Raw genomic sequence first — 72,089 nt, 5'->3', positions numbered from 1 at the left:
ATCATACTGAATGGCCTTAGTGGTGTTCCCTACTTTCTTCAATTTAAGTCTGAATTTGGAAATAAGGAGTTCATGATCTGAGAAACAGTCAGCTACCGGTTTTGTTTTTGCTGAGTGTATAAAGCTTCTCCATCTTCATCAGCAAAGAAAATAATCAGTCTGATTTTGGTATTGACCATATGGTGATGTCCATGTGCAGAGTATTCTCTTATATTGTTGGAAGAGGGTGTTTGCTATGACCAGTGCATGCTCTTGGCAAAACTCTGTTAGCCTTTGCCCTGCTTCATTTGTACTCCAAAGCCAACCTTGCCTGTTACTCCAGGTATCTCTTGACTTTCTACTTTTTCATTCTAGTCCCCTATGATGAAAAGGACATCTTTATTTATTTATTTATTTATTTTGGTTTTAGTTTTTGAAGGTCTTATAAGTCTTTATAGAACCGTACAACTTCTGCTTATTCAGCATTAGTGGTTGGGGCATAGACTTGGATTTCTGTGTTATTGAATGATTTGCCTTGGAAACGAACTGAGAAATTTCTGTCATTTTTGAAATTGCACCCGGGTACTGCATTTCAGGCTCTTATGTTGATTAATTAGGGCTACTCCATTTCTTCTAAGGGATTCTTGCCCACAGTGGTACATGTAATTGTCATCTGAATTAGATTTACCCTTTTCCATCCATTTTAGTTCACTGATACCTAAAGTGTTGATGTTCACTCTTGCCATCTCCTGTTTGATCACTTCCAATTTATCTTGATTCATGGACTTAATATTTCAGGTTCCTATGAAATATTGTTCTTTACATTATCAAACTTTAATTTCACCACCAGACACATCCAAAACTGGGTTTTGTTTCTGCTTTAGCTAGCCTCCTCATTCCTTCTGGAGTTATTTCTATGCTCTTCTCTATTAGCATATTGGGCACTCGGTAAGTGCCCAATTGACCGATCTGGTCAATTAATTATAGCCAATTAATTTATAACAAATGAGCCAAACATGCACAATGTGGAAAGTCCAGGCTCTTCAACAAATTATGTTGGGAAAATAGAACAGCCACATGCAAAAAATGAATGTGGACCACTATCTAACTCCATACACAAAAATGACCCCCCCCCAAAATGAATTAAATAATTGAATGTAACACCTGAAACTATAAAACTCCTAAAAGAAAACATAGGTATTAATCTTTTAGACATCAGTCTCAGCAATGATTTTTGGAGTTTGACATCAAAAGAAAGGCAACCAAAGTAAAAATAAACAAGTGGGAATATATCAAACCAAAATGCTTTGCACTTAGAAGGAAACTGTCAACAAAATGAAATGGTAACTTACTAAATGGTAGAAAAAATTGCAAATCATATATCTGATAAGGGATTAATATACAAAATATATAAAGAACTTGTACAACTGAATAGCAAAACAAAAACAGTCAAACAAGGCAATTAAAAAATAGGCAGATAATCTGAACAGACATTTTTAAGATATTACATACAGATGGCCAACAGTTATTTTAAAAAATGCTCAATATCACTAATCATCAGGGAAGTCCAAATCAAAACCACAATGACATGTCACCTCATACCTGTCAGAATGGCTATTAACAACAACAACAAAAAATCACATAACAAGTGTTGACAATGATGTGGAGAGAATGTAACACATGTGTACTGTTGGTGGAAATGTAAATCATGTGTCTGCAACAAAAAACACTGAAGTCTCCTCAAAAAAATAAAAAATAGAACTTCCAGCCATTCTACTTCTGGGTATTTATTCAAATAAAATGAAAACACTAATTCAAAAAAAGAATGCAACCCATGTTTACTGAAGCATTATTTACCATAGGAAAGGCATAGAAACAACCTAAGTGTCCACCAACAGAAGAATGGAGAAAGAAGATGTGGCCTTTATATACAGTGGAGTATTATTTTACCATATGTATGTACATATTTTACCATATGTATGAATGTATGACATATAAAGTATGAAATCAGAAGAGTGACCATGATGACTGAGTAGGAAAATTGTGGGCTCACCTCCTTCCAAGGCACACCAAAATTACAGCTATTTACAAAGTAACTATCCATGAGGAAAGACTAGCAGAAAATATTCTCCACAACTAAAGATATAAAGGAGAAAGCACAATAAGATGGGTAGGAGGGGCAGAAACACAATAGAGATACATACCTAGGTAGGAAACCCACAAATGGGATAATCATCATAATTGTAAAAGTTCTCCCAAAAGGATGAGGAAACTAAGCCCCATATTGTGGACTTTAGCGTGGAGATCCTCCACCAGGAAGAAGAGGCCCCAGAAAGTCTGGCTTTGAAGGCCAGGAGGACTTGCGTAGGGGAGAACTGTAGGGCTGTAAGAAGAGGCAACCCTGCACTTTTAAGTGTTAGTCACATAGTCGTGCCTGACTCTTTGCAATCCCATGGACTGTAGCCCACCAAGCTTCTCTGTCCATGGGATTCTCTAGGTAAGAATACTGGAGTGGGTTGCCATTCCCTTCTGCAGGTAATCTTCCCAACTCAGGGACTGAACCTGGGTCTCCTGCACTGCAGACAGATTCTTTACCATGTGAGTCACCAGGGAAGCCCTACACTTAAAGGGAACTTGCAAAAATCTTGCATGCTCCAAGACTCAGTGCAGAGGCAGTAATTTGAAACAAGCCTGTATCAGACCCACTTGCTGAATTTGGAGAAGCCTCCCAGGGAGCCAGGGTCTTACTGAGACTCCCTCTGGGAACATAGATGCTGGCGATAGCCATTTTGGGGAATGTATTCAAACACAAAGACATTTGTGCTGGCAAGTACCATTTAGACATCCTACCTCTAGATTATTAGCACTGTGACCCAACTCTGCCCGTCATCTAGTCCTGGAATACCATAGGTTATGCAGCTGTGTGAGAACCCAGCTCCAAACTCCAGTGAACTGAAACTAGCTCCAGGCTCCCTAAAGCCTTCTAGGAGACTGCCCAGGAACCCAGCACTGCCCATCAGCAGGCCAGGCAGCCTAGGTACTCCCTGGGCTATATAGCCATAACTGGCACCAGCCTTATCCATCAGCTGGCCAGCACAGCCCCCATATTTCAAGGCCCTGGCCCTGCCAACTATTTGTCCAGTACCAGCTACAGGATCCCCTAGCACCTGCAGCCCAGCACTGTGATCAAGCCCTTCCCACCAGAGGGATGGTGATATTCCTAGGGCCCCCAGGCATCAAGGCCAGCTACTCTAGATACCCCATGCCCCACAGCCAGACATACGAGGACCTGGCCTCACCCATTAACAGAGCAGCAGCATCTCCAGGACCCACAGCCAACTGCCCTGGGACCTGCCTTAACCACCAGCAGACTGGCACTCACTCAAGGACTCCCCAGGCCATGCAGACAGCTTTGCCAAGACAAAGCTCCACCCGCAAGATGCCAGCAGTCTATACACAAGGCAAACCTTCATAGCCAACAAGACTGGGATCAGTCCTGTCAACTAGCGTGCCCACAATACTCAGCCCCACCACAAAAGAAAGCCCCCCACAGAATGGGCACCCCAAGGTCATATAGCTTTGGTGATCAGAGGGGAGCTGCTGGGCCCCATAGGGTATCTCCTAAATAAGGTCACTTATCCAAGATTGGGAAATATAACTGACCTACCTAATACATTTAAATAAACAGAGAATTAGGCAAAATGAGGCAACAAAGGAATATGTTGCAAATGAAACACTAATATAAAACTCTGGCCAAAAAAAAAAAAAAAACTAAGTGAAGAAGAAATAAGCAATCTACCCAATAAACAACTCAAAGTAATAATTTTAAAGATATTCAATGAGCTCAGAAGAATGGATGAGCAAAACAAGAAGCTTAACCAAGAGTTAGAAAATATAAATAATAACCAAAAAGAGGTGAAGAATATAATAACTGAAATAGTAGGAATTAACAGTAGATTAGATCATGCAGCTTAACAGATCAGTGAACTGGAAGATGGAGTAGTAGAAATCATGCAAATTCAACAGAAAAAAAGAAAAAATAATTTTAAAATATGAGGCCAGTTTAAGAGACCTCTGGAAAATGTCAAGCATACTAGCATTCACTTTATAGAGGTCACAGAAAGAGAAGTGAGAAAGGGGCAGAGAACATATTTGAAGCTATAAGATCTAAAAAATTTCCATTATATGGAGAAGGAAATGAAAGTATAGGTCCAGGAAGAACAGAGAATCCTAAATAACAACACAAAGAGATCCATGACAAGACACAGTGTAATTAAAATGACCAAAAAATAAATAAATAAATAAATAAAATAAAAGTAAAAAGGGAAAATCAGCTAGTTAAATATTACAAATGAACTCCTATAAGACTGTCAACTAACAGAAATGTCATAGGCCAGAATGAAGTGACACAATATATTCAAAGTGATTAAAGGGAGAAAAAAAAAAACAAAAAACTTGCAACCAAGAATGCTCTACTAAGCAAGGATATTATCCGGATTTGAGGAAGAGATAGAATATCAAACAAAAGTTTAAAGAGTTCAGTACCACTAAATATACTTTACAAGAAATGTTAAATGGACTTCTCAAAGTAGAAAATAAAAGACCACAAAGAGAAATATGAAGATTATAAAAAAAAAATTCTTGTTGGTAGAGGCAAATATATAAAAAAATATATAAAGTAGTAGATCAACTATTTATAAATATAGTAGGGGGTTGAAAATACAAAAGTGGTAAAATCATCTATATCCACAATAAGCAATTAGTCAGCCAGTCAGTTCAGTCGCTCAATCCTGTCCGACTCTTTGCAACCCCATGAATCACACCACGGCAGGCCTCTCTGTCCATCACCAACTCCAGGAGTTCACTCAAACTCACATCCATCGAGTCGGTGATGTCATCCATCCATCTCATCCTCTGTCGTTCCCTTCTCCTCCTGCCCCCAATCCCTCCCAGCATCAGAGTCTTTTCCAATGAGTCAACTCTTCGCATGAGGTGGCCAAAATACTGGAGTTTCAGCTTTAGCATCAGTCCTTCCAAAGAAATCCAAGGGCTGACCTCCTTCAGAATGGACTGGTTGGATCTCCTTGCAGTCCAAGGGACTCAAGCGTCTTCTCCAACACCACAGTTCAAAAGCATCAATTCTTCAGTGCACAGCTTTCTTCACAGTCCAACTCTCACATCCATACATGACCACTGGAAAAACCATAGCCTTGACTAGACGGGCCTTTGTTGGCAAAGTAATGTCTCTGCTTTTCAATATGCTATCTAGGTTGGTTATAACTTTTCTTCCAAGGAGTAAGCGTCTTTTAATTTCATGGCTGCAGTCACCATCTGCAGTGATTTTGGAGCCCAAAAGAATAAATAAGCAATTAAGAGATATACCAAACAGAAAGATGTGCAATATACTGTTAAATACATTAAATATGTGGGAGAGGGTGTAAATAATGCATTTAGGATGCATTTGAACTTAAGACAACATCAACTTAAAATATTCACATAAAGTATTGGTTACCATATGCAACCTCATGGTCAGATCAGATCAGTCGCTCAGTCGTGTCCGACTCTTTGCGACCCCTGGTAACCACAAACTAAAAGTCTGTAATAGACATGTGCTATTCTTAGTCACTCAGTCATGTCTGAGTCTTTGTGACCCCATGGGCTGTAGCCCACCAAGCTCCTCTGTCCATGGGGATTCTCCAGCAAGAATACTGGAGTGGGTGGCCATGCCCTCCTCCAGGGGATCTTCCCAACCCAGGGATTGAACCCAGGCCTCCTGCACTGCAGGGGGAGTCTTTACTGTCTGAGCCATCAGAGAAGCCCTACAAACAAAAAAAGAAACACAATAGCCATCAAAGCATAAGGGAAGAGAGCATAGAGAGCATAAGAAGAAGAAAGGAACCACAACAACAAAAACCCTACAGAAACAACTACAAAAGAAAAACAAAATGGAAATAAATACATACATATCAAGAATTACTTTAAAATGTAAATGGTCTAAATGCTGCAGTCAAAAGACAAAGCATGGTTGAACGGATACATAAATTAAGATCCATATATATGTTTTTCATAAGATATACACTTCAGTTCTAAAGGCAGAGACAAACTAAAAGGGAGTAGGAAAAGATATTCCAAATAACTGAAAATGAAAAGAAACCTGGAGTAGCAATAATAATCCATATAATAAAAAAATAGACTTTAAAACAAAGATTGGAACAAGAAAAAAGACATTATGTAATGATAAAAGGGTTATTCCAACAAGAAAACATAAAAAAATTATAAATATATATGCAGCCAATATAGTAACCTAAATGTATAAAACAAATATTAACAAACATAGAAAGAAAATTGACAGCAACACAATAATAGTAGAGGACATTAACACCCCACCTACATCAATGACCAGGTTATCCAGACAGAAAATCAATAAGGAAACACTGCCAATATTGATATATTAGATCATATAGAATTTATATATATATAATACATACAAATTTAAAATATATAATAAACAATATATATAAAATACTTTGGAGAAGGCGATGGCACCCCACTCCAGTACTCTTGCTTGGAAAATTCCATGGATGGAAGAGCCTGCTAGGCTGCAGTCCCTGGCGTCACGAAGAGTCAGACAGTACTGAGCGACTTCCCTTTCATGCATTGGAGAAGGAAATGGCAACCCACTCCAGTGTTCTTGCCTGGAGAATCCCAGGGATGGGGGAGCCTGGTGGGCTGCTGTCTATGGGGTCGCACAGAGTCAGACATGACTGAAGCCACTTAGCAGCAGCAGCAGCATAAAATACTTTATAACTATGTTATATAAAATATACATTATATAATATGTATACATATGTGTGTGTGTATATATATATATATATATAACAGTTCACAGAAAAGCAGGAGAACACACATTCTTTTGAAGTGTTCATGGAATATTTTCCAGTCTAGATCACATGTTAGACCAACTAAACAAGTATCAGCAAATTTAAGAAGATTGAAAGCATATCAGGCATCTTTTCTGATAAAACTTTTCTCATAACTCTATGAGACTAAAAATTAACTATAAGAAAATCTTAAAAAAAAAAAAAAAAAAGCAGAAACGTGGAGGTTAGACAATATGCTACTGAATAACCAATGGGTCACTGAAGAAATCAATGAGGAAATAAAAAATATATATGTAAACACAAATAAAAACAGAAATATAATGATAAAAAAAATCTATGCGATACCTCAGAAATGGCACACACATATAAATACATAAAAACAAATCTATCAGATACAGCAAAAGGTGTCCTAGTAAGGAAGTATATAGAGATATATGCCTATCTCAGAAAACAAGAAAAATCTCAAACAACCTGGTCTTATACCTATAGGAAGTAGAAAAACAGGACAAATAAAACCCAAAGTTAGTAGAAGGGAAGAAATAACAAAGATCAGAGGAAGATAAATGAAATAAAGACTAAAAAAATGTTTTAAAAAATCAATAAAACTAAGAGCTGGGTGTTAGAATAAACAAAATTGATAGACGTCTAGCTAGACTCACCAAGAATAAAGAAAGAGATGATTCAAATAAAGTCAGAAGAAACAAAAGACAATAAGAAACTACTTCAAACAATTAATATCCTAGAAACATAAAGTTTCTCAAGACTGAATCAGAAAGAAATATAAAATAAGAAAGAACAGTTACCAGTAATGAAATTAAATCAGGAATTTAAAAAAAATAATAATTTCCCAATTACAGCTGAATTCTACCAAACTTTTTTTTTAATATAAATTTATTTATTTTAATTGGAGGTTAGTGAGAGAGACAGAGAAAACTACAGGCCAGTACCATGCTTTATAAAATATTAGCAAACTGAATTCAACAATACATTAAATTAAGCATACACCACGATCCAGTGGGGTTTATTCCAGGGATGTAAGGATGTCTCAAATTTGAAAAATCAGTCAATGTGATATACTTGATTAAAAAATTGAAGAGTAAAAATCAGGATCACTTCAAAAGATTATGAAAAATATTTTGATAAAATTCAGCATCCTTTTATGGTAAAAATTTTCCACAAAACAGAGGGAAAATATATCAACATAATAATAAGGGCCATATATGACAAACCTACAGCAAACATCATTCTCAACTTTGAAAAGCTGAAAGCATTTTATCTAAGATCTGGAACAATACTAGGATACCCACTCTTACCACTTTTGTTTAATATAATATTGGAAGTGGTAGCCACAGCAATCAGATAAGTAAAAGAAATACAATGAATCAATTTGGAAAAGAAGTGAAACTGTCACTGTTTGCAGATGATATATTATATATGGAAAATCCAAAAGATGCCACCAAAAACAGTTAGAACTAATAAATGAACTCAGCAAATTTTCAAGTTACAAGACTAATGTACAGAAATCAGTTTTTTTTTTTATACACTAACAACAAACTATCAAAAAGAGAAATTAAGAAAATAGTTCTATTTCAATCTCATCAAAAAGAAAGAAAAAATAACTGGGAGTAAATCTAACTAAAATATATTCTCTTTTCAGAAAAAATATATAAGATGTTGATGATATAAATGGAAGATGACAAAAACAAATGTAAAGGTATATTATACTCATGGACTGGAAGAATTAATATTAACATGACCAAAGGACTCAAGACAATATGCAGATTTCAGTGAAGTCACTATCAAAATGCCAAAGGCATTTTTTTTTTTTTTTTTTACAGAACCAGAAAAAAAAAATCCAAAATTTGTGTGGAAACACAAAGACATTGAACAGATAATAATAATAAACTTGAGAAAGAATAAAGTTGGAGTTATCATACTCCCTGATTTGAAACTATTTTACAAACCTACAGTTTTCAAAACAGTATGATATTAGCACAAAAAGAGTCATATAGATCAATAGAGTAGAGATCCGAGAAACGAAGCAACACATGTAGGGTCAATTAATCTATAACAAAGAACACAAAAATAAAGAATGGTGATAACACAGCCTCTGCAACAAATGGTGTTTGGAAAGCTGGACAACTATATGCAAAATAATAATAATAATATTTAAAAACTTCAAAAACAGATTAAAGAATTAAGTAAATCTGAAATCATAAATGTCCTTGAAGAAAACACAGACAGTAGAATCTTTGACATCTTTGTAGGATTGTTTATATATATATGTCTTCTTAGGCAAGGGAAACAAAAGTAAAATCAAAGAAATGCTGCTAAGTCACTTCAGTTGTGTCCGACTCTGTGCGACCCCATAGACGGCAGCCCACCAGGCTCCCCCGTCCCTGGGATTCTCCAGGCAAGAACACTGGAGTGGGTTGCCATTTCCTTCTCCAATGCATGAAAGTGAAGGTGAAGTCGCTCAGTCGTGTCCGACTCTTAGCAACCCCATGGACCGCAGTCTACCAGGCTCCTCCGTCCATGGGATTTTCCAGGCAAGGGTACTGGAGTGGGGTGCCATCACCTTCTCCATCAAACAAATGGGACTCTATCAAATTAAAAGATTCGCACAGCAAATGAAGCCATCAACAATATGAAAAGGCCATTTACTGAATGGAAGAAGTTTTTTTCAAGTAACATATCTAATAAGGGGTTAATATCCAAAACATAAAAATAACTGATACAACTTAATATTTAAAAAAGACCCAATTAAAAAATGAGCACAGACCTATAAGGGTGGGATGAAAGGGTGAGGGGGGCTCAAAAGGGAATGAATATATGTGAACTTATAGCTGATTCATGTTTTCATGCAGCAGAAACCAACACAACATTGTAAAGCAATTATCCTCCAATTAAAATAATAATAATAAATTTTTAAAAAGTGGCAAAAAAATAAATAAATAAATTTAAAAATCAGCAGAGAAGCCCATAGACATTTTTCCAAAGACACATACAGATGGCCAAAAAGTGCTTAAAATATGTGCAACATCATTAATCATTCAGTTCAGTTCAGTTCAGTTCAGTTGCTCAGTCATATCCGACTTTTTGTGACCCCATGAGTCCCAGTACGCCAGGCCTTCCTGTCCATCACCAACTCCTGCATTTCACTCACTCTCATGTCCATCGAGTCAGTGATTCCATCCAGCCATCTCATCCTCTATCGTCCCCTTCTCCTCCTGCCCCCAATCCCTCCCAGGATCAGGGTCTTTTCCAGTGAGCCAACTCTTCACATGAGGTGACCAAAGTATTGGAGTTTCAACTTTAGCAACATTCCTTCCAATGAACACCCAGGACTGATCTTTAGAATGGACTGGTTGGATCTCCTTGAAGTCCAAGGGACTCTCAAGAGTCTTATCCAACACCACAGTTCAAAAGCATCAATTCTTCAGCACTCAGCTTTCTTCACAGTCCAACTCTCACATCCATTCATGACTACAGGAAAAACCATAGCCTTGACTAGATGGACCCTTGTTGGCAAAGTAATCTCTCTGCTTTTGAATATGCTATGTAAGTTAGCCATAACTTTCCTTCCAAGGAGTAAGTGTCTTTTAATTTCATGGCTGCAGTCACCATCTTCAGTGATTTTGGAGCCCCCCAAAATAAAGCCTGACACTGTTTACAGTTTCCCCATCTATTTCCCATGAAGTGATGGGACCAGATGCCATAATATTTGTTTTGTGAATGCTGAGCTTTAAACCAACTTTTTCACTCTCCACTTTCACTTTCATCATGAGGCTTTTTAGTTCCTCTTCACTTTCTGCCATAAGGGTGGTGTCATCTGCATATCTGAAGTTATTGATATTTCTCCCAGCAATCTTGAGTGCAGCTTCTGCTTCTCCCAGCCCCGCATTTCTCATGATGTATTTTGTTTATAAGTTAAATAAGTAGGGTGACAATATACAGCCTTGATGTACTCCTTTTCCTATTTGGAACCAGTCTGTTGTTCCATGTCCAGTTCTAATTGTTGCTTCCTGACCTGCATACAAATTTCTCAAGAGGCAGGTCAGGTGGTCTTATATTCCCATCTCTTTCAGAATTTTCTACAGTTTATTGTGATCCATACAGTCAAAGGCTTTGGCATAGCCAATAAAGCAGAAATAGATGCTTTTCTGGAACTCTCTTGCTTTTTTGATGATCCAGCGGATGTTGGCAATTTGATCTTCTGCCTTTTCTAAAACCAGCTTGAACATTTGGAAATTCACAGTTCATGTATTGCTGAAGCCTGGCTTGGAGAATTTTGAGCATTACTTTACTAGCATGTGAGATGAGTGCAGTTGTGCAGTAGATAAGCATCTGAATGCAGAGTTCCAAAGAATAGCAAGAAGAGATAAAAAAGCCTTCCTCAGTGATCAGTGCAAAGAAATAGAGGAAAACAACAGAATTGAAATGACTAGAGATCTCTTCAAGAAAATTAGAGATACCAAGGGAATATTTCATGCAAAGATGAGCTCAATAAAGGACAGAAATGGTATGGACCTAACAGAAGCAGAAGATATCAAGAAGAGGTGGCAAGAATACACAGAACAACTTTACAAAAAAAGATCTTCACAACCCAGATAATCACGATGGTGTGATCACTCACCTAGAGCCAGACATCCTGGAATGTGAAGTCAAGTGGGCCTTAGAAAGCATCACTAAGAACAAAGCTAGTGGAAGTGATGGAATACCAGTTGAGAGATTTCAAACCCTGGAAAATTGTGCTGCACTCAATATGCCAGCAAATTTGGAAAACTCAGCAGTGGCCACAGAACTGGAAAAGGTCAGTTTTCATTCCAATCCCAAAGAAATGCAATGCCAAAGAATGCTCAAACTACCACACAATTGCACTCATCTCACACATATAAGTTATATTAAAAAATAATAATAATAATCACCCAGCTCATAGAAACAGAGCAGATTGTTGTGGGGTTGCCAGAGTTGGGTTATCCAGAGGTGGATAAAATGGGTGAAGGGTGTAAAAGGTACAAATTTTCAGTCATGGAGATATAATGTACAGCATGGCAAATATAGTTAATATTACTGGGCTTCCTTAGTGGCTAGACCATAAAGAATCTTAAAACTTTTTGTTAGAGGAAAAAAAAAATTAACTATGTATGGTGATGGCTATTAACTAGATTTATTGTCCTGATCATTTTGCAACATATACATGCATCAAATCACTATATTGCATACCTGAAACTTAACGTTATATGATAATTATACCTCAATAAAAATATATTCATATATAAATAATATTGTATGTATATAACACATTTTGTTTATCCATTCTTCTGTAGCAGGACATTTGGGTTCTTTCTACCTTTTGACTATGAACAATGCTGCTAGGAACAATGGTTCACAAATACCTATTTAAGTCCATAGTTTCAGTTCTTTGGGATATATTTTAATACCTCAATGTAGAATTGTTGGATTATATGGTAATTCTACATTTAGTTTTTTGAGGAGCCACTGTTTTTCTTTTCTGCAGTGACTGCACCATTTAACAATTCCACCAGCAATGTACAACACTTCCAATTTCTCCCCATTCTTTTAACTTGTTATTGTTTCTCTGTTTCTTTGTTATAATGTCTATTCTAATGAGTATGTAGTGGTATATAATTGTGGTTTTTACTTGTATTTTCCCTAATGATTATTGATTCTGACTATCTTCTGCACTTGAGAATCCCTTGGACTGCAGGGAGATCAAACCAGTCAATCCTAAGGGAAATCAATCTTGAATAGTGATTGGAAGGACTGATGCTGAAGCTGCAGCTCCAATATTTTGGCCATCTGTTGCAAAGAGTTGACTCATTAGAAAAGACCCCACTGTTGGAAAGACTGAAGGCAAGAGGAGAAGGGGATCATCCCTTCTGTCACATGTCACATAGCATGAGACAGTAGGATGGCACCACCAGCTCAATGGACATGAGTTTGAGCAAGCTCTGAGAGATTCTGAAGGACAGGTAAGTCTGGCATGCTGCACTCCATTGGGTCGCAAAGAGTTGGGCATGACTGAGCAACTGAACAACAACAATCTCATATGCTTAATGGTCATTTGTGTATTTTCTTCAGAGAGATGTCTATTTGAATCATTTGACCATTTTCTAAACATGTTGCTTGTTTTTGTTAAGTTATAGTAGCTCTTTATATGTTCTGGATATTAATCCCTTATTGGATATATAATTTTCAAATATATTTTCCCATTCTGTAGGTTGCCTCTTCATGCTGTTCATAGTATTTTTTTTTTTTTTTGATGCACAAAAGCTTTAAATCTGGGTGAAGTCTAACTTATCAATTTTTGTTTTGTTGTCTGTGTCTTGGGTTACACACTCAAGAAATCAGCACTAGATCCAGAATCATGAAGGTTTTCCCCTAAGTTTTCTCCTGAGGTCTTTGATCTATTTTAAGTTGATTTATATATATCATGTGGTAGTGTAAAGATTGAACATCATTCTTTTGCATGTAGATATCCAGTTTTCCCAGGACCATTTGGTGAAAAGAGGTATTCCCTTTTAATCAAAGCATTTATTCTTTTTGAATGTTTACACTAAGCTCTGATACAAATTGAATCATTGATTGTAAAGGAGTACGTCAAGGCTGTATACTGTCACCCTGTTTATTTAACTTATATGCAGAGTACATCATGAGAAACACTGGGCTGGAAGAAGCACAAGCTGGAATCAAGATTGCCAGGAGAGATACCAATAACCTCAGATATGCAGATGACACCACCCTTACGGCAGAAAGTGAAGAGGAACTAAAGAGCCTCTTAATGAAAGTGAAAGAGGAGAGTAAAAAATTTGGCTTGAAGCTCAACATTCAGAAAACAAAGATCATGGCATCTGGTCCCATCACTTCATGGGAAATAGATGGGGAAACAATGGAAATAGTGTTAGACTTTATTTTGTGAGGCTCCAAAATCACTGAAGATGGTGACTGCAGCCATGAAATTAAAACACACTTACTCCTTGGAAGAAGAGTTATGACTAACCTAGATAGCATATTGAAAAGCAGAGACATTACTTTGCCAACAAAGGTCTGTCTAGTCAAGGCTATAGTTTTTCCAGTGGTCATGTATGGATGCGAGACTTGGACTGTGAAGAAGGCCGAGCGCAGAAGAATTGATGCTTTTGAACTGTGGTGTTGGAGAAGACTCTTAAGAGTCCCTTGAACTACAAGGAGATCCAACCAGTCCATCTGAAGGAGATCCGCCCTGCGTGTTCTTTGGAAGGAATGATGCTAAAGCTGAAACTGCAGTACTTTGGCCACCTGATGCGAAGAGTTGACTCATTGGAAAAGACTTTGATGCTGGGAGGGATTGGGGGCAGGAGGAGAAGGTGACGGCAGAGGATGAGATGGCTGGATGGCATCACCGACTCGATGGACGTGAGTTAGAGTGAACTCCCAGAGATGGTGATGGCAGGGAGACCTGGCGTGCTGCGATTCACGGGGTCTCAAAGAGTCAGACACGACTGAGCAAGTGAACTGAATCTCCGGTACCCGTGAGTGTGAATTTGTTTAGAAACAGAATCTTTTGGTAAATAGAGTCTTTTCAGATGCATTCAGGTTAAGATGAGATCATTAGGGTGGATTCTATTCCAATGTGAATAATAAGGATAGGGAAAGAGACACAGGTACACACACAGGGGAGAAAGAGAAAGAAAATCAGTGTCACTCAATTGTGTCTGACGTTTTGCGACCCCCTGGACTCTACTATAGAGTCCATGGAGTTCTCTAGGCCAGAATACTGAAGTGGGTAGCCTTTCCATTCTCCAGGGGATTTGCCCAACCCAGGGATCAAACCCAGGTCTCCCGCATTGCAGGCTGATTCTTTACCAGCTGAGCAAAAAAGGAAGCTCAAAAACACTGGAACAGGTAGTCTATCTCCTCCAGAGGATCTTCCTGACCCAGGAATAGAACCGGGGTATTCTGCACTGCAGGCAGAAGCTATCTGGAAGCTATCATGTACAGACAAAGGCAAAGATTGGAGTTATCTCACCACAAGCCAAGGGACACCTTCTTGAGAGGTTATGGAGGAAGTCTGATATCCATCCTCAGTGATTTTGAAGCCCAGAAAAATAAAGTCAGCCACTGTTTCCACTGTCTCCCCATCTATTTGCTATGAAGTGATGGGACTGGATGCCATGATCTTAGTTTTCTGAATGTTGAGCTTTAAGCTAACTTTTGCACTCTCCTCTTTCACTTCCATCAAGAGGCTCTTTAGTTCTTCACTTTCTGCCATAAGGGTGGTGTCATCTGTATATCTGAGGTTATTGATATTTCTCCCAGCAATCTTGGTTCCAGCTTGTGATTCTTCCAGCCCAGCATTTCTCATGATGTACTCTGCATAGAAGTTAAATAAACAGGGTGACAATATATATCCTTGATGTAGTCCTTTTCCTATTTGGAACCAATCTGTTGTTCCTTGTCCAGTTCTAACTGTTGCTTCCTGAACTGCATACAGGTTTCTCAAGAGGCAGGTCAGGTGGTCTAGTATTCCCATCTCTTTCAGAATTTTCCACAGTTTATTGTGATCCACACAGTCAAAGTCTTTGGCATAGTCATTAAAGCAGAAATAGATGTTTTTCTGGAACTTTCTTGCTTTTTCAATGATTCACCACATGTTGGCAATTTGATCTCTGGTTCCTCTGCCTTTTCTAATACCAGCTTGAACATCTGGAATTTCATTGTTCACATATTGCTGAAGCCTGGATTGGAGAATTTTGAGCATTACTTTACTAGCATGTGAGATGAGTGCAATTGTATGGTAGTTTGATTATTCTTTGGCATTGCCTTTCTTTGGGATTGGAATGAAAACTGACCTTTTCCAGTCCTGTGGCCACTGCTGACTTTTCCAAATTTGCTGACTTTTCCAAATTTGCTGACATATTGAATGCAGCACTTTCACAGCATCATCTTTTAGGATTTGAAATAGCTCAACTGGAATTCCATCACCTCCACTAACTTTGTTCGCATTGATGCTTCCTAAGGCCCACCTGACTTCACATTCCAGGACGTCTGGCTTTAGATGAGTGATCACACCATCATGATTATCTGGGTCATGAAAATCTTTTTTATACAGTTCTTCTGTGTATTCTTGCCACCTTGTCTTAATATCTTCTGCTTCTGTTAATTCCCTACCATTTGTGTCCTTTATTGAGCCCATCTTTGCATGAAATATTCCCTTGGTATATCTAATTTTCCTGAAGAGGTATCTAATCTTTCCCATTCTAGTGTTTTCCTCTATTTCTTTGCATTGATCGCTGAGGAAGGCTTTCTTATATCTCCTTGCTATTCTTTGGAACTTTGCATTCAAATGGCTATATCTTTCCTTTTCTCCTTTGCTGTTTTTCCATTTCCCCTCTTTTCAGAATTGAATATTAGCCATACAAAGGAACGTATCTGAGTCAGTTCTAATGAGGTGGACAAACCTAGAGCCTATTGTACAGAGTCAAATAAGTCAGAAAGAGAAATATAAATATCGTATACTAACTCATCCATTTGGAATGTAGAAAGATGGTACTGATGAATTTATTTGCAGAGCAACAGCTTTTTAACTTGGATATTTTTAATGAGAGCTTATAAAATTAAATTTTAGCAAGATAATAAAATGGATTAAAATTTCTCAAAATGTGGTAAGCTTGTATCAAAGAATAAACAGACTAGTGATATTTTGTGGTATCCATACCCAAGATCTCCACAAGGACAGAGTTTCACCAGGACTGTCATGATTATCTACTTCTATGTTGTCCATTGTCTTGAAAAGCTTGTGTTTATACCTGATGAAACAAAACAGTGATGTACAATTTAGATGGTATCTCTATAAGCTTGTAAGCATATGGGATAGGAGTAAGAGAGTAAATAAATTCATTTCATAAATGAGCTGCACTTTAAGATCAGCCAAAGAAAACTATATATGAAATTCATAAAGACAACCAAAATAGCAAAGTCTGCCACAACTTAAGAATTTTCTTTAGTTAACTATTATTTAGACTATGATTAAAAGGACATTTCACTTAATAATTGTGAAGATACTGTTCAATTGGTCATATCACTTCCCTGGTCAGAAAGTTTTGGTGGCTCCTTACTGAAGCCAGAATAGCATCCAAACTCTTAAACAACGCATTTCTCAATTAAAACACTAAAACAGCCACTAATGGGGTTGGCAGCTTCTATTTTCACCACCCATATTAACCCCTGTTCTGAAATCCATTTCTGTACACACGTAGCAGCCAGAGTGATATCTTTAAACTATAAATCAGTCAGTGCCCTGATCTAGATTCTCAAGCAGCTTCCCAGCACATACACCATCCTCATAACTAACACTGTGCAATTTCCCTGTGCCAGGCCCTGTTCTATGGTCTTTACTTGGTATTCTCTCAGTTCAGTTCAGTTCAGTCATTGAGTCGTGTCCAACTCTTTGTGACCCCATGAATCACAGCACGCCAGGCCTCCCTGTCCATCACCAACACCCAGAGTTCACTCAGACTCACGTCCATCGAGTCAGTGATGTCATCCAGCCATCTCATCCTCTGTCGTCCCATTCTCCTCCTGCCCCCAATCCCTCCCAGCATCAGAGTCTTTTTCAATGAGTCAACTCTTCGCATGAGGTGGCCAAAGTACTGGAGTTTCAGCTTTAGCATCATTCCTTCCAAAGAACACCCAGGACTGATCTCCTTTAGAATGGATTGGTTGGCTCTCCTTGCAGTCCAAGGGACTTGCAAGAGTCTTCTCCAAAACCACAGTTCAAAAGCATCAATTTTTCGGCACTCAGCCTTCTTCACAGTCCAACTCTCACATCCATACATGACCACAGGAAAAACCAGAGCCTTGACTAGATGGACAGTTGTTGGCAAAGTAATCTCTCTGCTTTTGAATATGCCATGTAGGTTAGTCATAACTTTCCTTCCAAGGAGTATGAGTCGTTTAATTTCATGGCTGCAGTCACCATCTGCAGTGATTTTGGAGCCCCCCAAAAATAAAGTCTGACACTGTTTCCATTGTTTCCCCATCTATTTCCCATGAAGTGATGGGACCAGATGTCATGATCTTCGTTTTCTGAATGTTGAGTTTTAAGTCAACTTTTTCACTCTCCACTTTCACTTTCATCATGAGGCTTTTTAGTTCCTCTTCACTTTCTGCCATAAGGGTGGTGTCATCTGCATATCTGAGATTATTGATATTTCTCCAAGCAATCTTGATACCAGCTTGTGTTTCTTCCAGTCCAGCGTTTCTCATGATGTACTCTGCATATAAGTTAAATAAACAGGGTGACAATATACAGCCTTGACGTACTCCTTTTCCTATTTGGAACCAGTCTCTTGTTGCATGTCCAGTTCTAACTGTTGCTTCCTGACCTGCATACAAATTTCTCAAGAGGCAGGTCAGGTGGTCTGGTATTCCCATCTCTTTCAGAATTTTCCACAGTTTATTGTGATCCACACAGTCAAAAGCTTTGCCATAGTCAATAAAGCAGAAATAGATGTTTTTTCTGGAACTCTCTTGCTTTTTCCATGATCCAGCAGATGTTGGCAATTTGATCTCTAGTTCCTCTGTCTTTTCTAAAACCAGCTTGAACATCAGGAAGTTTACAGTTCACGTATTGCTGAAGCCTGGCTTGGAGAATTTTGAGCATTACTTTACTAACATGTGAGATGAGTGCAATTGCGCAGTAGTTTGAGCATTCTTTGGCATTGCCTTTATTTGGGATTCGAATGAAAACTGACCTTTTCCAGCCCTGTGGCCACTGCTGAGTTTTCCAAATTTGCTGGTATATTGAGTGCAGCACTTTCACATCATCATTTTTCAGGATTTGAAATAGCTCAACTGAAATTCCATCACCTCCACTAGCTTTGTTCATAGTGATGCTTTCTTTTTTTTTTTTAATTTTATTTTATTTTTAAACTTTACATAATTGTATTAGTTTTGCCAAATATCAAAATGAATCCACCACAGGTATACATGTGTTCCCCATCCTGAACCCTCCTCCCTCCTCCCTCCCCCCTCCCCATACCATCCCTCTGGGTTGTCCCAGTGCACTAGCCCCAAGCATCCAGTATCGTGTATCGAATCTGGACTGGCAACTCGTTTCTTACATGATATTTTACATGTTTCAATGTCATTCTCCCAAATCTTCCCACCCTCTCCCTCTCCCACAGAGTCCATTAGACTGTTCTATACATCAGTGTCTCTTTTGCTGTCTCGTGCACCGGGTTATTGTTACCATCTTTCTAAATTCCATATATATGTGTTAGTATACTGTATTTATGTTTTTCCTTCTGGCTTACTTCACTCTGTATAATAGGCTCCAGTTTCATCCACCTCATTAGAACTGATTCAAATGTATTCTTTTTAATGGCTGAGTAATACTCCATTGTGTATATGTACCATAGCTTTCTTATCCATTCATCTGCTGATGGACATCTAGGTTGCTTCCATGTCCTGGCTATTATAAACAGTGCTGCGATGAACATTGGGGTACACGTGTCTCTTTCCCTTCTGGTTTCCTCGGTGTGTATGCCCAGCAGTGGGATTGCTGGATCATAGTGATGCTTTCTAAGGCCCACTTGACTACACATTCCAGGATGTCTGGCTCTAGATGAGTGATTACACCATCGTGATTATCTGTGTCATGAAGATCTTTTTTGCACACTCATTTAATAAAGCAAAATCCCCTTAACTTGGCTTGGTGTGCCCAGCATGATATTGGCTCTGCCTACCTCAGGATGTACCCCTACCTCCTCAATTTTCTCTAGCTATATTGGCTCTTTAATTGTTCTTGGCACACATCAAGTTCATTTCTATTTCAAGGGCTTTGAACGAACTCTCTCTGCTTCAAGGATTCTTGTCTTGGCTCTATGCAAGATGGCCTCCTTTCATCATTCAGCAGTTCAAATTGAACAGTTAAACTTGTCAGTTCAAATGTCATTTCCTCAAAGAGAATATTTCTTATCCTTCTTGCTAAAGTAAATCCTGATTTCCTCACCTCCAAATCCTTATTTAACTTCACTATCTGAAATCACCTTATTTACTGATAAAAAAAAAAAAATCTGTTTCCCTATAAGGAAGTTTTTATCCATGAGGGATTTTGTCTTGGTCTTCACTATGTTCCCAGTGCAGGAACGGTATTTGGTATACAGTAGTAACATAATACATCTTTGTTAAATCATTGAAATGAGAAACCTTGTCAAGGTTTTCCTCAATGTACTTCTCCAAACGTACCGATAATTTATTTTCTGTCATTTGTCGTGTGGTCTAGGAATACTGTATTCTTCATTACTCCCAAATAAAGCCCTTGCATCTCTCATTATATGTCCTTACCCATACTGTTCATTCTGCAAATTTCATACACAGGATCATTTCCAACTCAAATTGTATCCATCCTTCAAAGCCTAGTTCTAAAGCCATTTCCTGAGTGATATTTTGGTTTCCTTGACACGAAGAGCATCTCTCCCTCTTATGCACCATCACAGCACTTGGCATTTCCCATACAACTTACATTATATTCTACTACTATTTCTGTAACACATTTATGCATCCATGCCATGTTTTCAGGGCCTATCCTTTGCATCTATTTATACAACATGGGATCTACCAGGACAGCCAAATGGTACACAATGTGTCTTTTAAAATTTTTTTTCAGTGAGAAAACCTTGATAGCTACTTCAAGGACAATAAACCACCTTGAAGAAGATCATGTTTGTTTTGTGAAGAGTCATTTGTATTGTCTTACTTATGTAAGTGTGGGATAAGTAGACCCCATTGTCCAAAAAGAAGCATATAAGGGAACTTTCAAAGATTTTGAATTGTCTAGGAAAAGGTTATCTTCCAACTTGTAGGAGGTTGGTCTCCAGAAATAAAAGGAAGTCAGCAGTTCTGGATTCATGAGGCAACTACACTGAAAGAGATGATTACCAAGAGATGCAAAACTTAGCTTATTAAGACATGAAGCCCTTCAGCTGTGAATAACTGTGGAATAATCATCCTACAAAGAACTATCAAAAACAGTCTATGTAAATGGATCCATGGCAGCATCATGTGAAAAAGACCGAGGCTCTAATATACTTCGTAATTCAGTTCAAACTTTCACAAATAGTTTTGTCAGGGTCAACATTTACTCTTTGCGACTCCATGGACTATACAGTCCATCGAACTCTCCAGGCCAGAATACTGGAGTGGGTGGCCTTTCCCTTCTCCAGGGGATCATCCCAACTCTGGGATCAAACCCAGGTCATTGCGGGTGGATTCTTTATCAATTGAGCTATCAGGGAAGCCCTGAGATTACACAGGGGCACCATTTACAAGACTATAATATTAACTATGTCCTCTAGAGTTGTGTGTGTATAACTGCACAGCTATTCACAGTGCCCTGAGATGTTGATGCCTTTAGCATTGTTCCACACCTCTCTTGATATTTGACTCTATATGATCATTCTGAGAATAAGTAGATCATCCTATGTTGCTACTACCTGATGTTTATGAGGCAGCTGACATCAGAGTTTATCCTATCTCATCATCTTAGAACAGACTTTCATATATAACTGGATGAATGAAAATAACTATGTCAAAGACTCCTCACCAGTTTGGTGGGGAGCTCTCTTGCTGATACTAACAACACTGAAAAGTAACCATCTCCCTTTAAACAATCTCCAAGAAAGCATGTTATGTCACTCAGCTTTCCTGTTTCACTTGATTTATCAGCAGCAAAAGCCCTTAGATGGTAATCTGCACAATATAAAAAGGAGGGCCAACAAAATACAAATTTTCTCATCCTCACTCTAACAAAAAAAGTTATTCACAAGAACTTAGATCTCAGCCATTCTGACTGGCCTGAAATGGTACCTCATTGTGGTTTTGATTTGCATTTCTCTGATAATGAGTGAAATTGAGCATCTTTTCATGTGTTTGTTAGCCATCTGTATGTTTTCTTTGGAGAAATGTCTATTTAGTTCTTTGACCCATTTTTTGATTAGGTAGTTTGTTTTTCTGGAATTGAGTGGCAGGAGTTGCTTGTATATTTTTGAGATTAGTTGTTTGTCAGTTGCTTCATTTGCTATTATTTTCTCCCATTCTGAAGGCTGTCTTTTCACCTTGCTTATAGTTTCTTTTGTTGTGCAGAAGCTTTTAATTTTAATTACATCCCATTTGTTGATACTATTTCATGCCAGTCAGAATGGCTGAGATCCAAAAGTCTACAAGCAATAAATGCTGGAGAGGATGTGAAGAAAAGGGAACCCTCTTACACTGTTGGTGGGAATGCAAACTCGTACAGCCACTATGGAGAACAGTGTGGAGATTTCTTAAAAAATTGGAAGTAGAACTGCCATACAACCCAGCAATCCCACTGCTGGGGATACACAACGAGGAACCCAGAATTGAAAGAAACATGTGTACCCCAATGTTCATCACAGCACTGTTTATAATAGCCAGGACATGGAAGCAACCTAGATGTCCATCAGCAGATGAATGGATAAGAAAGCTGTGGTACCTATACACAATGGAGTATTACTTAGCCATTAAAAAGCATACATTTGAATCCGTTCTAATGAGGTGGGTGAAACTGGAGCCAATTATACCGAGTGAAGTAAGCCAGAAAGAAAAACACCAATACAGTATACTAATGCATATATATGGAATTTAGAAAGATGGTAACGGTAACCCCATATGTGAGACAGCAAAAGAGACACTGATGTATAGAACAGTCTTTTGGACTCTGTGGGAGAGGGAGGGGGGGATGATTTGAGAGAATGGCATTGAAACATGTATAATATCATATAAGAAACAAATCGCCAGTCCAGGTTCGATGCAGGATACAGGATGCTTGGGGTTGGTGTACTGGGATGACCCAGAGGGATGGTATGGGGAGGGGGGTGGGAGCGCATTTCAGGATTGGGAACACGTGTACACCCGTGGCAGATTCGTGTTGATGTATGGCAAAACCAATACAATATTGTAAAGTAATTAGCCTTAATTAAAATAAATAAATTAAAAAAAGAAGAACTTAGATAACCCTGGGTACTGGTTGAAAAGAGAGAAATACTGGGAACTTTGTAAATCAATAGACTGAATTGCTGAACTTCCTGATATTTCCCATAGGGAAGGCATAAGCATTTAATATATTCAGAAGTTTGATATTTGAAACTTTCTTTACCCAGAATTTCATAGGAAGTTTTTAATCTCATTTTTTATTCCACAGCGATTTAGATCAGCACTTTGCATGTAAGAGGTATTTGGTAAATGTTTATTAAGTTAAAATGACTTACTACCTCCACCTACATCCCATGCAACTAGTGAAGGATTTTTTTTTTAATCTAAGTTCATGTGTAGTCTGAAATTTTATTTCAATGGCTTCCTAACTCTTGGAACCTTTTGCTGTTGTTCACTGCTCAGTCTCTCAGTTGTGTCCAACTCTTTGCAACCCAATGGACTGCAGCACACCAGGGTTCCTTGTTCTTCACCATCTCCTGGACCTTGCTCAAACTCACATCCATTGAGTCAGTGATGCCATCCAACCATCTCATTTTCTATTGTTCACTTTTCCTCCTGCCTTCAATATTACCCAGTATAAGGGTCTTTTCTAATGAGTCAGCTTTTCTCATCAGTTGGCCAAAGCATTGGAGGTTCAGCTTCAGCATCAGTCCTTCCAATGTATACTCAAGATTGACTTGCTTTAGGATTGACTGGTTGGCTCTCCTTGGTGTCCAAGAGACTCCAAGAGTCTTCTACAACACCACAGTTCAAAAGCATCAATTCCTAGATGTTTATCCTTCTTTATGTTCCAACTCTCACATCCATATATTACTACTGGAAAAAAAGTACAGACCTTTTTTGGCAAAGTAACTTCTCTGCTTTTTAATATGCCATCTAGAATTGTCACAGATTTTCTTCCAAGGAGCAAGCATCTTTTAATTTAATGGCTGCAGTTACAATCTGAAGTGATTTGGAGTCCAGGAAAATGAAGTCTGTCACAGTCTCTCCATCTATTTGCCATGAAGTGGTGGGACCGGATGTCATAATTTTTGGTTTTTCAATGTTGAGTTTTAAGCCAGCTTTTTCACTCTCCTCTTTCACCTTCATCAAGATGCTCTTTACTTCCTCTTCGCTTTCTGCCATAAGGGTGGTGTCATCTGCATATCTGAGGTTTTTATATTTCTCCCAGCAATACTTTATTCTAGCTTGTGCTTCATCCACCCTGGCATTTTGCATGATGTACTCTGCATATAAGTTCAATAAGCAGGGTGACAAAATACAGCCTTGACATACTCCTTTCCCAGTTTGGAACCAATCTGTTGTTCAATGGCCAGTTCTAACTATTGTTTCTGTAACTGCATACAGGTGTCTCTGGAGGCAGGTCAGGTGGTCTGGTATTTCCATCTCTAAGAATTTTCCACAGTTTGTTGTAATCCACATTGTCAAAGGCTTTAGCACAGTCAATGAAGCAGAAGTAGATGTTTTTCTGGAACTCTCTTGCTTTTTCTATGATCCAGCAGACATTGGCAATTTGATCTCTGGTTCCTCTATCTCTTCTAAATCTGGAAGTTCTTGGTTCACATATTATTGAACCCTACCTTGGAGATTTTTGAGCATTACCTTGATAGTGTGTGAATTTAGTGCAATTGTGCATTACTTTGGACATCATTTGGCACTGTCTTTCTTTGGGATTGAAATAAAAACTGACCTTTTCCCATCCTGTGGCCACTGCTGAGTTTTCCAAATTTGTTGGCATATCGAGTGCAGCACTTTCACAACATCATCTTTTAGGATTTGAAATAGCTCAGCTGGAATTCCATCACCTCCAATAGCTTTGTCCGTTGTCATGCTTCCTAAGGCCCACTTGACTTCACACTCCAACTTGTCTAACTCTCAGTAAGTGATCACACCATTGTTGTTTTCTGGGTCATTAGATTTTTTTTTGTTTGTTTAGTCCTTCTGGGCATTCTTGCCACCTCTTCTTAATATCTTCTGCTTCTCATAGATCCATACCATTTCTGTCCTTTATTTTGCGCATTTTTGCATAAAATATTCCCTTGGTCTCTCTAATTTTGTTGAAAATATCTCTACTCTTTCCCATTCTATTGTTTTCCTCTATGTCTTTGCTTTAATCCCTGAGGAAGGCTTTCTTATCTCTCCTTGCTATTCTTTGGAACTTTGCATTCAGATGGGTATATCTTTCCTTTCTCCTTTGTCTTTTGCTTCTCTTCTTTCCTCAGCTATTTGTAAGGCCTCCTCAGACAATCATTTTGACTTCTTGCATTTATTCTTCTTGGGGATGATTTTGATCACAACCTCCTGTACAATGTTACAAACCTCTATCCATAGTTCTTCATCCACTGTATCAGATCTAATCCCTTGAGTCTTTTTGTCATTTACATTGTATAATTTTAAGGGATTTGATTTAGGTCATACCAGAATGGCATAGTGGTTTTCCCTTCTTTCTTCAACTAAAGGTCTGAATTTGGCAATAAGGAGTTTATCATCTGAGCCACAGTCAGCCTCTGGTCTTGTTTTACTGCCTGTATAGAGCTTCTGCATCTTCAGCTGCAAAGAACATAACCAATCTGATCAGCATTGACCATCTGGTGATGTCCATCTGTGCAGTCGTCTTTTGTGTTGTTGGAAGAGGGTGTTTACTATGACCAGTTTTTTCTCTTGGCAAAATTCTGTTAGCCTTTGCCCTACTTCATTTTGTACTCCAAGGCCAAATTTGCCTGTTACTCCAGGTAACTCTTGACTTCCTAAATTGCATTCCAGTCCCCTACGATGAAAAGGACATCTTTTTTGGTGTTAGTTCTAGAATGTCTTGTATGTCTTCATAGAACTGTTCAACTTCAGCTTCTTCAGCATTACTGTTTGGGGCATAGACTTGGATTGCTGTGATATTGAATTATTTTCTTGGAAATGAACAGAGATCGTTCTGTCATTTTTGAGACTGCACTCAAGCACTGCATTTCAGACTCTTTGTTGACTGATGAGGTCTTCTCCATTTCTTCTAAAGTATTCTTGCCCATAGTGAAAGTGAAGTTGCTCAGTCGTGTCCAACTCTTTGCAACCCCATGGACCCCATGGGGCTCCATGGACCTCTTTGTAGCCCACCAGGCTCCTCCATCCATGGGATTCTTCAGGCAAGAATACTGGAGTGGCTTGCCCACAGTAGTAGATATTAAATTCACCCTTTCTGTTCCATTTTAGTTCACTGATTCCTAAAATGTCAATATTCACTCTTGCCATCTCTTTGTTGACCATTTCCAATGTACCTTGATTTATGAACCTAACATTCCAGGTTCCTATGCAGTATTGTTCTTACAGCATCAGACTTTGCTTCCACCACCAGATAGTTCCAGAACTGGGTGTTGTTTACGCTTTGGCTCAGCCTCTTCATCCCTTCATGAACAATTTTTCTGATCTTGTCCAATAGCTTATTGGGCACCTAGCGACCTTTGGAGTTCATCTTTCATTGCCACAATTTTTTGCCTTTTCATATTGCTCATGATGTTCTCAAGGCAAGAATACTGAAGTGGCACGAATATGTGGCATGCTGGTATAAGTTCTTTTGATGAAGGTCACTGTTACTGCCACTACTGGAACCATCAGGCCAAACTACAGGGAGGGAACACAGCCCTGCATTTCAGCAGATAATTGGATTAAAGACTTACTGAGCATGGCTTCACCCACCAGATCAAGATGAAGTTTTCCAGCAGCCAGTCCCTCCCAGCAGGAATCTTCCACAAGACTCAACCTCATTCTTCAGAGGGCAGACAGAATGAAAAACACAATTCCAGAAAAATAACCAAACTGATGACATGTATCATAGTCTTATCTAACTCAATGAAACTATGAGCCATGACATGTAGGCCACCCAAGATGGACAGGTCAGAGTGGAGGGTTCTGTCAAAATGTGGTCCACTGGAGAATGATACTTTTGTAGAGAAACATTTATGTGAATTTCTATTTCTTTTTCCCCTGTTCTTAATGCCTATGAAACTATTAATCTCTTTTATTGCCATTCTTTCTATACCTTCTAGTTATCATTGACTCCTACTCATATGTTGCAGTCACTGTTAAAATAAATTGTCCATTTTTGCTCATTTCTCCACTGCATCTCACTTTCAGACTCTAAAAGTGTTTTGTAATGTTAAGGTCTACTCCAGTGTTCCACTGATTGTGTAACAACGTCCACAATGATTTCCTTGCAATTCATTACTTGATAGTGGGAAAAGAGGTGACAGACAGAAAGTCAGTGAGGGTAGGAGAGGAAGCAATTGGGGAAAACCTTGAAGAAAAATATTTTTAAAAGTCCTTCCTATAACTTCAATAAACCATCATGTAATATCATGAGGGAAGAAAAATAACTTCTACACAATCAAGTGGATGGAAACTGAACAATATAATAATCTTTTCAAAAGAGAGAATGTTAGAATGTAATAAAAAAGAGAGTCATTCTCTGGCTTCTTGTAATATTCAATATGACTATTTATAATATACTATTGTGAAAGTAAATGGACATTTATCTTCTAACAATAAACTATTCATAACAGTAATAAAATAACAAGCCAGTTATTTGTAAACCAGTGACAAATGCTTTGGGTGGTGACCAGTGTGCAGGAGAGGCCATTGGATTAGAAAATTACTATAATTTAGAGTGATGAAAGAGATGGCAATACCAGACCACCTGACCTGCCTCTTGAGAAACCTGTATGCAGGTCAGGAAGCAACAGTTAGAAGTGGACATGGAACAACAGACTGGTTCTAAATAGGAAAAGGAATATGTCAAGGCTGTATATTGTCACCTTGCTTATTTAACTTATATGCAGAGTACATCATGAGAAACACTGGGCTGGAAGAAGCATAAACTGGAACCAAGATTGCTGGGAGAAATATCAATAACCTCAAATATGCAGATGATACCACCCTTATGGTAGAAAGTGAAGAGGAACTAAAGAGCCCGTTGATGAAAATTAAAAAGAGCAGAGTGAAAAGTTGGCTTAAAGCTCAACGTTCAGAAAACTGAAATCATGGCATCTGATCCCATCACTTCATGGCAAATCGATGGGGAAACAGTGGCTGACTTTATCTTTGTGGGCTTCAAAATCAGTGCAGATGGTGATTGCAGCCATGAAATTAAAAGGCACTTACTCCTTGGAAGGAAAGTTATGACCCATTTAGAGAGCGTATTCAGAAGCGGAGACATTACTTTGTCAACAAAGGTCCGTCTAGTCAAAGGTACGGTTTTTCCAGTAGTCATGTATGGATGTGAGAGTTGGACTATAAAGAAAGCTGAGTGCCGAAGAACTGATGCTTTTAACTGTGGTGCTGGAGAAGACTCTTGAGAGTCCCTTAGACTGCAAGGAGATCCAGCCAGTCCATCCTAAAGGATATCAGTCCTGGGTGTGCATTGGAAGGACTGATATTGAATCTGAAACCAATATTTTGGCCACCTGATGTGAAGACCTGATTCATTTGAAAAGACCCTGATGTTTGGAAAGATTGAAGGCAGGAGGAGAAGTGGACGACAGAGGATGAGATGGTTAGATGGTATCACCGACTCAGTGGACATGAGTTTGGGTAAACTATGGGAGTTGGTAATGGACAGGAAGGCCTGGCATGCTGCGGTTCATGGGGTCACAAAGAGTTGGAGACGACTGAGCGACTGAACTGAACTGAGAGTGATTAATAGGTTTCTGCCATCATCCCATTTATATTTCACTTGAATTCCTGGGAAATTATAATTATGAACCACTTGGATTATATTTTGAAAAAATAAACAGCTCCCCACCTATGAGCCTGACCTAAGCAAGTTAATGAGGATAACGGTGTTTTAACCTTCTTTCATTCTTGGCATACCCTAGGGAGAAATTGCAGATGATAGTGAAAAATTGCTACCAGTTTAGAAAGGAAGAAATGCAACTGAAGAAATCCAGCTGGAGCAGACTGCTTCATATTTAGCAAGAAAAGCACATTTTGGGTATATAAATTAAACAATGATAAGGAAACATGTAAATTAAAACTATTGATATTTTACCGTCGACTAACCTTAAGTGAGAACACAATATTAGAAAGAATAGATGGAAATAGATTTTAAAATAAATGGGAAGGTAGATTCAAATAATGTTAATCAAGTAAGCAATTTACTTTTTAAAACAAGATACAAGCATACTTTGTCTTATTTTAACTAAACATATAAATAATTTTGAATTTAAAATGTTACATGACTATAATTATAACAAATTATGGACAAAATATTTTTCAGGCAGAGGTACATCAATTTTAAAGGCTGCATTCAATTTTACAAGTTTGTCAAGCTTTTAGCCTCTGTAAATGATGAGACAAAATAAATAGAATAGATAAATCTAAGGATGTAATACATTAATATATGTCTTATCTTCCCAGTAAAATGTCTTTTGTTTGCATGCATATTTTCTACACTTTTACTTATGGAAGTGAGAGTCACTCAGCCATGTGTGATTCTTTGCGACCCCATGGCCTGTAGCCTACCACACGCCTCTGTCCATGGAATTCTCCAGGCAAGAATACTGGAGTGGGTAGCTATTCCTTTCTACAGGGGATCTTCCCAACCCTGGGGTTGAACCCAGGTCTCCTTCATTTCAGGCAGATTCTTTACTGTCTGAGCCACCAGGGAAGCCCCTCTCTTTATCATAGTGTTCAACATAACACAGGGAAGAATCTTTCCCTTATAACACATGAAGATGAATATTGAAAATACTAATTTCATTTTTTATTACTCCAAGGGGTGGGGGGGGGAAACTCTATGAACCTTATTTTCTCCATATAAAAAAATGGAGATGACAAAAGACCCCCTTGATCAAGTTTTTATGAGAATCAGATGACAAACATACTTATAAACATGTAAGGAGGTTTACAAAGTGAGATATTTTGGTAACTTCCTCATAGTCACCATCATTCTGATAAATCTGCCAGGGGTGAAAGGATGATCAAATTAATAATGATCTAGAATCATTCTGGAACAACAGAGTTTTCTATATTTTGGTCAATCACCTCTATATTATAAATCAAAAAAATAAATATATATATATGTACATATTTACTTATTTATATTTTAGATTATGAGGTTATAACCATGTAAATCTGAAAGAATATTTCATTTCACTTAATAATAGTGAACCATAATATAATATTTATTATGAACCAGGTACCATTTAATGTGTTTTACATAAAATAACTCATCTAATTCTCTACATAACTCTCTGAGTTAGATACTGTTAATATCCTCATCTTACAGATGCAGCAACTTAGGCAAAGAGAAGTTGAGTAATTTGGTCCCTCAGTTAGTGGTTGGACTAGATTTGAAACAGAAATCTAAGATCTTGGTATCTGCCACTATGTGATTCTGCCTCATTTCAATATTGATTGAGCAAGTATTATATGAAGTATGCAGTGCCAGGAAATAGAGCTATAATGCTGTACAAGATAAACAACATCATTGACCTCATGGACCTTAAAATGCAGAGTAGAGAGACATTTACCAAATACCCAAATGTAAAACTTCAACTTTGACTAGTGATATAAAAGAGTAGTACAGCATGCTCCAAGAACAGGAGCATTTGACCTAGTCCAAGAGGTAACTGAATGATTCCATGAGGAGTCTCAAGCTGAAATATGAAAGATGAACAGAATAACTAGGTGAAGAATAAAGGGAAGAACATTTCAAAAGGAGGAAATAACATGTGCAAGAGCTTTGTTATGGGAAGGAATATGGCACCATAGAAGACTTGAAAGACCAATTCCACCAACTTGCAGAAATGTAGGAGTGAGCGGAGAAATAGGATGAGGCAGTTGTAATAATCATCAGGGTCCAGATCAAGCCAGGCCTCATAGCATTTATTGAAACTTTTGATTTTGATTTTTAGAGCCATGTGAATCTATTGACATGTTAAAAAAGAGTTTACATGCTAAAATTTACATTTTTAAATGATTATTCTGGCAGTTGAATGTAAAATATTTTGTTCTTTCCAAGATGGTAGTTTAGCACAAAATGCTAGGTATCTATCTCTCAAATTCCATTATCCACCAAGTTTGATCCTGAAGGAATTTCACAGATGAATATCCTAGAATATAGGAAGTATAAGGAAAAGTGAAAAAAAATTCTGGAGACACAAAAAGCTATTTTGAACTGGAGAGACAGTGCTGAAGATTGTGAAGAACAATAAATTTAACCTCAAGGATACATACAGGAATTTTCAATCAACAATTAAAGAATATATATTCTTCTCAAGCACATATTGGGCATTTTCAAAAATGGAACATGTACTAGGTAACAGAATATATTAATTTTCAATTAATTAATTTTCAGTACTTGATAACAAATCAGTGTTGGTTTAGCTATATTTTCATCTGGTGACTTAAGTAGGAAAGAAGTCACTTTCAAACCCCTTTTGAAAATTGGCATGTTCATTTCCTTATGGCTGTACAAATCATGACAACTTTCTTCAAAGCCAAAAAGAAAAGAGATTTTCTATAGGTTCAAGTCACTAACCTCTAAATCTTCTTGTAAGGACTCAACTTATTAGGTCAGGTCCACCCAGGATAATCTTCCTTTGATTAACTAACAGTCAAGTAATTAGGGATTTTAATTACATTCTCAAAATGTCATCATCCTTGCCTTATAAGGCTTATATGGCTCTTCCCTGGTGGCTCAGACAGTAAAAGCATCTGCCTACAATGCGGGAGACCCAGGTTGAATCCCCGGGTTGGGAAAAACCCTGGAGAAGGAAATGGCAATCCAGTCCAGTACTCTTGCCTGGAAAGTCCCATGGACAGAGGAGCCTGATAGTCTACAGTCCACAGGGTCGCAAAGAGTCGGACACGACTGAGCAACTTCACTTGTACTTTCACTTTCACCTTATAAAATAAATGAATCAGGTAGCAATAACCCATCACCTTGGCCATAGACTGTTGGTTTGAAGTTACAGGTACCATCCACATTTAAATGGAATTGATCATACGAGAGCATGACTCACTGCAGTTACCAAAGATGTGTCTGTAAGATACAATTGAAACAAAAACTTGTAAGAACAGATAATATGAAGACTATATTTTGATTCCTAACAGAAACAAGGTAGAAGTTAGTAACAATAAGACAAATTTAAATATCTATTATAAATATAAAACATTTAAGTCTAATTCACAGGACAAAAGAAAACACTTAAAACTGAATGATAATGAAGCATTATATATCAAAGTGATGGAATTGAGAAACTTTAAATCAGACACAATACAAAGACTGCCACTATCACTGATTTTATTCTATTACATTATAATGGAGATATAACCAGCAAAACTGAAAAAGAACAATTAAGTCATAAGGATTAAAAAGGAGGTAAATTGCCATTATTTGCAGATGAAATAGTTGTCTACATAGAAATCCCAAAGTACACTACAGAAAAAATATTAAAATGAATAGAAGGGCAGCATTGGGCCGCTAGAAATCAATATTCAAAAGTCAAATGACATTTTATAAACCACAAATAACTAGGATCATTAAAAATTATAACAGCATCAAAAATGATCATTCCCTAAATATGTATCTAAAGACATTGATCATCTCTATAGGGAAAATAATAAAATTACATTGATATATTAAGGAAGACTTACATAGAAAGAGAGATATACCTGTTCAGGATAGAAGGTGATATAATAATGGTAGCACTTTTCCTTAATCTACAGATTTAGTGCAATTCCATCAAAATTTCAACAGTTTTTCATGCAGGTTGATAAGCTAGTCATAGGATTTTGTGGAAAATTATTCTAAAATTAGCTAAGATACTTCTGAGAAAAACAGCAGATTTGCTCTACCACTGCTTGGAATTATTATGAATAGAGTAGGGAAAGGGATCCAATGTTTTTCAAAGTGAAGGGTTTGACACATTATCCCACTTTCACCATAATGATATATGTCTGTGGCAAATAATCTGATGAGAAAGAATCCAGTAGAAAGAATCCATAAATTTTCACGTCATTTGTGGATCTAAATGTAGAGACTGATGGCTACAGTGTTTTTCTGGTTGTTGATCTTGTATCAATAAGGAACTTTTTTCATATGACCTAGATTCCCTGTTTTTTAATATATATATGTGTACACATACATATATGGCATAAATATCATAAATGTATCTATAGCATATATATGGTATATAATTATATACTATATAATATATACTATAATTATGTAATATGTATAATTATAAAATTTTAAATAATTGTATTCATATATACACACACATGCACATACATATATACATAATATACATGTGAGTTATTCACTTAGTCATGCCCAACTCTTTGCGACCCAATGAACTGTAGCCCACCAGGCTCTTCTGGCCATGGGATTCTCCAGGCAAGAATACTGTAATGGGTTTCCATGTCCTTCTTCAGGGGATCTTCCCAACCCAGGGATCAAACCCAGGTCTCCTGCATTGCAGGCGGATGCTTTACCATCTTAGCTACTAGGGAACCCCATAATATAAATATGTTATGTATATAATTATATATTTTATATATACATGCACATATACATAATATATATTAATATAATGCAATTATTAAAATATTTTATAATTATACCATAATATATAATTATATACCATATATATGCTATAGATATATTTATACTGTATATGCTATATATAAGTCATAGATAGATAGATATAGATATATATAGATATAAAAACAAAAGGCATTTAGGTCACATAAAAAGAGTTCCTAATTGACATAACCAGATCAACAACCAGAAAAACACTGCAACCACCAGTTCCTACACTTATACCCACTGATGATATGAAAGCTTATGGACTCTTTCTACTGGGTTGTCAGGTTATCTGCCACAAACAAGGGGTGCCTAACAATGAATTTCCTTTATTTTTTATACAAAAGTTAGGCAATCACCCTCTGTTCTCCCTCCTTCCCCCCAAAAACAGTGAAAAACCCCTTTGCTTGCTTAAGATTAAATGGAAAGTATCCTTGGTTCTTACCCTCACCTTCTGGAATATAAATGCATCTTTCCAAGTGCTAAATAAGCCTCAATTGTCTATTTTAAAACAGAAACATTGCAAGTTCTGGGCTTCAACCCTTTGGCATGTAAATACCAAGGGAGACAGAGTTCTAGTCTTCCTGGAACTTTGGGACTTATCCTAGGAGTCTAATGAGGACTGTAACTATTAGACCCTCTCTGGAAGAGATGGAGACATTTTATTGTTCCTTTGGGTCAAAGCAATTAACAGGGACAAATAGCTCCAATCTTATTCTTGTGTATGTGAAAAGCAAAATGGTCCTAGGAGAAATTAAGACAAATATTTTCTATCTTTATGTTTTTATGTCTCAGGAGGTTAAGGCTTTTTAACAGGAGAAGTGAGAACTCTAGAAAACTTTATTTCCTCACATCCACACATATATAAAAATTTGATATGTCAAATATAGCATAGTAGATAAATAGGGAAAGACTATTCAATAAAAGCAGGTGGAGAAAACGTTTATTCATAGGGAAAAACTGAATTTGGACCATTACACCATTAAAAATTAAATTTATGTAAGAAATTAAAAACCTTACATATAACAATAAAATGGTATAATGTTTAATGGGAAATATAGGTGAATATATTCCTGACTTAGGGGTAGAGACGAACTTCTAAAGAAAAAAAAAATTTTTTATGACATGATAAATTTGACTATATTAAAAGCAAAACTTCTGTCCACTTAGCAAAGCTTTTAGGAGAGTAAAAACACAACATACACACACACACACACACACACACACACACACACACGAAAGAAAAGCAAAAAAATCACAAGCCATAGACTGGGAGGAAAAAAAAATGTATTAGAGCACATATAAACAAGAAAGAATAGTAACTGAAAAATATGAATATCATGTAAATCAATAAGAAGACACTAAATATACTCATAGAAAAATCAGCGAAAAAAGAGATATTTCAAGTGAAGGAAACATTTACAACCAATAGAAAGAGATCCTCTATTCCATTGACAATTAAGAAAATACACATAAAACTACAATGAGAAAACCCTATACTCTTTCAATTGGCAAAAATGTAACATTCGAATCAGTTCTAATGAGGTGGATGAAACTGGAGCCTATTATACCGAGTGAAGTAAGCCAGAAAGAAAAACACCAATACAGTATACTAAAGCATATATATGGGATTTAGAAAGATGGTAATGACAACCCTGTACGCGAGATAGTAAAGGAGACACATGTATAGAACAGTCTTTTGGACTCTGTGGGAGAGGGAGAGGGTGGGATGATTTGGGAGAATGGCATTGAAACATGTATATTATCATATATGAAGCGAATTGCCAGTCCAGGTTTGATGCATGATACTGGATGCTTGGGGCTGGTGCACTGAAACGACCCACAGGGATGGTATGGGGAGGGTGGAGGGAGGGGGTTTCAGGATGGGGAACACATGCATAGCTGTGGCAGATTCATGTTGATGTATGGCAAAACCAATACAATATTGTAAAGTAATTAACCTCCAATTAAACAAATTTATATTTTAAAAAATATAAAGTAGCAGCACGAAAAAATGTAATAAAATAAAACAAAAAGTATTCAATAAAAATAAATCAGGACAAGGCCAAGATTTAGAGACAGAGTGAATCAATAGGCTATATATTTCTGGTGGGAGAACATTTTCTTAATACAACCTTTTTGGAAAATAATTTTCATTATATTAGTTACATGTACAAAATATATGCTTGCAAATGTATACCATAAGACATGTAAAAACAGAAATATTAACAACAGTAAACAAAGCTGGAGCAACTTGAATGACAGCATATGGGGAGAAAATAAACAGGGATTATTCATTCAGTTCAGTAGCTCAGTCATGTCTGACTCTTTGCAAACCCATGGAGTGCACCATGCCAGGCTTCCCTGTCCATCACCAACACAGAAAACTTGCTCAAACTCATGTCCACCGACTTGGTGATGCCATCCAACCATCTCATCGGCTATCATCCCCTTCTCCTCCTGCTTTAAATATTTTCCGGCATCCGGATCTTTTCCAAGGAGTGAGTTCTTCACATCAGGTGGCCAAAGTATTGGAGTTTCAGCTTCAGCATCAGCCCTAATGAACACCCTGGACTGATTTCCTTTAGGATTCATTGGCTTGATCTCCTTGCAGTCCAAGGGACTACTCAAGAGTCTTCTCAAACACCACAGTTCAAAGGAATCAATTATTTGGTGCTCATCTTTCTTTATAGTCCAATTCTCACATCCATACATGACTACTGGAAAAACCATAGTTTTGACTAGACAGACCTTTGTTGGCAAAGTAGTGTCTCTGTTTTTTAATATGCTGTCTAGGTTGGTCATAGTTTTTCTTCCAAGGAACAAGCATCTTTTAATTTCATGGCTGCAGTCATTATCTGCAGTAATTTTGTAGCCACTGCCCCCCCAAATAAAGCCTGTCACCGTTTCCATTATTTCACCACCTATTTTCTATGAAGTTATGGGACTGGATGCCATGATCTTAGTTTTTTTAATGTCGAGTTTTAAGCCAAGTTTTTCACTCTCCTCTTTCACTTTCATCAAGAAGCTCTTTAGTTCTTTGCTTTCTGCCATAAGGGTGGTGTCATCTGAGTATCTGAGTTTATTGTTATTTCTCCTGTCAATCTTGATTACAGCTTGTGCTTCAACCAGCCCAGCATTTCACATGAGGTAGTCTCTATAAAAGTTAAATAAACAGGATGACAATATACAACCTTGATGTACTCTTTTCCCAATTTGGAACCAGTCTATTGTTCCATGTTTGGTTCTAACTGTTGCTTCTTGACCACCATACAAATTTCTCAGGAGACAGGTCAGGTGGTCTGGTATTCCCATCTCTTTAAGAATTTTCCAGTTTGTTGTGATCTGCACAGTCAAAGGCTTTGGTGTTATAAATAAAGCAGAAATAGATGTTTTTTTCTGGAACTCTCTTGATTTTTCAGTGATCCAGTGGATGTTGGGAGTTTGATCTCTGGTTCCTCTGCCTTTTCTAAAACCAGCTTGGACATCTGGAAGTTCATAGTTGACATATTGTTGAAGCCTGGCCTGGAGAATTTTGAGCATTGCTTTGCTAGCCTGTGAGATGAGTGCAATTGTGTGGTTGTTTGAACATTTTTTGGCATTTCCTTTATTTGGAATTGGAATGAAAACTGATCTTTTCCAGTCCTGTGGTCACAGTTGAGTTTTCCACATTGGCAGACATATTGAGTGCAGCACTTTAACAGCATCATCTTTTAGGATTTTAAATAGCTCAACTGGAATTCCATCACCTCCACTAGCTTTGTTTATGGTGATGCTTCCTAAGGCCCACTTGGCTTCACATACCAGGATGTCTGGCTCTTGGTGAGTGATCACATCATTGTGGTTTTCTGGGTCATGAAGATATTTTTTGTATAGTTCTTCTGTCTTCTTGCCATCTCTTCCTAATATCTTCAACTTTTGTTAGGTCCATAGCATTTCTTTTCTTTATTGTGTCCATCTTTGTATGAAATGTTCCCTTGGTATCTCTTATTTTCTTCAAGATATCTCTAGTCTTTCCCATTCCTTTGTTTTCCTCTATTTCTTTGCATTGATCACTGAGGAAGGTTTTCTTATCTCTCTTTGCTATTCTTGGAACTCTGTACTCAAGTGGGTATATATTTCCTTTTCTCCATTGCTTTTAGCTTCTCTTTTTTCTCAGCTATATTTGTAAGGCCTCCTCAGACAACCATTTTGCCTTTTTGCATTTATTTTTCTTGGGGATGGTTTTGACCTATCTCTTGTACAATGTCACGATCCTCCTCCCATAGTTCTTCAGGTACTCTGTGTATCAGATCTAATCCCTTGAATCTATTTGTCACTTCCACTGTATAATCATAAGGGATTCGATTTAGGTCATGCCTGAATGGTCTAGTGGTTTTCCCTACTTTCTTCAATTTAAGTCTGTATTTGTCAATAAGGAGTTCATAATCTGACCCACAATTCAGCTCCCAGTCTTGTTTTTGCTAACTGTATAGAGCTTCTCCATCTTTGGCTACAAAGAATATAATCAATCTGATTTCAGTATTGACCATCTGGTGATGTCCATGTGTATTGTTCTCTTGTGTTATTATTCATAAGATGAATATTCTTATGAGATGGATTATTTATAAGATGAAATATTTTTCATCAGTCAAAAAGTATAAACTGCAGTTACTAGGGAGTGGAACTGAAGAACATTGTCAATATTTCCCAGATGTGACTACACCAAATAAGCACTTCTGTATGAAAATTCAGTCTTGCTCCATGATAACTTTGAAATTGGTTATATAATTAAAAAAAATAAAAATAAAACAATATCATTCTATAGAACACTTAAGGAATGTAATATTATTTGTGAACTAAACATAACACAATATATGGAACAACAAGTAGACCTGAGGAATGTAAAAAGGAAGAGGTTAACAAAGTAAAAGAAAAAATAAAGTAGGAAACAGAGAAAGAGTAATAGTTTTGTCTTTAAAAAACATAGTGAAAACATGAAATCAAGAAAAGCAAAGATTAAACACGATCATATAACTTGAGAAAAAGGATAAAATTACAAAAATATAGGAATGATACATGAAAGATAATGTTAACATATTAGCAAGTTTTAATGAAATAAACCAAAGGCCCTAAATATGTGGAAACCTGAATGTTTAATAACTATCGAGAAAAAAAGAATGATAACCATCTCCAATTTCCCAAATATTTCCTAACTTAGATTGTTTAAAGTGTAAGATGTATTATATCTCCAATGAAAAATTATACGACTCAAAGTATTATGAAGCATATGAAACAATGTAAAATTTAGTAGCACAATCCTGATATTCAAACTTTTCAAATAAAATCCAAATAAAAAGGAAGTAAGAAAAGAAAACCAAGGATAAAACTTCACTACGAATATGTATAATATAAAAACCTAAATAAGATATTATCAATTTAAATCCATCATTAACTCAAAGTATAATCACAACGATAATGGCTGAGTTACAAAGTTATATGATTTTCACAGAACATGCAGAATCAGTTATTCCTGCCTGCTGCCTTCAAGCTCCTTGTATTGAGCTTAGATCAGGAGTCAGATTTCCTTCTCATTTATTTTTAATTGTCTCTCAGGGGCTCCCATCATATTTCTTTTTTTTTTAATTTTATTTTATTTTTTAACTTTACAATATTGTATTGATTTTGCCATATATCAACATGAATCCACCACAGGAATACACATGCTCCCCATCCTGAACGCTCCTCCCTCCTCCCTCCCCATAGCATCCCTCTGGGTCATCCCAGTGCACCAGCCCCAAGCATCCAGTATCATGCATTTAACCTGGACTGGTGACTCGTTTCATATATGATATTATACATGTTTCAATGCCATTCTCCCAAATCATCCCACCCTCTCCCTCTCTCACAGAGTCCAAAAGACTGTTCTATACATCTGTGTCTCTTTTGCTGTCTCGTATACAGGGTTATCTTTGCCATCTTTCTAAATTTCATATACATGTGTTAGTATACTGTATTGGTGTTTTTCTTTCTGGCTTACTTCACTCTGTATAATAGGCTCCAGTTTCATCCACCTCATTAGAAATGACTGTATTCTTTTTTTTTTTTTTATTCAATTTTAATTTAAAAAAAATTATACATGTGTTCCCCATCCTGAACCCTCCTCCCTCCTCCCTCCCCATACCATCCCTCTGGGTCGTCCCAGTGCACCAGCCCCAAGCATCCAGTATCATGCATTTAACCTGGACTGGTGACTCGTTTCATATATGATATTATACATGTTTCAATGCCATTCTCCCAAATCTTCCCACCCTCTTCCTCTCCCACAGAGTCCATAAGCCTGTTCTATACATCAGTGTCTCTTTTGCTGTCTCGTATACAGGGTTATCGTTACCATCTTTCTAAATTCCATATATATGCGTTAGTATACTGTATTGGTGTTTGTCCTTCTGGCTTACTTCACTCTGTATAATAGGCTCCAGTTTCATCCACCTCATTAGAACTGATTCAAATGTATTCTTTTTAATGGCTGAGTAATACTCCATTGTGTATATGTACCACAGCTTTCTTATCCATTCATCTGCTGATGGGCATCTAGGTTGTTTTCATGTCCTGGCTATTATAAACAGTGCTGTGATGAACATTGGGGTACACGTGTCTCTTTCAGTTCTGGTTTCCTCAGTGTGTATGCCCAGCAGTGGGATTGCTGGATCATAAGGCAGTTCTATTTCCAGTTTTTTAAGGAATCTCCACACTGTTCTCCATAGTGGCTGTACTAGTTTGCATTCCCCCAAACAGTGTAAGAGGGTTCCCTTTTCTCCACATCCTCTCCAGCATTTATTGCTTGTAGACTTTTGGATAGCAGCCAATCTGACGGGCGTGAAATGGTACCTCATTGTGGTTTTGATTTGCATTTCTCTGATAATGAGTGATGTTGAGCATCTTTTCATGTGTTTGTTAGCCATCTGTATGTCTTCTTTGGAGAAATGTCTATTTAGTTCTTTGGCCCATTTTTTGATTGGGTCATTTATTTTTCTGGAATTGAGCTGTAGGAGTTGCTTGTATATTTTTGAGATTAGTTGTTTGTCAGTTGCTTCATTTGCTATTATTTTCTCCCATTCTGAAGGCTGTCTTTTCCACCTTGCTTACAGTTTCCTTTGTTGTGCAGAAGCTTTTAAGTTTAATTAGGTCCCGTTTGTCTATTTTTCCTTTTATTTCCAATATTCTGGGAAGTAGGTCATAGAGAATCTTGCTGTGATTTTTGTCAGAGAGGATTTTGCCTATGATTTCCTCTAGGAGTTTTATCGTTTCTGGTCTTACTTTTAGATCTTTAATCCTTTTTGCATTTATTTTTGTGTATGGTGTTAGAAAGTGTTCTAGTTTCATTCTTTTACAAGTGGTTGACCAGTTTTCCCAGTACCACTGGTTAAAGAGATTGTCTTTTCTCCATTGTATATTCTTGCCTTCTTCGTCAAAGATAAGGTGTCCATAGGTGCGTGGATTTATCTCTGGGCTTTCTATTTTGTTCCATTGATCTATATTTCTGTCTTTGTGCCAGTACCATACTGTCTTGATGACTGTGGCTTTGTAGTAGAGCCTGAAGTCAGGCAGGTTGATTCCTCCAGTTCCATTCTTCTTTCTTAAGATAGCTTTGGCTATTCGAGGTTTTTTGTATTTCCATATGAATTGTGAAATTATTTGTTCTAGCTCTGTGAAGAATACCGTTGGTAGCTTGATAGAGATTGCATTGAATCTATAAATTGCTTGGGGTAGTATACTCATTTTCACTATATTGATTCTTCCAATCCATGAACATGGTATATTTCTCCATCTATTAGTGTCCTCTTTGATTTCTTTCACCAGTGTTTTATAGTTTTCTATATATAGGTCTTTAGTTTCTTTAGGTAGATATATTCCTAAGTATTTTATTCTTTCCGTTTCAATGGTGAATGGAATTGTTTCCTTAATTTCTCTTTCTATTTTCTCATTATTAGTGTATAGGAATGCAAGGGATTTCTGTGTGCTGATTTTATATCCTGCAACTTTACTATATTGATTAATTAGTTCTAGTAGTTTTCCGGTGGAGTCTTTAGGGTTTTCTATGTATAGGATCATGTCATCTGCAAACAGTGAGAGTTTTACTTCTTCTTTTCCAATTTGGATTCCTTTTATTTCTTTTTCTGCCCTGATTGCTGTGGCCAAAACTTCCAAAACTATGTTGAATAGTTATGGTGAAAGTGGGCACCCTTGTCTTGTTCCTGACTTTAGAGGAAATGCTTTCAATTTTTCACCATTGAGGATAATGTTTGCTGTGGGTTTGTCATATATATAGCTTTTATTATGATGAGGTATGTTCCTTCTATTCCTGCTTTCTGGAGAGTTTTTATGATAAATGGATGTTGAATTTTGTCAAAGGCTTTCTCTGAAAAGTCATTAAAGCACATATAGGGGAGTGGTGTGAGAACAGATGGCATGAGACACGATGGTAACTGTCTGCAGCTCGGACAGTTCCCATCGTATTTCATGCCCTCTGTTCTCATACCACTCCCCTATATGTGTTTTAATGACTCTCAGTTTCAAAGAAAACATAACTGGGATCCAAATTCATTTTCTCTTAGAGGACCCCTTGTCAATATCAGTTACAGACAGATATGTGTAGGAAGCAATCATCCCCATCCCACGGTTGCCAAAAGCAAAATTCACAAGGAAATTTGGAATAGAGGCTACACATATCATCATATATTACCAAGCCAAAAATACTGTTACATGTAAAATGATCTTGTAATACTTTTACAAACAGAAAAATAAATGATGAATGTATAAAGCAACATTAAATTTTGTATGCTGATTTTGAAAAAAAAGTAGCTTTGTTTTCTTGTGACTAATTTTATAAGCCCTCAATTTTTTTATTTATAAAATTTTAATTTAATTACTCTGAAATAAAATTACTAGTTATCATTATTCTTTTCATGGAAGTTTTAAAATCTATCAGTTCCAATCCTCTCACTGGATTGCATTACATGTCTCATTATCTATTTCTTAATATTTTTTGTATGGTATAGGGATTATAAATAGCTTCCTTCAGAGTTTAATCTTTGCATTCCAAAAAGAGCTCTTATAAAAGAAAAATCTTAACTTTCAAGACCTTTTTATCCCCCTTGTACTATAAGAGTCTGTTTTTGGAACTCAAGGCTACAAATTTGACTCTACGATCTCTGAGGTCTTCTGTGATCTCAGACACTATTCTCCAGCAAAGCAGGCGGTATACAGTTAGCAAAAAATGCCTCCTGGTATAGGAAGAATAATACTGCAATTATATTATTGATGGAGTATTTTTCTTAATTTAGTTTTATATTCCTTGATCTCAGACTCAAGAACATTGTAACAGACTGATCCCTTGGAGACAATGTTCCCTTCCTTTCTCTCATTTCATATTTCTGCCTATCCCCTTCTCCAAGATAATGCTAAATCTTGCTTTACTATATGAATGACAAAAGTAATGTGATTTAAACTGCAATGCTTAGTGGTAACTGAGAGTATTTCCTTTGTTTTTAAATGCTCATGTTTAAGGAAATGATATTTGGATTATGTATAGCTTCAATTTATTTACAATTTAACTCTGAACTCAATGTTCTTCTCTTCTCTATCCATGCACACTTTCCAATTCATTTCATTCAGTCTCATGGTTTTAAATGACATTTATGACTCAAAAATGCATAACTGCAGCCCTGATATTATGGATGTCTATTTAATATCTACTGTTAGATGTCTAAAAGGCATCTCATATTTAACACTACTGGTTAAGACTTCTAGGTATCAAAGTCTGAAGTAAAAATAAATATGATGGCATAATTTGAGAGGACAAATCCAGTTTAGTAAATGCAAGGAGTAAAAGGATAACGAAATGCAGTTTAGATTCATCAACAATGTTCACTTAATACACAGACATCTCAAGGTTTGCAAGATCATACCTCAGAGCAGCCCACAGTGGGAATAAAGACAGAGATTTACCTTCCAAGTCCTTTCTGTAGGGGGCATGAACATGTGCTTATGCATAACTGCATTCAAGAAAGGATTTGTTGACCCGCTGCTGGGAATGCTATAATGAGTCACACTCCAGCTATCACCTCCTTCAGAGAGCCATCTAATCCAATAGCACACATTTCCTGTGGCAGCTCACAACCAAAAGTGGATTACATAGGTAGAAAATTTAGGCCATATTGGTCTACTTCAGGACATTTCTAATGGGCTTTACATGCCTACCATAGGGTTAGCCAGTTTTGTTGAGTGTTTCTCACAGTTAAAATTCTCCCTCTATCTCATCTTACTTCTGTATCCTTCCATACAAGTGATAACCAACAATAAATATACAACATGCTAATGTAAGTATTTCTATGTTCCAACAAAGATTGACAATTTGATCTCTGGTTCCTCTGCCTTTTCTAAATCCAGGTTGTAAATCCAGGAAGTTCTCAATCCTTCAAGCTAGCTGAAGCCTAGCTTGAAGGATTTTGAGGATAACCTTGCTAGCATATGAAATGGGCATGCTTATATGGTAGTTTGAACATTATTTGGCATTGGTATTCTTTGGGATTGGAATGAAAACTAATCTTTTCCAGTCCTGTGGCCACTGCTGTTTTCTAAATTTGCTGACCTGTTGAGTGTCACACTTTAACAGCATAATAACTTAGGATGTCAAATAGCTCAGATGGGACTCCATCACCTCCAATAGTTTTTTTTTTTTTTTTTTTTTGTAGTAATGCTTCCTAAAGCCCATTTAAATTAACACTCCAGTATGTCTGGCTCTAGGGGAATGATCACACCATCCTAGTTACCCGGGTCAGTAAGATCTTTTTTTAAAAGTTCTTCCATGTATTCTTGCCACCTTTTCTTAATCTTTTCTGCTTCTGTTAGGTCCTTACCGTTTCTGTCCTTTATTGTGCCCATCTTTGCATGAAATATTCCTTTGGTATCCCCAGTTTTCTTGAAGAAGTCTTTAGTCCTTAGAATTATGTTGTTTTCCTCTATTTATTTTTATTGTTCACTTAGGAAGGCTTTCTTATCTCTCCTTGTGATTCTCAGGAAATCTGCATTCAGCAAGATGTGTCTTTCTCTTTCTCCTTTGCCTTTTGCTTCTCCTCTTTCCTCAGTTATTTGTAAGGCCTCCTCAGACAACCATTTTGCTATTCTTGCATTTCTTTTTCTTTGAGAAGGTTTAGGTCACTGCCTCCTGTACAATGTTATGAACCTCTGTCCATAGTTCTTCAGGCACTCTATCTACCAGATACAATCCCTTTAATCTATTCTTTACCTCTGCTGCTGTATGATCATAAGGGATTTGATTTAGGTCATACCTGAATGACCTAGTGATGTTTCCTATTTTCTCCAATTTGAGCCTGGAGTTTTCAAAAAGGAGCTGATAATCTGAGCTTCAGCCAAACCCAGGCTTTGTTTTTGTTGACTATATAAAGCTTGTCCATCTTCAGCTGCAAAGTACATAACCAATCTGATTTCAATATTAACCATCTGGTGATGTTCACATGTAGAGTTGTCTCTTGTGTTGTTGAAAGAGGGTGTTTGCTATGACCAGTGTGTTATCTAGGCAAAACTCTGTTAGCCTTTGCCCTGCTTCATTTTGTACTCTAAGGCCAAACTTGCCTGTTACTTCAGGTATATCTTGACTTCCTACTTTGTATTCCAATTCTCTATAATGCAAAGGACACCTTTTTTGGTATTTGTTCTAGAAGGTCTTGGAGGTCTTCATAGAACTGATCAACTTCAGCTTCTTCAGCACTAGTGGTTGGGGCATAGAATTGGATTACTGTGATGTTGAATGGTTTTCCTTGGAAATGAACTCAGATAATTCTGTCAATTTTGAGATTGCACCAAGTACTACATTTCAGGCTCTTTTCTGGCTATCAAGGCTGCTCTATTTCTTCTAAAGGATTATTGCCCACAGTAGTAGATATAATTATCATCTGAATTAAGTCCGTCCACTTTAGTTCAGTGATTCCAAAATGGTGACATTCACTCTTGCCATTTTTCTATTTAACCACTTTCAATTTACCTTGCTTCATGGACCTAATATCCCAAGTTCCTATGAAATATTGGTCTTTACAGTATTGAACTTTACTTTCACCACTAGACATATCCACAACTGAGTGTCATTTCAGCTTTGGCCCAGCCTTTTCATTTTTTCTGGAGCTGTTCATTGGGTTCTCAAGGCAAGAATACTGGGGTGGTTTGCCATTCCCTTCTCCAGTGGACCACGTTTTGTCAGAACTACTTCTGCTTCATTGACTACCATAAAGCCTTTGATTGTGTGGATCACAATAAACTGCAGAAAATTTTTAAAAAGACAAAAATACCAGACCACCTTACCTGTGTCCTGCATGAAGGTCAAGAAGCAACAGTTAGAACCCAACATGGAACAATGGACTGGTTCAAAATTGAGAAAGGAGTATGTCAAAGCTGTATATTGTCATCATGCTTATTTAACTTCTGTGCAGAGAACATCATGCAAAATACTGGGCTGGATGAATAGCAAGCTGGAATCAAGATTGCTGGGAGAAATATTAACAACCTCAGATATGTAGATGATACCATTCTAATGGCAGAAAGTAAAGAGGAACTAAAGAACTTTTGATGAGGTTGAAAGGGGAGACTTAAAAAGCGGGCTTGAAAGTCAACATTAAAAGAACTAAGATCATGGCATCCATTCCCATCACTTCAAATAGAAGGGAGAAAAGTAGAAGTAATGGAAGATTTTATTTTCTGTCCATATAGTCAAAGCTATCATTTTTCCAGTAGTCATGTACAGATGTGAGAGTTGGGCCATAAAGAAGGCTGAGCGCTGAAGAATTGATGCTTTCAAATTGTGATGCTAGAGAAGACTCTTGAGAGTCCTTTGTACAGCAAGGAGATAAAACCAGTCAATCCTATAGGAAATAAACCTTGACTATTCATTGGAAGGACCAATGCTGAAGCTTAAACTCCAGTACTCTTGCCACCTAATGTGAAGAGCTAACTCATTGGAAAAGACCCTAATGTTGGGGAAAATTGAGGGCAGGAGGAGAAATGGGGAACAGAGAATGAGATATTTAGATGGCATCATAAACTCAATGGAAATGAGTTTGAGCAAACACCAAGAGATAATGAAAGACAACAAATCTTGATGTGCTGCAGTACATGGGGTCTCAAAGAGTTGGCCATGACTTAGAAACTGAACAACATCAATGTAAGTATTTGTATCCAGAAAAGTCAGCCTACAACATCATCTGTCTCTCATTTCTCATTAGTCAAAGTCCATTTGATAAACAGTTAATTCCCCAAACATATGATATATCATCTGACCCCTTGGTAGTTACTTAAGGGCAAAATAGCATTCTAGTTCACTGGGGACTGACAGAGTTTTAGCACTGATAGTCCTGCTTGCTCAAACCTGGGCAATGCATAATAAATTTGTCACTATACTCAGGAAGACAGATCCCACACTACCTGGTGTGGAATTTCATTTAAATTTAGACATGGAAGAGTAAGTAGCAACTTGATACAGTACAGTTACCAATCATAAGACAGAAATGAGGCAACTGAGGAAATCTGAAAAGGAGCATGCTTTGTTTGTCCAGTTCATTGTCCAGAATTGCACTAATTCATACATACTTTCCAAAATGCTCCTCTCATTCTTCCTTATGTTGGTATGCAACACTGTCATTCATTAGTTGCTGAAGGCAAGAACTTTGGACTTCTCTTTTTCTCACAATCAATATGTAGTCCATCCTCAAATCCAGATGGTTCTACCTTCAAAATATATCCAGGATCTTATCCCTCCTAACTTTTCCCATCACTATCACCATATAGAAGTTACCATGATTTTTTTCCTGGACTTCTGCAAGACACTGCTTGACTGGTCGTCTTGACTTTAGTTTTCCCAATTCAATTAGTTCTCTAAACATTAAGCAGATGATTGTTTAAACAAGCAGTTCCGATAATGTTAGTCCTCTACTTGAATTTCTCCGAATACTCACCTTCACCCTTAAAATCTACAGTCTTGAGAGAACAAGATGGTGGGATAGGAGGGCATGGAATTCACCTCCCTTCAATGAAAACATCAAAAATACATCCACATGTGAAGGAATTTTCACTGAATAAAACTGGAGACTGAGAGAAAGACTATTTTCTGTAATAGTCTCTAAGTAAGATTTACACTGAGTTTAGAAGGAAGGGAAGACAAGCAATAAATTTGGGGCCTGCACCTCTTTGACAGAACACAGAAGAGGAAAATGATTATACAGGCTTGAAGATTCTCTCTGGGGAATAAGAAGTTTGAGCCTCATATTAAGCAACCCAGTCCTGGAGTTGAACACTGATAGTACAAATCTCCTTAATTTGAAAACAAGTGGGACTGAGAGCAAGACTGTAAGAAACCTAGACATCACTTATAAAGGGTATATACACATTTGTATAATCCCAAAATAAGGAGGAGTAAGAAGATTGAAACTGCCCAGGATCATGGCTGACTCTTCCCCACTGCCCTGGTATGTGCCCAGCCTGAGCTACATGCCAGCTCTGCCTCCTCCTGCTCCATGGTGAAGGAATATAGTGGCTGAGAGGAGTGTACAATTGTGAGGAAACAAGTGGCTCAGACTCAGAAAGTCATCTAAACAGGGCAGGGGGAACCAACAATTTCTGGTGCTTATTTTGGGAGTAGACTGGATATCTGGTGCCAGGACCACTGCAACCCATACTCAATCCATGCCAAGTACCTGTATCAGACCCTTTTACTCCAGCACTGCTCCCCTTTAGAGTGAGGGTGATGATACTGGGAGATGGAGGGCACACATTTAGAGGGAACAGAACCAACATGGGCCAAAAGCTCAGGGCTTATGCTCCAGGAACATGGAATCCAACCCCTCTACCAATAGGATGGTGTTCACCACTGAACAGAAGAGGTGCCCCAGGTCAAACTTGACCATGATTCTAGAAATTCCATCTCCAGCCTCACCTATCCCCAAATGGCAGCACACCTAGGGGAAATATATGACCCATGTTCACTTCAAATCCAGATTTCTCACTGAAGAAACTGTGAACAGACTGTATAGGGACACTCCCACACAAGGATACCACATCAAGATCATCATATGGTGCTCACTGTGGCAGCACATATACTAAAATTGGGACAATATAGATTAGCATGGCCCCTGTGCAAGAATGACTTGCAAATTTATAAGCATTCCATATTTTTTATTTGAAGAATCAGTATTGTCAAAATGACTATACAATCCAGAGCAATCTACAGGTTCAATGCAATCCAAATAAAATTACCAATGGCATTTTATAGAGAATTAGAATTTACAAATTTACAATTTGTATGGAAACACAAAAGACCATGAATAGCCAAAACAATCTTGAGAAAGAAAAACAGAACTGGAGAAATCAGGCTCCCTGACTTCAGACTATAGTTAGTACAAATCTACAGTAATCAATACAGTATAGTCCTGGCACAAAATGGAAATACAGATCAATAGAATATGATATAAAACACAGAGATAAACCCACACACCTATAGTTACCTAATCTGTGACAAAGGAGGCAAGAATACATGGTGAAGAAAAGACAGTATCTCCAATAACGTGTGCTATAAAACATGACAGCTCTATGTAAAAGGATGAAACAAGACTCCCTAATACCATACACAAAAATAAATTCAAAATGGATTCAAAACCTAAATATAAGGCTGGACACTCTAAAACTTTTAGAGTAAAACATAGGCAGAACACTCTCTGACAAACATCACAGTGTGATCTTTTTTGATCTTCCTCCTAGAGTAATGAAAATAAAAACAAAAATGTAAAAATGGGACCTAACTAGACTTAGGGCTTCCCTGGTGGCTCAGACAGTAAAGGTAAACTTAGGGCTTCTCTGGTGGCTCAGACAGTGAAGAGTAGGACACAATTGAGCAACTAAGCACAGCACAACTAAATTTAAAAACTTCTGCACAGCAAAAGAAACAATAAACAAAACAAAACAAACAAACAAACAAAAAAACAAACAGAGAATTAAAGAATATTTGCAAATGAAGCAACCAACAATGATTTAATCTCTAAAATATACAAACAGCTTATGTAACTCAATATCAAAGAAGCAAACAACTCAATAAAAATGAACAGAAGATCTAAATAGACATTTTTTTTTCCAAGAATACATACCGTTGGCCAAAATGCACATAAAAAACTATTCAACATCACTAAATATTAGAGAAATGCAAATCAAAACTACAGTGAGGTATCATCTCACACTAATCAGAATGGCCATCATCAAAAAATCTAGAAACAATAAATACTGGAGAGAGTGTGAGAAAAGTGAACCCTTTTGCACTGTTGGAAGGAATGTATTTAAATAGCTAAAACAATTATGAAGAACTATGGGGGCTCCTTAAGAAACTAAAAATAGAGCTACTGTATGATCCAGCAATCCCACTCCTGGGCCTATATCCAGATAAAACCATAATCTGAAAAGATTTATACGCCACAATGTTCACTGTAGCACTATGAACACAGAAAGAACCTAAATGTCTATCAACAAGTAATGGATAAAGAATATGTGGTACATATATGCAATGGAATATTAGCCATAAACAAGAACAAAATAATGTCATTTGCAACAACATGGATGGACCTAGAGATTGTCATACTGAGTGTATTAACTCAGACAGTGAAAAACAAACATCATATGATATTGTTTATATGTGGAATCTAAAAACAAAGTGGAACAAATTAACTTATTTACAAAACATATATAGAGTCACAGATGTAGAAAACAACTTACAGTTGTTAGGGGGTGAGTGTAGAGGAGGATTAAATTGGGACATTGGGATTGACACATACACACTACTAAAATAGATAACTAATAAGAACCTACTGTACAGCACAAGAAACTCTTCTCAATACTCTGTAATGACCTATACAGGAAAATAATTTTTTAAAGTGTAGATACATATATGTATTAACATAACAGATTCATTTTACTGTACAGAAGAAACTAACCTAACATCTTAAATCAACTATACACCAATATTTTTTGAAGGAGTGCATAGGAAATATTTTAACCTCCTATTAAAATAAATTTATATTAAAAAATAGAGACCATCATAACTAGCTGTTTCACATAATTTCATAGTGACAGTAAAAGATGACAGAGGAATTTATGTCAAACAAAGGACTAAAAACACACTGAAAAAAACAATGAAAAAAAAAAACAATAAAAGAGATAATTTACCAGATGGGGTTCAAAGCATTAGTAATAAAATGCTAACAAAACTAGGGAAAGGAATAGATAAACACAGTGAGAATCTTAATAAGGAAGTAGAAAATATAAAAAGGAATCATCTGGTTAAACATAAGACATGACACCATAAAATTTGTAGAACAGAACATAGGCAAAACATTCTCTGACATAAATTGTACCCAAGTTTTCTTCGGTCATTCTCTGAAGGTTATAAAAATAAAAGCAAAAGTAAACAAATGGGACCTAATCAAACTTACAAGGTTTTGCACAGCAAAGGAAACCATAAACAAAACCAAAAGACAATCTATGGATTGGGAGAAAACAAACAAACAGTGTAAAAAACATAGGATAAATTTCCAAAGTATATAAATAGCTCATACAACTCAATAGCTCAAATAGTTCAATCAAAAAATGGGTAGAAGACCTAAAAAAAATGTATCCAAATAAGACATACAGATGACCAACAGGCAGAAGAAGATACTCAAAGTCACTAATTACTAGAGAAATGCAAATCAATACTACAACAATGTACCCTCTCACACCAGTCAGAATGGCCATCATCAAAAATTCTACAATGAATAAATGCTGAAAATGTGGAGAAAAGGGAACCCTCCCACACTGTTGGTGGGAATATAAATTGGTAAAACCACTATGGAGAACAGTATGTACATTCTTGAAAAAACTAAAAATGAACTACTATAAGATTTAGCAAACTTACTTCTGGGCATATACCCAGAGAAAATTGTAACTTGAAAAGAGGCATACAGTGCAATGTCCATTGCAACACTATTTACAATAATGAGGACATGGAAGCAACTTAAATGTCCACTGACAGAGGACTGGATAAAGAAGGTATATATAATGAGATATTCAGTTCAGTTCAGTTCCATTGCTCAGTCATGTCTGACTCTTTGCAACCCCATGAATCACAGCACTCCAGGCCTCCCTGTCCATCACCTACCCCCAGAGTTCACTCAGACTCATGTCCATCGAGTCAGTGATGCCATCCAGCCATCTCATCCTCTGTCGCCCCCTTCTCCTCCTGCCCCCAATCCCTCCCAGCATCAGAGTCTTTTCCAATGAGTCAACTCTTCACATGAGGTGGCCAAAGTACTGGAGTTTCAGCTTTAGCATCATTCCTTCCAAAGAACACCCAGGGCTGACCTCCTTCAGAATGGACTGGTTGGATCTCCTTGCAGTCCAAGGGACTCTCAAGAGTCTTCTCCAACACCACAGTTCAAAAGCATCAATTCTTCAGTGCTCAGCTTTCTTCACAGTCCAACTCTCACATCCATACATGACCACTGGAAAAACCATAGCCTTGACTAGACAGACCTTTGTTGGCAAAGTAATGTTTCTGCTTTTCAATATGCTATCTAGGTTGGTCATAACTTTTCTTCCAATGAGATATTAGGCAGCCATAAAAAAGAATCAAATAATGCCATTTGTAGCATCATGGGTGGACCTAGAGATTATCACATGAAATGAAGTCAGAGAAAGACAAATACCATATTATATCAGTCATATGTGGAATCTAATATTTTTTTAAATTGATACAAGTGAACTTATTTACAAAACAGAATCAGATTTACATATATTGAAAACAAACTTATGGTTACCAAAGAGGAAATGTGTGTGTGTGGGGGTGGAAGGATAAAACAAGAGTTTGGGATTAACATACACACTACTATATATACAATAGATAATGAACGAGGACCTACTGTATAGCACAGGGAACTCTCCTCAATATTCTGTGATAACTAATATGAAAAAATCTGAAAAAGAATAAATATATGCATATGTATAACTGAATCACTTTGTTGTACATCTGAAACTAACACAAATTTGTAGATGAACTAATACTCCAATAAATATTTTAATTCAAAAATTTATTTATTCAATCAGAAAAAAGGGAAAAATCATTAGTACTACTCAATATCATCAAAATGAAAAATAACTTCAATAATTTTCACAGTATCAGCATATCTAAAATATAACTAGTCAAAGTTAGATGAATCTAAGTCATTTTTTTTCTTCTAATACCTTTCTTTTTTCTAGAGAAGTTATACATTTATAATATACAAAAGTAAGCACAAACAAAGTTTGTGAGCATGAGGTTTCTGAGAATATGGGTTGGGAATCCCAAAATATGGCTAGATTGGAAGTGCAATGGGTTTCTTCCTTTGGTAGTGCTAGCTCTTAGTAAACCAGAGAAAACTCTCCAGTGGCTTCTGTCTTAACTCCCTAGATATTCCTTTTGTGGAATCTGTGAGGATGAATTGGAAGGATTGACCCTAATAGCTCGAGGGCAAAAATCACTTTTTCTTTGCTGGCCGACCCTCCATCACCTCTTTTGTTATCACATATACTGGCTTCCCTGGTGGTTCAGACAGTAAAGAATCTGCCCACAGTGTGGGAGACCTGGGTTCAATCCCTGAGTTGGGCAGATCCCCTGGAGGAGGGCATGGCAACCCACTCCAGTATTCTTGCTGGAGAATCCCCAAGGACAGAGGAGCCTGGTGGACTACAGCCCATGGGGTCACAAAGAGTCAGACACAATTGAGTGACTAAGCAGAGCACAAACACAATGAGTCCCCAAGCTATTCTGGACTTAAGGCAACAGTTCTAAATGTTCTAAACCTTGCTATGTGTGTCTCACACTATATTCATTCCACATAGTCGATGGCTTGTTTCCTTAGCATTTTATTGTTGTTGCTGCTGCTGCGGCTGCTAAGTCACTTCAGTCGTGTCTGACTCTGTGCGACCCCATAGACGGCAGCCCACCAGGCTCCCCCATCCCTGGGGGATGAACACACGCAAGAATACTGGAGTGGGTTGCCATTTCCTTCTCCAATGCATGAAAGTGAAAAGTGAAAGTGAAGTCACTCAGTCGTGTCCGACCCTCAGCGACCCCATGGACTGCAGCCATCCAGTCTCCTCTGTCCATGGGATTTTCCAGGCAAGAGTACTGGAGTGGGGTGCCATTGCCTTCTCCAATTTTAGTGTTGAGTACTGCACTTTATACTGATCCTTGTACTCAAAGTTCTGCCTGTAAATATTGCTATTATTTTTTCCTTTCTCCTCCTCCTTCTCCCTCTACTTTCCTGCAACTCACTTTATTACTCTACCCCAACCCTAGATTATCAGTGTTTATAGCCTGGTATGCATGCCTCAATATTTTTCTCAGTCCTCATAAAATTATTCACATACCTATACAACGGTATAGGAGAAGGCAATGGCACCCCAACATGTATGCTGCTAAGTCGCTTCAGTCACGCCATCTTCTTTAAATACACTGAAGGTACAAACAGGCCTATAGAAATTTGGGCAAGAGGATAAATACTATGTATTTATCAATTTTGTTTATGTATATTTTGCCATAAAACATTTTTTGTTTTATATTGTCAAATATCTCGATCTTTCCTTTCAAAGCTTCTGGATTCACTTTCTTCAGTTAGAAATATTTGCCCAACCCATACTTTACACTACAATCTCCTAAATTTTCAGCATAATTTCTAGTGCATTGTTTAAACTTACATGTTTATTTATCAGTACTAATTTTTGCTTGTACCAAGGCAATATATTTAAATAAATCATTCTCCTTAACTGAAATTAAACCATTTATTTTCATAGATTCTATTCTCAGGTATGTATAGATTTATTTGTGGGCCCCTTATTTTATTCCAACTTGCCTATACCCAATCTTAAAGCTATAACACCTATTATTATTTTCTTTTTTTCATTATTTCTTTCCTGTACTCATGCATTTATATGTCCATATAGACTTTGTTATTACTTTAAGCAAATTTTTAAACCTGGAATTTTATTGGAATTTCTTTGACTTCTATATGTAGCTCTGTTTTTCTCTAGTAGAGAGAAACACCCTTGAACTCTGGGTATTTATCTAAATATGCAGCTTCGCTGGTGGCTGACATGGTAAATAATCTGCTCCAATGCAGGAGACCCAGATTTGATCCCTGCCTTGGGAAGATACACTGGAGAAGTCAATAGCAACCCACTCCAGTATTCTTTCCTGGAGAATCCCATGGACAGAGAGGCCTGGCAAGCTACAGTCCATGCGATTGCAGAGTCAGACATGACTGAGTGACTAACACACAGTTAATTTACAAAACGACCTTATAAATACTAAACATTTATTTTCTAAAGTAGCATGATGATAGAAAATAATATTTTCCATTACTTGTATCAGTATTTAATTTTCTTTTTTGTATTATAATTTATTTTAAAATAATAATGATAATAGTATTCTGTTATTTTAATATAAATGGCTTCAGCATTTTGCCACATAAAATTACTTCTGCTATTGGTATTTTATGAAAAATTTTCCTCAGATTTCATTATTTCCTTTCCTTTTCTATCATATGTCAATTTTTGTAAGGAATGCTGCTGCTAAGTCGCTTCAGTCGTGTCCAACTCTGTGCGACCCCAGAGATGGCAGCCCACCCGTTCCTGTGATTCTCCAGGCAAGAACACTGGAGTGTGTTGCCATTTCCTTCTCCAATGCATGAAAGTGAAAAGTGAAAGTGAAGTCACACAGTCGTGTCCGACTCTTAGTGACTCCATGAACTTCAACCTACCAGGCTCCTCCGTCCATGGGATTTTCCAGGCAGGAGTACTGGAGTGGGGTTGCTGAATTTTATCAAATGAATCTATTAGCATGATCACATTTTCCCAGGAATCTGTTAATTAAATATAATATTAGATAGCCTGATGTTGATAAATCCTTATAGTTCTAGAATAAATTTTGTTTACATGTATTATATTTTTTATACTGAATATTGAATATTATATTTAATTTATAACTTTATTTATATTTTTACTTTTATTTTATTTTTTAACTTTACAATATTGTATTGGTTTTGCCATATATCAAAATGAATCTGCCACAGGTATACATGTGTTCTCCATCCTGAATGCTCCTCCCTCCTCCCTCCCCATACCATCCCTCTGGGTCGTCCCAGTGCACCAGCCCCAAGCATCCAGTATCTTGCATCAAACCTGGACTGGTGACTCATTTCATATATAATATTATACATGTTTCAATGTCATTCTCCCAAAACATCCCACCCTCTCCCTCTCCCACAGAGTCCAAAAGACTAACTTTAGCATTCATATTATTAAATAAGTTTTGTTCATAGTTTTCTTTTGATACTATTTTTTTCCAAGTTAGAACATTAGGGTCTATTGGATTTATGTTTTGAAGCTTTTTCATAACAGCACTGAATGGCTTAGATAAAATTGTTTCATTTAGTCTATCTTTTATTTTCTCTTTTTTGAGCTTTTTTTTTTTTTTTTACTCAGCATATTGGCATACTAGGAAAAGGTGGATAATACCTTGATATATTTTATGATTTTTTAATAAATTTATTCATTTTAATAGGATACTAATTACTTTACAATACTGTAGTGGTTTTGCCATACCTTGCCATGAATCAGCCATGGGTGTACATGTGTTCCCCATCCTAAAACCCCTCCCACCTCCCTTCCCATGCCATCCCTCTGGGTGATTCCAGTGCATCAGCCTCGAGCACCCTGTTCCATACATTAGACCTGTACTGGCGATCCATTTCATATATGATAATATATGTTTCAATGCCATTCTCCCAAATCATCCCACCCTCGCCCTCTCTCACAGAATCCAAAAGACTGTTCTGTACATCTGTGTCTCTCTTGCTGTCTCGTGTATAGAGTCTTCATTACTATCTGTCTAAATTCCATATATATGCATTAGTATACTGTATTGATGTTTGTCTTTCTGGCTTACTTCACTCTGTATAATAGGCTCCAGTTTCATCCACCTCATTAGAACTGATTCAAATGTATTATCTTTAATGGCTGAGTAATATTCCATTATATATATGTACCACAGCTTTCTTATCCATTCGTCTGCTGATGGAAATCTAAGCTGCTTCCATGTCCTATCTATTGTAAACAGTACTGCCATGAACATTGGGGTACACGTGTCCCAATTCTGGTTTCCTTGGTGTTTATGCCCAGCAGTGGGATTGCTGGTTCATATGGCAGCTCTATTTCCAGTTTTTTAAGGAATCTCCACACTGTTCTCCATATTGGCTGTACTAGTTTGCATTCCCACCAACAGTGTAAGAGGGTTCCCTTTTCTCCACACCCTCTCCAGCATTTATTGCTTGTAGACTTTTGGATCGCAGCCATTCTGACTGGCTTGAAATGGTACCTCATTGTGATTTTGATTTGATAATGAGTGATGTTGAGCATCCTTTCATGTGCCTGTGAGCCATTTGTATGTCTTCTTTGAAAAAATGTCTGTTTAGTTCTTTACCCATTTTTTGATTGGGTCGTTTATTTTTCTGGAATTGAGCTAAAGTAGTTGCTCGTATACTTTTGAGATTCTTTGTCAGTTGCTTCATTTGCTATTATTTTCTCCCATTCTGAAGGCTGTCTTTTCACTTTGCTTACAGTTTCCTTCGTTGTGCCAAAGGTTTTAAGTTTAATTAGGTCCTATTAGTTTATTTTGCTTTTATTTATGTTACTCTGGGAAGTGGGTCATAGAGGATCCTGCTGTGATTTATGTCACAGAGTGTTTTGCCTATGTTTTCCTCTAGGGGTTTTATAGTTTCTTTTTTTTTTTTTTTTTAAATTTTATTTTATTTTTAAACTTGACATAATTGTATTAGTTTTGCCAAATATCAAAATGAATCCATCACAGGTATACATGTGTTCCCCATCCTGAACCCTCCTCCCTCCTCCCTCCCCATACCATCCCTCTGGGTGGTCCCAGTGCACTAGCCCCAAGCATCCAGTATCGTGCATTGAACCTGGACTGGCATCTCGTTTCATACATGATATTTTACATGTTTCAATGCCATTCTCCCAAATCTTCCCACCCTCTCCCTCTCCCACAGAGTCTCTGATCTTACGTTTAGATGTTTAATCTACTGTGAGTTTATTTTTGTGTATGGTGTTTGAAGGTGTTCTAGTTTCATTCTTTACAAGTAGTTGACCAGTTTTCCCAGCACCACTTGTTAAAGAGATTGTCTTTTCTCCATTGTATATTCTTACCTCCTTTGTCAAAGATAAGGTGTCCATAGGATTTATCTCTGGGCTTTCTATTTTGTTCCATTGATCTATATTTCTGTCTGTGTGCCAGTACCATACTGTCTTGATGACTGTAGCTTTGTAGTAGAGCCTGAAGTCAGGCAGGTTGATTCCTCCAGTTCCATTCTTCTTTCTCAAGATTGCTTTGGCTATTCGAGGCTTTTTGTAGTTCCATACAAATTGTGAAACTATTTGTTCTAGTTCTATAGCTTGATAGGGATTGCATTGAATCTATAGATTGCTTTGGGTAGTACACTTATTTTCACCATATTGATTCTTCCAATCCATGAACATGGTATATTTCTCCATCTATTTGTGTCCTCTTTTATTTTTTTCATCAGTGTTTTATAGTTTTCTGTATATAGGTCTTTTGTTTCTTTAGGTAGATATATTTCTAAGTATTATATTCTTTTCATTGCAATGGTGGATGGAATTGTTTCCTTAATTTCTCTTTCTGTTTTCTCATTGTTAGTGTATAGGAATTCAAGAGATTTCTTTGTGTTAATTTTATATCCTGTAACTTTAATATATTCATTGATTAGCTCTAGTAACTTTCTGGTGGAGGCATTAGAATTTTAATTTAGAGGATCAGGCCGTCTGCAAATAGTGAGAGTTTTACTTCTTTTCCAATCTGGATTTTTTTTTTTTTCTTTTTCTGCTCTGATTGCTCTGGCCAAAACTTCCAAAACTATGCTGAATAGTAGTGGTAAGACTGGGCACCCTTGTTTTGTTCCTGACTTTAGGGGAAATGTTTTCAATTTTTCATGATTGAGGATAATATTTGCTGTGGGTCTGTTATATATAGATTTTATTATGTTGAGGTATGTTCCTTCTCTGCCTGCTTTCTGGAGATTTTTTTTTTAATCATAAATGGATGTTGAATTTTATCAAAGGCTTTTTCTGAATCTATTGAGATAATTGCATGGTTTTACCTTTCAATTTGGTAATGTGGTATATTACATTAATTGATTTGCAAATATTGACAAATCCTTGCATCCCCAAGATAAAGCTCACTTCGTCATGACGTTTGATCTTTTTAATATGTTGTTGGACTCTGTTTGCTAGAATTTTGTTAAATATGTTTTCATCTATGTTCATCAGTGATATAGGCCTGTAGTTTTCTTTTTTGGTGGCATCTTTGTGTTGTTTTGGCATTAGGGTGAAGGTGGCCTCATAGAATGAGTTTGCAAGTTTGTCTTCCTCTGCAATTTTCTAGAAGAGTTTGAGCAGATAGGTGTTAGATCTTCTCTAAATTTTTGGTAGAATTCAGCTGTGAAGCCATCTGGTCCTGGGCTTTTGTTTGCTGGAAGATTTCTAATTACAGTTTCAATTTTCATGCTTGTGATGGGTCTATTATGATTTTCTATTTCTCCCTGGTTCAGTTTTCGAAGGTTATACTTTTCTAAAACTTCATCCATTTCTTCCAGGTTGTCCATTTTATTGGCATACAGTTGCTGATAGTAGTCTCTTATGATCCTTTGTATTTCTGTGTTGTCTGTTGCGATTTCTCCATTTTCATTTCTAATTTTGTTGGCTTGATTCTTCTCCCTTTGTTTCTTGATGAGTCTGGCTAACAGCTTGTCAATTTTATTTATCTTCTCAAAGAACCAGCTTTTAGCTTTGTTGATTTTTGCTTTGGTCTCATTTGCTTCTTTTGCATTTATCTCTGCCCTAATTTTATTATTTCTTTCCTTCTACTAACCCTGGGGTTCTTCATTTCTTCCTTTTCTAGTTGCTTTAAGTGTAGAGTTAGGCTATTTAGTCAACTTTTTCTTGTTTCTCGAGTAAGCCTGTATTGCTATGAACCTTCCCCTTAGCACTGCTTTTACCATGTCCCATAGGTTTTGGATTGTTGTGTTTTCATTTTCATTTTGATTTGTTTTTTGATTTCTTCTGTGATTTGTTGGTTATTCAGCAGCGTGTTGTTCATCCTCCATATGTTGGAATTTTTAATAGTTTTTCTCCTGTTATTGACATCTAATCTTACTACATTGTGGTCAGAAAAGATGCTTGGAATGATTTCAATTTTTTTGAATTTACCAAGGCTAGATTTATGGCCTAGGATGTGATTTATCCTGGAGAAGGTTCCATGTGCACTTGAGAAAAAGGTGAAATTCATTGTTTTGGGATAAAATGTCTTATAGATATTAGTTAGGGCTAACTGGTCTATTGTATCATTTAAAGTTTGTGTTTCCTTTTTAATTTTCTGCTTAGTTGATCTATCCATAGTTGTGAGTGGGTTATTGAAGTCTGCCAGTATTATTGTGTTATTGTTAATTTCCCCTTTCATACTTGTTAGCATTTGTCTTCCATATTGTGGTGCTCCTATGTTGGTTGCATATATACTTATGATTGTATATCTTCTTCTTGCAGTGATCCTTTGATCATTATGTAGTGTCCTTATTTGTCTCTTTTCACAGCCTTTGTTTTAAAGTCTATTTTATCTGATATGAGTATTGCTACTCCTGTTTCTTTTGGTCTCTATTTGTGTCGAATATCGTTTTCCAGCCCTTCACTTTCAGTCTGTATATGTCCCTTGTTTTGAGGTGGGTCTCTTGTAGACAACATATATAGGGATCTTGTTTTTGTATCCATTCAGCCAGTCTTTGTCTTTTGGTTGGGACATTCAACCCATTTAAATTTTAAGGTAATTATTGATAAGTATGATACCGGTGCCATTTACTTTGTTGCTTTGGGTTCGAGTTGTACACCCTTTCTGTGTTTCCTATCTTGAGAAGATCCTTTAGCACTTGTTCTAGAGCTGGTTTGGTGATGCTGAATTCTCTCAGCTTTTGCTTGCCTGTAAAGCTTTTGATTTCTCCTTTGTATTTGAATGAGATCCTTGCTGTGTACAGTAATCTGGGTTCTAGGTTTTTCTCTTTCATCACTTTAAGTATGTTCTGCCATTCCCTTCTGGCCTGAAGAGTTTCTATTGAAAGATCAGCTGTTATGCTTATGGGAATCCCCTTGTGTGTTATTTGTTCTTTTTGCCTTGCTGCTTTTAATATTTGTTCTTTGTGTTTGATCTTTGTTAATTTGATTAATATGTGTCTTGGGGTGTTTTGCCTTGGGTTTATCCTGTTTGGGACTCTTTGGGTTTCTTGTATTTGGGTGAATATTTCCTAGCCTATTTTAGGGAAGTTTTCATCTATTATTTCCTCAAGTATTTTATCATGGGCTTTCTTTTTATCTTCTTCTTTTAGGATTCCTATGATTTGAATGTTTAGCCATATAACATTGTCCCAGAGGTCTCTAAGGTTGTCCACATTTCTTTTAATTTTGTTTCCTTTTTTCCTCCCTGTTTCATTTATTTCTACCATTCTATCTTCTACCTCACTAATCCTATCTTCTGCCTCAGTTATTCTACTGTTGGTTCCCTACAGAGTGTATTTGATCTCATTTATTGCATTATTCATTATATATTGACTCTTTTTTTTATTTCTTCTAGGTCCTTGCTAAACATTTCTTGCATCTTCTCAATCTTTGTCTCCAGGCTATTTGTCTGTAACTCTATTTCGTTTTCAAGATTTTGCATTATATTTACTATCATTATTCTGAATTGTTTTTTCAGGTAGATTTCTTATCTCTTCCTCTTTTGTTTGGTTTGGTGGGCATTTATACTGTTCCTTTACCTGCTGGGTATTTCTCTGTCTTTTCATCTTGTTTAAATTGCTGTGTTTAGGGTGGCCTTTCTGTATTCTGGCAGTTTGTGCTTCCTTTTTATTGTAGAGGTTCCTTGCTGTGGGTGGGTTGGACAGGTGGGTTGTCAAGATTTCCTGGTTAGGGAACCTTGTGTTCATGTTCTGGTGGATGGAGCTGGATTTCTTCTCACTGAAGTGCAATGAAGTGTCCAGTAGTGAGTTTTGAGATGTCAGTGGGTTTAGTGTGACTTTGGGTAGCCTTTATATTGGAGTTCAGGGCTATGTACATGTGCTGCTGGAGAATTTGCATTTTATGTCTTGGTATGGAACTTGTTGGCTCTTGGGTGGAGCTTGGTTTCAGTGTAGGTATGTAGGCTTTTGGATGAGCTCTTGTTGATTAATGTTCCCTGGAGTCAGGAGTTTTATGGTGATTTCATGTTTTGGATTTAAGCCTCTTGCCTCTGTCTTTCAGTCTTATTCTTACAGTAGCCTCAAGACTTCTCCATCCATACAGCATCGATGATAAAACATCTAGGTTAATGGTGAAAAAATTCTCCACAGTAGAGGACACCTTTAGAGGCTCACAGAGTTACATGGAGAAGAGAATAGGGAGGAGGGAGATAGAGGTGACCAGGAGGAGAAGAGGGGGAATCAAAAGGGGAGAGAGTAATCTAGCCAGTAATCAATTCCCTATTTGCTCTCCACAGTCTGGGCTCCTCAGAGATGTTCATGGAGTAATACAGAGAAGAGAAGAGGGAGGAAGGAGACAGAGGTGACCAGGAAGAGAAAAGGGGGAATCAAAAAGATAGAGACAGATCGAGCCAGTAATCAGTTACCTAAGTATTCTCCACAGCCCTGAACACACATAGAGATTCACAGAGTTGGACAGAGAAGAGAAGGTGGAGGGAGGAGATAGATGCTACCTGGTGGAGAAAAAGGAGAGTCAAGGGGGAGAGAGTGGTCAAGCCAATAATCACACTCCCAAGTAAAAACGGGTACTGAAGATTGGGTTCTAAAGGTATAAAATTGATAACAAATACTAAAAAGCATAGATTAAAAATCTAGAGTTTAGACTCTCAAAAATACAATATAAAAAAAAGTCACAAACATTATAATATATAGAGTTTGCTTTAAAAATAGGGTCATTTTTTGCAAGGTAATAGTAGATTATAAACATGAAAATTAGAGTAATAGAGAACTTGATTTTTTTTTTTTAGGACTTAATTTAAAAAAATAAATTAAAAAATGATAATAGTAAAAATATATCTAGGAATTTCTCTGGAGCTGTTGCAGACAGTATAGGATAGGTTCAGTTTCAGATAGTTTCTTGATCTGGCTTATATTTCTCAAGATCTATGGGCCCCTTCCAATGTAGTCAGTGCTAATTACAGGGTTTTAATCTGTTGTGCCTCTCACTTCCAAAGCAGTTCCCTCTGTTTATTTTAGCTTCTCTGTTTGCTGGTCTCTTCAGTGTTTAATTTTCGCCCTGACACAAGGGGGCAAAGGTGGTCACTTGTTCAGTTGTGCTGTGGGGAGGGAGGAACACTGAAAACAAATATCACTGGAGTGTGTGGGGAGTGCTCACAGTATTTCAGCTGCACTGGGTTTGCACCCACTCATGGCGTGTGTGCTTTCATGGTCTACATTTCTCAGGCTCTAGGTTGCTCTGCTGGGAACTGTCTGAGGCAGATCCTGGATTGTGTGCACTTTCCAGGTCTAAGCCACTCAGGTTCAGGTTCTGGAGTACTCCCCAAAGGCGTAAGCCACTCAGGTTCAGGTTCTGGAGTACTCCCCAAAGGCGTGGACTCTGTTGTGCCTGAGTTCTGTGCCCTTCCCAGGTCCTAGCAGCTCAGGTGACCAGGTGTTTGGTGAGCGTAGTCACCCCCAGGTGGGCGGTGCATCTTATCACCTCCCCTGTCCCAGCTGCTTGGTTTTCTGGGTGTACAATGTGCATGCCTTCTCAGGTGTGCCATATGTCTCTTCTGGGGAGCTGATCTCTGACTGAGATCCTCCCAGCTGATGTCAACCATCCAGAAGCCCAAGAACTCTTGGTTAGCAATGGAGCCTGTTTGCATTTTGGTAGAGTATGCCTCTCTGGGGCCATGATTGCCACTTTCTGGCTCTGGCTTACCTTTGTGTGCTTGTCTCTGGTGGGGAATGGGCCACTCCTCAGCCTGCTAGCTCTCCTCTTGTGTTTGCTCAGTCCTTTATTCTGTGAGCAGGCCTGTCAGTGCCTGAGGTTAGGGCTTTTCTCCGGATAGTTCTCTCTCTCTCTCTCACTCTCTCTCTCTTTTTCTCACTTTCAGACTATCCTACAGTTTGGGTTGCTATCTCACGTTAGTTCCTTCAGATTGCCCTCAGGGCATTCTGGCCCAGTCCTTACCCTAAGCAATGCAGCCCACGTCTCCCTATTCAGCCCCTGCTTGCTGGTGGCAGCTGTGAGTGCTGGGAGTTGCCGTTAGGCACGTTATCTGTGGGTTTTAATTATTTGTTTATCCTCCCGGTTATGTTGCCCTCTGAGATTCCAAGATTACCCACAGACCCGCCGGTGAGAGTGTTTCCTGGTGTTTGGAAACTTCTCTTTTAAGACTCCCTTCCTGGTACAGATCTCCATGCCTACCTCTTTGTCTCTCTTTTTATCTTTTATATTTTGTCCTGCCTCCTTTCAAAAACAATGGGCTGCCTTTCTGTGTGTCCCATGTCCTCTGCCAGCATTCAGAAGTTGTTTTGTGGAATTTGCTCAGCATTCAAATGTTCTTTCAATGAATTTGTGGGGGAGAAAATGGTCTCCCCATCCTATTCCTCCACCATCTTTGGTTGGGCCTCCCTCATTTAACCTGTCTTTTAAAGGTTAAATGAAACTCAATTATTGGATGTTCTGGGGTTAACATCTTTTAAAGTGGCATACTTTTATTCTTATTTCAGTCAACTTATGGATATATATAATAAACATTAATATATAAGAATAATTCAAATTGTACAAAATTTTATAGATATTGATTAGATTTATGTCATTAGTTATATCATTCATTTCCTCTTTTCTTCCTAATGGACATTTCTTACTTGGAGTATCTTTAAAATCTTCCACTATAATAGTAATTTTATGATTTTCCAACCACTTAAAATATTACCATTTAACAAATGCTGTGTTGATAGTGCATGACTGTTATGTCTTCTTTGTAATTCATGCATTTTGTCATGTCAGCACTTTTAATCTTAAATTTTAATTTGAGAAGACAGCAGAGTAGAAAGAACCTGACCGCATCTCCTCTCACAAGCACACCAAAATCACAACTATTTACAGAACAATCTTAGATTAAAACGATGAAAGTTACCAGAAAAGGTATTTTTTACGGGAACCTACCAGAAAAGATCTACATAAGACATTATTAAAGACATAAGAAGACAAAGAAGAGGGGAAACTCATAATATAATCAAGTCCCATGCCCCTGGATGGGTGATTTCCAAACTAGAGAGTAATTACATTGCAGACATTCTTGCACAAGAATGAGAGGTCTGAGCTCCATATTAGGCTCCTTAGCCTGGGGATCCAACAACAGGAAAAGCCTCTAGAGCATTTCACTTCAAAGAGAACTGGGGGGAATAGAGATTTCACTTTTAAAAGGTGTACACAGAATCTCACATGCCCCAAACCAAAAGCACTAATTTGATAGGAACACTGGGATACCTCAGGACAAGCAACTAACTAGGCAAGGACACAGCCCCACCCATCAATAGACAGATTGCTTTAACAACCTCTGAGCCCACAGCCACCTCTGAACATGGCCCTGTCCACCAGAGGACCCAGGAAACACTTCTAACCACCAGAAAGAAGGCTTCAGTTCCAGAAACTCCTGGTCCCTGGCCCTGCCCTCCAGGAAGCCTGGTTTTGCTTCTGGACCAGCCTTACCCACAAAAGGGCAGACAACAGGGCAAGAAAATAATAATCCCACATCCTACAGATTAAACCTGCCCATCAGAAGGCCAGACCTTGCCCTGTGACCAGTTGGGCCCAGGCTTTGTCTATTAGCAGGCCAATACAAGCTTTGGGACACCCCAGACCCCATAATCAAATGAGTCAGGAACTGGTCACGTCCCCCACCAGCAATCTGACACCATCTCTGGACTCCTGGGCCTTGCCACCAGACTTCAGCATATGGCTTTGCTGTCAGTGGTCCAGCACTAATGCCAGGACCTGGCTTCACCCACAAGTGGGTAGGCAATAACCCTAGAGCCTTCTGGACCCTGACTCTGCCTACCAATGAGCCAGCACTAGCCCCAGGATCCCCTGAGTATCCTTATGGGTATCCTTATGATCCAGCCCCACCAACAGCAGGGCCTGGTAAACCAGACCAGGGGCAAACCAAGCCTATCACAATGTTCACACAGTCAGCACACCACAAGGGAAGGACATACACAACCCTCATAGAGGGAAATCATAGAACATATAGCTTAGGTGATAAGGAGAGTACACTTCTGGGACACACACGACCTCTCCTTCAGAGGGTCACTTCTCCAAGGTCAAGAAAAGTAACTAAACTACCACATACATACAAACAGCAACTTAGGCAAAATTGAGGTGACAGAGGAACATGTTCCAGATGAAGGAATGAGACAAAATCCCAGAAGAACTAAGTGAAGTTGAGACAGGCAATACACTCAAGAAATAGTCCAGAGTGGTAACTGTAAAAATGATCAAACAACTTAGGAGAAAAATGGATGAAAATGGAAAAATGGAGAAAAAAGCAAACAAGAAGCTAAAAATTTTCAACAAAGATTTGGAAATTATAAAATAAAAATAACCATAGATAAAGAATATAATAACTGTAATGAAAGATATGCTAGAATGAATCAATAGTAGATTAAATAATACAGAGTAATAGATCAGTGAGCTAGAAGACAGAGTAGTGGAAATCACTGACGTTGAACAGAAAAAAAAAAAAAAAAGAAATGAAGAAAGTTTAAGAGACCTTTGAGGCAACATCAACTGCACTAATATTTGCCTTTTAGGGGACCCAGAGGAAGAAAAGAGAAAGACCTGAAAACATATGTGAAGACGTGATAGCTAAAACTTCCCTAACCTAGGAAAAGCAACAGACATCCTTGTATCACTATAATAAATCCCACTTGATCATGGTACATGATCTTTTTGATGTATTGTTGAATTTGGTTTGCTAATATTTTGTTGAGGATTTTTGCATCTGTACTCATCAGAAATATCGGCCTACAATTTTCATGTTTATGTTGTCTTTGTCTGGCTTTGGTATCAGGTCGATTGATGCTGGTGATATAAAATGAGCTAGAAAGTATTTAATTCTCAATTTTTTGGAAGAGTTTGAGAAGGATAGATATTCAATCTTTGAATGTTTGATAGAATTTGTGAAGCCATCTGATCCTGAACCATTTCTTTGAGGATCTTACAAACAATTGTTTCAATCTCTGTACTAGTGACCTGTCTATTCAGATTTTATATTTCTTACTGATTAAGTCTTGGAAGGTTTCTTGATTCTAGAATTTGTACACTTATAGGTTGTCCAATTTTCTTATGTATAACTGTTCAGAATAGTCCCTTATAATCATTTATACTATTTGTTATCTGTTATTTCTTCTTTTATCTCTGATTTTATTTATGAGGGCTTTCTCTCTTTTGTTCTTAGTAAGTCTGGCTAACAATTTGTCTTTTTTTTTTATCTTTTAAAGAACCAGCTCTTAGTTTCATTGATGTTTTCTACTGTCTTTTTAGTCTCTATGTCATTTATTTCTTCTCTGAACTTTATTATGGCCTTCCTCCTACTAATTCTGGGCTTCATTTTTTTCTTCTTTTTCTAGTTCATTTAAGTGTAAAGTTAGATTTTTTTTTTAATTTGAGTTTTCTTGTTTATCCAGGTAGGTCTGTATTCCTATAGATTTCCCTCTTAGTACTACTTTGGCCATTTCTCATAAATTATAGTATGTCATATTTTCATTTTACTTGTGTTCAGTTAAATTTTTATTTCTCCTTTGATTTTTTTATTGACCCAATAGTTATTCAGTAGCATGTTGTACAGTCTCCACATATGTGTGGTATCTTAAAAATATGTCTGTTTTATGCTAGTATCTTTGATCACCTACAAAACTCTACCCTTTTATTGCCTTCATTTTATGTTTTTGATGTCACAATTTGCCTCTCTTTATATTGTGTATTAATTAAAACATTATTGTTGCTATAATTAGTTTTAACACTTTCATTCTTTAATCTTTATACTAGACTTAAGTGGTTAACACACCACTATATTAGAGTATTAGACTATTCTGATTTTGATTATATACTTACCTTTACCAGTATGTTGCCTTTTTTCACATGTTTTTATGTTACTAATTACTGTCCATTCATTTCAGCTTGAGGAGCTTCTTTCAGCATGTCTTGTAAAGCAGGTCTAGTGGTGATAACCACTCTCAGCTTTGTTTCTCTGGGAAATCTTTATCTCTCCCTCATTTCTGAAGGACAACTTTTCAGGATAGAGTATTCTTGATTGGCAGGAACTTCTTTTTCTTTTGATTCTTTGAATATATCATCTCACCATCTTAGACAAGAGATTGTACTGAGAAATTAACTTAAAGACATATGGGAATTCTTTAGGGAATTCCCTAAATAAATACTTTAGTTTTTAAGGAACTTCCATACTGTTCTCCATAGTTGCTGTATCAATGTACATTTCAAGCAACAGTGTAGGAGTGTTCCCTTTCCTCTACAGCCTCTCCAGCATTTATTTGTACGTGTTTTGATGATGGCCATTTTGACTGGTGTGAGGTGATGCCTCACTGTACCTTTAATTTGCATGTAATTTCTATCAAACTACTGATGCCATTTTCACAGAAATTAGAATAAAAATTTTTATAATTTGCATGGAAACACAAAAGACCATGAATAGCCAAAATAATCTTAAGAAAGAAAAATGGAGCTGAAGGAGTTAGGCTCCCTGACTTCAGACTGTACTACAAAGCTACAACAATCAAAACAATATGGCTGTGGCACAAAAACAAAAATATAGATCATTCTGCTTGTAAGAGTCTCTCTCCTTTTTATTTTTCCAGTAAATTAAATTTTTATTGAGTTATATGTGGCATACAAAATTACATTGGTTTCAGTTGTACAAAATTGTGATTAAATATTTTATATATTTTGAAATAATGTCAATAAATGCAGTTATAATCTATTACTATATAAATTTTTTATTGGTTTATCCCTTATTTGTACATTATATCCCCATTCTTTATTTACTTTAACCTCTTTAGTATAATATGTCTTGAAAAATATATCTTTGAGTTTGTTTGGTGATCCATGAGCTTCATGAACTTGCATATCCAAATCTCTCCTCAGATTTTAGAAGTTCTCAGCCATTATTTCTTTAAATAATCTTTTAACCACCTTCTTCATTTTTCTCCTCTGAGAGTCCAGTAATTCCCAGGTCCTTCTTTCAATTATATCCCATATATCACATTGGCTTTATTCACTCTTTTTTGATTCTTTTTTTCCTCTGACTGGATAATTTCTATGTTCCTGTCTTTTAATTCATAGATTTTTTTCTTCCTCTTGATCCTTTCTTATGCTGATGTCCTCTATTTTATTTTCATTTTATTCATTATACATTTCATCCCCAAAATTTATTTCTTTTTTATGATTTTTACCTCTCTTAAACTTCTCCTTTTGTTCATGTAGTTTTCTTGAGTTCATTGGATAGCCATTCTGCATTTTCTCAGAGGCCATTGAGCTTCTTAATCAGATAAATCACAAATCTTCATGTCTTTGTTCTCAGTTCAGTTTAGTCGCTCAGTCATGTCCGACTCTTTGTGACCCCATGAATTGCAGCATGACAGGCCTCCCTGCCCATCACCAACTCCCAGAATTCACTCAAACTCACGTCCATCAAGTCGGTGATGCCATCCAGCCATCTCATCCTTTATCGTCCCCTTCTCCTCCTGCCCCCAATCCCTCCCAGCATCAGAGTCTTTTCCAATGAGTCAACTCTTCGCATGAGGTGGCCAAAGTACTGGAGTTTCAGCTTTAGCATCATTTCTTCCAAAGAACATCCAGGGCTGTTCTCCTTTAGAATGGATTGATTGGATCTCCTTGCAGTTCAAGGGACTCTCAAGAGTCTTCTCCAAAACCACAGTTCAAAAACATCAATTCTTCAGTGCACAGCTTTCTTCACAGTCCAAATCTCACATCCATACATGACCACAGGAAAAACTATAGGCTTGACTAGATGGACCTTTGTTGGCAAAGTAATGTCTCTGCTTTTGAATAGGCTATCTAGGCTGATCATAACTTTCCTTCCAAGGAGTAAGTTTCTTTTAATTTCATGGCTGCAATCACCATCTGAAGTGATTTTGGAGCCCAGAAAAAATAAAGTCTGACACTGTTTTCACTGTTTCCCCATCTATTTGCCATGAAGTGATGGGACCAGATGCCATGATCTTAGTTTTCTGAATGTTGAGCTTTAAGCCAACTTTTTCACTTTGCTCTTTCACCTTCATCAAGAGGCTTCACTTTCTGCCATAAGGGTGGTGTAATCTGCATATCTGAGGTTATTGATATTTCTCCCAGCCATCTTGATTGCAGCTTGTGCTTCTTCCAGTCCAGCGTTTCTCATGATATATTCTGCATATAAGTTAAATAAGCAGGGTGACAATATACAGCCTTGATGCACTCCTTTTTCTATTTGGAAACAGTCTGTTCCACGTCCAGTTCTAACTGTTGCTTCCTGACCTGCATATAGGTTTCTCAAGAGGCAGGTCAGGTGGTCTGGTATTCCCATGTCTTTCAGAATTTTCTACAGTTTATTGTGATCCACACAATCAAAGACTTTGGCATAGTCAATAAAGCAGAAATAGATCTTTTTTTAGAACTCTCTTGCTTTTTCTCAGTTACTGGAAGATTATTGTGATCCTTTGCTGACATCATGTTTCCTTGATTTCTCATTTTCTTTGAAATTTTGTGTTATTTTCTTCACATTCACAGTAGAAGTCCCCTCCTCCAGTCTTTACAAACTTCAAAAGAAAAATACTTTCCACCAGCCCTGCTAGGGATTCTTATACTTCTTCAGACATTCTGTGGATATGTCTGCTCCATGCTTTTTGCTTCTAATTATGGTGGAATTCTTAAGCTTGTACGCCATTTCCTGATGCTGCAATGTACCAGGTCTGGTACTGAGAGCCTCCTTTTTCCTTGTCCAATGGTGGAGGTACAGCTCAAGTGTGGGATAGTTCCTTTGCCATGGATTTTGGCTGACATTCTGCAGGTGCTGAATAGCCATCTGCAAAATCTTGCTATTATCACAGTGAGGAGCACATACAGAGTGCCAGTTATAAGGCAGGAGGTGTGAGTGAGGTGCACAGAGTGCTTGGTATTCTCATGGGCCATTTGGAGGATCCATGGATTAAACATCCCCAGTAGCTCATCAATAGGTTTCATGATGAAGTCCAAAACAGTTAGTAGGACCTGTGTGCCTTTAATGTCCTCCTACCTATCTATCTACCTCTCTCACAGCTTCTTCCTGACACCAAGTCATGCAGCTCATGATTCAGTTTACTGGATGGAGTGAGAGGAAAATGGGCCTCTTTTGCAATGTCCCACATAGGTGAGGAAGCCAGGCACTCACTCACTTGTTCTCACTTTCCCTGCAAAGAGAAACCATGGATTATGAAGGCTCTGATTTGTTTCCTTAGAGGATAAGTAACATGTATAAAGTCAAATTGTTTCTCTTATTCTCCCCAATGCATCCAAACTTTTTTTTTTTCCTCCAAAAGTGTGCTGGTACTTCTCTGGTGGAAGCCTGGGTTTCCACACAGATTGTCTCCTCTGAGGGTGATTGTATAAGACAGTTCTCTTCATGGGCTCCCAGACCATGACCAAGAGAAGATATAGACAGTTTACAGATCATTGCAGTATCTACAGCTGGGACTGAACTCTGTATGCCTATTACCTGATACATGGGTGGGCAAGACTCCTCCTTGGGTCCTTAGTGTATGGGGCTGGATCTCACAAATTCTAGAAGAGAATATTTTTGTTCATGGATGAATGCAAATTGTTATTAAGGGGATGGACATGATAAGAGATGTGTTATTCAGCCACATTGTTGACATTATTCTCAAAAGGATATTTTTCTTAAGTCATGAATGTTCACTGAACATTAGTGAATGCTTTTTTTTATCTATTACAATGAACAGTTCAATTGGTCTACTTTAATCTGTTAATATTTATGATTTTAATGATAATATTAACCAACCTTACATTAATAAGTTAAATCTCACTTTGTAACAATGCGTTGTTTTAATATTTACTTCTGGATTCAATTTGTTAATATTTTATTTAGGATTTTCACATCCCTGTTCACAAGCGAGCTTAATCTTGTTTTATGCTTTTTTTAAAGAAAAATTCTGTTCTTGTTCTATCCTTGTCTGGTTTTCAATTCAGGTTTATGGTAATTGGCTCAGTTTCCAATTAATTCCTAGAAAATGCTATCTGAGTAGTCAGAGTAAAATTTATTTACTCAACTTCGTATTTGTTTACCACATCCAGTACCATTGTGCAAGACTTCAGAAACCTCTCTGCCTGTCATGTACCATGTTTTACTCTGAATAATATCAGAATCT

The 72,089-nt window shown here is 37.3% G+C and overlaps 1 pseudogene; it reads left to right on the top strand.

Moving 5' to 3' along the window:
• The first annotated feature begins 48,575 nt into the window (after positions 1–48,575).
• Positions 48,576–48,676, top strand: LOC113888259 (annotated as a pseudogene).
• The last annotated feature ends 23,413 nt before the right edge of the window (positions 48,677–72,089 follow it).

The sequence above is a fragment of the Bos indicus x Bos taurus genome, chromosome X, assembly GCF_003369695.1.
Source record: "Bos indicus x Bos taurus breed Angus x Brahman F1 hybrid chromosome X, Bos_hybrid_MaternalHap_v2.0, whole genome shotgun sequence".
NCBI classification, from domain to species: Eukaryota; Metazoa; Chordata; class Mammalia; order Artiodactyla; family Bovidae; genus Bos; species Bos indicus x Bos taurus.
The sequence above is the reverse complement of the archived record's forward strand: the minus strand, read 5'-3'. Positions and strand labels throughout refer to the sequence as shown.